The sequence below is a fragment of the Symphalangus syndactylus genome, chromosome 15 (genome assembly GCF_028878055.3).
Source record: "Symphalangus syndactylus isolate Jambi chromosome 15, NHGRI_mSymSyn1-v2.1_pri, whole genome shotgun sequence".
NCBI lineage: Eukaryota > Metazoa > Chordata > Mammalia > Primates > Hylobatidae > Symphalangus > Symphalangus syndactylus.
Genome location: NC_072437.2, coordinates 78,114,764 through 78,181,102, shown reverse-complemented (window position 1 = coordinate 78,181,102; position 66,339 = coordinate 78,114,764). Strand labels below are relative to the sequence as shown.

The following is a 66,339-nucleotide window of genomic DNA, read 5'->3' as shown; positions in this document are numbered from 1 at the left end:
CTTGGCTTGCTGATGTAACTTTTATTGAAAACTCCCACAGGTCTTTTTTGGAGTCAGGTAAAATTTATATGTTATTTCATTTGTTCCTTTTATTTCTAGTTGACATATAATAATTGTACATATTTGTTGGGTACAGAGTGATATATTAATACATGTACACAATGTATAATGGTCAAATCAGGGCAATTAGCATAGGCCTCACCTCAAACATTTCTCATTCTTTGTGTTGGGAACATTCAAAATCTCTTTTCCAGCTCTTGGAACATACACAATAAATTATTAACTATATTCATCCTACAGTGCTAGAATTTGTTCCTCTTATCTAGCTTAAATTTCATCTCTGTTGACCAATCTCTCCCTGTCTTTTCCTCCCTCTGCGTTTCCCAGCCTCTAATAACCATATGGAATTTATATTTTAAATAAATAAACATAGATTTGGATTTCTGTCAGTCTATGTAGAATAAGAGGGCGATCTGCATCCAGTAAAAGACTTGTTAGAACAATGTTTTGGGGCGGGCAATTTTTTTCATTTGTCTTTTCCTTGGCAACGTTTTAATGGTACAGGGAAAGAAATGGCGGGTGGAAGGGGGAGCGGAAGGAAGCAGAAGAGGGAGAGGGAGAAGGCACTGGCTGAGGCACATATTTTATGAGCCTTAAATTTGTTTTTATTTTATTTCTCTATGTTCCCTCTGATAGTTAATAAGCCTTAAATTTGAATTTGTAAGACATATATTTTTTAAAATATAAAACTTACAATAGCAAATAAGGAAAAATGCTCATAATGGTTAAAATTTTATGGTTCATCAATAAGAGGAAATACTCTCCTCACATCATATGCTTTAGGACAAGTTGGCCACAATTAACAGAATGCCCAACTGTCAGTTTATTTGTTTGTTTAGAGACAGGGTTTTGCTCTGTTGCCGAGGCTGGAGTACAGTGGCGTGATCATAGCTCACTGAAGCCTTGAACTCCTGGGTTCAAGCCATCCTCCCACCTCAGCCTCCCCAGTAACTAGGACTATAGGTGTGTGCCACTATGCCCAGCTAATTTTTTTTTTTTTTTGTAGAGACAGGGGTCTCACTATATTGCCCAGGCTGGTCTCAAACTGCTGGGCTCAAGTGATCTTCCCACCTCAGCTTCCCAAAGTCCTGGGACTACAGGATGATCCAATGTGCCCAGCCTAGTATATTTATTTTGAGTGTTAAAAAATCCTAGAAGTAGGAGGTTCCAGAGCTGGTTAATTTAACAGCTCAATGATATCTGGGGCAGCTTCTCTGTGATTCTCCTAGCTTTTCCCTCATGACTGCAAGATGGCTGCCACAGCGCTGCCTGTGACATCCTCACAGGCAACATCCAAAGGCAAAAAGGAAGCACACTCACATATCTCCCTCTCATCAGGGAAAACAATATTTCCCAGCAGCCCTCTGTCAGGCTTCCTTTTGTGTTTCATTGGCCGAGAAATAGGTCTCATGCTCGTCCCAAAAATCAACACTTGGAGGAGATTGGCATTAGCGTGATTGCTTGAGAGCAGGGTCAGCAAGCTTCTTCTGAAGAGAACCAGCCAGTAAATACGTCAGGCTTTGCAGGGCGTGCGGTCCCTGTCACATATATTCAGCTCTGCCGTTGTACAGCCAAAGCAGCTAGAGACACCGGAAACAAATACGTACGCCTGTGTTCCAGTGTCTCTGTAGACATTGAAACTTGAATTTTATATCTATTTTTACCTGTCGCAAAGAATTTTTTCTTTTTTTTTTCCTCAACCATTTAAAACTATAAAAAGCATTTTGTATGGTGTGAGGCCATACAAAAACAGGTGGCAGGCCAGATTTGGCTAGCAGGCTGTAGTTGGTCAACCCCTGGTTTGGAGCAATGAGGACTCATCCCGTTGGGGCTGTGGGAGGGTCCACCTTCCTGGAGACATCACCACCCAAACCTGAAAAAAAGAAGGGCAAGGAAAGGGTTGTTGGACAACTGAGAATGTCCCATACAGCATATTAAGGGTACAGGAAAATGCTGAAGGATATAATAATTTTTAAAAAGCAGATTACATGTCATATGCAGGATGATCCCCACAATTCCGCCTGTTGAAATCCCTGCCGTTCACCGAGATCTATGTTAGACGCAGTCACCTCATAGCACCTGTTTCTGATTCCTGGTTCTCGGAAAGCAAATTGGAGCATTCCTTCCTATCAGTAACAAACTTCCCTTTAGTACCTATCCTGTGTTGGATGCTGTCAACCCAAACTAACTGCTGGAAATGCAGAAGTGAAAGAGTCAGCGGCTAGCCTCAAAGAAATCATGGCCCAAGCAGAGGAGGAAGAAACAAGCAATTATAATCCAGGGGGGCATGCGGCGAGAGGCGTGTGGGTAGTGAGGGCATCCCAGGGGGGGCATGAATGAGGGATGGAATAGAAGGTTTCAGGGGAGGCCCACAGGAGACCTCCATGCCAACATGGATTTTGCAAAGCAAGTGGCCTTTTGTTAAGAGGATTAATGTAGGTTGGTGTATCACCTACCACAGGGGCTGGAAGACTTGCAGTTAGGCCGGGCTCTTAGTTGTAATCAAGAAAAGCACAAAAAGGATTGATTAAAAGCATTACAAGGATATAGAGTGACTCTTCTGCTTGATGGATGGGGAGGTAAAGTGCCGTGAAGAGCGTCCTGAAACAAGGCCCTACACCCACTGCAGACCTGGCCTGCAGTGGAAGCCACTACCACTGCCCCTCTAGAGCTCTGGATGTGATGGTTTGTGACGCTGCCCCTTCTTGTGCCAGGGCCACAGCTTGGTAACTATTGCTCCTCCGAAGCCTGGTGCCTGCGTTACCAGCATTGCCTGATACATCACTTCCACACTGCGTCCACTGCCTTGGGTTGCTCATCTTTAAGTTGGTATCTCGTGTAGACGAAGCTGATGGAGGGAGGCTGGGTCATGTGCCTGTACCCTGCTCTGCAAAGAAGCCTGGCCGAGTGTGATCTCTGGCATCTGGCAGGACTCATTCGTGTGTTAGGAAATTCCCAGAACATAGGCAAGGTTTTCAAACCCTGCTAAGCCGCCAGAAAACATGACGCGTGTCCACTCTGCATGGACTGAGCATTCCAGTCCGAGGAAACGTGCAAAGGCATAGAGGTATGAACCAGCAGAGCACGTCTGGGGAACGGTAAGCAGTTTGGTTCTGCAGGAGAGTAGAGCGGGGAGTGCTGGAGGAGTGGCTTGGAGCAGCCAGCCGGCAGGAGTCCCTGCTGAACTCATGCCCCCTGTGTCTCCAACCACAAGTGCAAGTAACTATTTTTTGTTGTTGTTGGGGGTGGCGAACAGGGCCTTGCTCTGTCACCCAGGCTGGAGTGCAGTGGCATGAGCACAGCTTACCACAGCCTTGAACTCCTGGGCTCAGGCAATCCTCCCACCTCAGTCTCTCAGTCTCCCGAGTACTACAGTTGTGCGCCGCCACCCCCAGATAATTTTTGTATTTTTCTGTAAAGATGGGGTTTTGCCATGACACCCAGGCTGGTCTTGAACTCCTAGTCTCAAGTGATCCTCCTGCCTTGGCCTCCCAAAGTACTAGGATTACAGGTGTGAGCTACTCCACCCAGGAAGGGCAAGTGCTTGTATCTTAGTGTTCCCTGCTGAGGCCTAGGAGCTGTGACTTACTCCTTGTCTGGCCCAGGGCTCTGCCCCTGGTGAGTTTTAGTATCTGTCTAAGGGTATCGTTGTCATAAATCTGTTGATTTGCATCATTGTTGTGAAGTAGCAAGTGTACACAGCTTCTCTCTCTCTCTCTCTCTCTCTCTCTCTCGTGTGTAGATATCTGCAATGTACTATTTTATAATTACATTAATAATGGTTCCCCCAGTAAAAATAATCTGAATTTAGACCCTTTGTATCTAAATATTTATATGGCACCCATCACTAGATACTTAGCTGTTTATAAACACTTTTAAAGTGCTTTCATTAAATTAATTATTCTGGTCAAACATAGGCAGATACAACCATTGAAAGGACACACAAATAAAGGCCCAGCACAGTTGAGACGCCACCTTAGGACTTAGCATGCAGGCTCTGGGTCAGACACCTGAAGGGAAAATCCTAGCCTCTCTGTTTCCAGCTGGATGAGTCAGAAAAGTCTCTTGGGGTGGGAATAAGAGGAAAGATCAGGTTCTGCCAGGTGACGCTCTACGTACTCCCTGCTCCATGCTGCTGCTTCTCAGCTTCATGTGATTGCACCTTTGAGGACTTCCATGGGCCACATTCTAACCTTCTTATTTTATTTTATTAATTAATTTATTTCTAGAGGCAAGGTCTCGCTTTGTTGCCCAGGCTGGAGTGCAGTGGCTTGATCATAGCTCACTGCAGCCTCGAGCTCTCAGGTTCAAATGATCCTCCTGCCTCAGCCTCCTAAGTAGCTGAAACTATAGGCATGTGCCACCACACCTGGCTAATTTTTAAATTATTTTGTTGGTGTGTTTGTTTGTAGAGAAGGGGGGGGGGTCTCATTATGTTGACCAGGCTGGTCTCGAACTCCTGGCCTCAAATGATCCTCCCATCTCAGCCTCCCAACGTGCTGGGATTACAGGTGTGAGCCACTGTGCCCAGCCCTAACCCTCTTATTTACAATAGTATTCTTTTCCTCACTGTGCCTAAAGTTGTAAAACATGGCCAACTCCCAAATGCACCATCATTCAAAGTATTTTGCCAACCTCTCTGTTCCAATTAAGCACTGGAAATTTGGAGATGAAAAGCCACACCTCATTCCATTCACTAAGAATCACAGAGCCAGGCACAAGGAGCTGGGAGCAGCAGTGCATGGGCACCCAGAGCACCAGGAAAGGGTCTGGAGGGGGCAAGAGCTGAGCCTTGAAGCAGGAGGAGGAGTTAGGCAGGGCAGAAGGAGGGAACACAACATAGGATTGAAGGAGGTGGGGAAGCCATGACCGTGTCTGGGAGCTACACGGGCTCTGGGCAGGGTAGGAGGAGAGGTAACGGGAAGGAGACTAGCAAAGGAGGCAGGGCTGATCTTGTGGGGTCTCACAGGCCCTGCTAAGAGAGTGTAGAGTTTCCTTAGAAGATGGTAGAGGGAGCTGCTGAGTGATGCAGACATCATGATGTGAATGTGGCTGTGTGGAGGAGGTTGACAGCGTGGACTCTGGGTCAACTGTCCAGTCCCCAAAAGCTGGCTCTCCCACCTGATGACTTCGCGATGGTGAGAAGCTCCTGTAAGCCTCAAATTTCTCATCTTAAAAAAAGAAGAATGGGCCGGGCGCAATGGCTCACACCTGTAATCCCAGCACTTCGGGAAGCTGAGGCAGGTGGATCTCTTGAGGTCAGGAGTATGAGACCAGCCTAGCCAATGTGGTGAAACCCCCGTCTCTACTAAAAATACAAAAAAAATTAGCCGGGTGTGGTGGCACACACCTGTAGTCCCAGCTACTCTGGAGGCTGAGGCAGAAGAATCGCTTGAACCCAGGAGTTCGAGGTTGCAGTGGGCCGAGATTGCGCCATTGCACTCCGTCCTGGGCAAAAGAGTCAGACTCCATCTCAGAAAAAAAAAAAAAAAGAATGGTGTTACTTGCCTCAGAAAAATTTGTGAAGATGAGACAATACATATAAAGCACTTATTATAGCCTCTAGTACTTAGTAAGTGATCAATAAATGCTAACTATTATTATTGATCATTTGAAGAACAATGATGTATATAGTTTGCCTCATTTTTTATAGTTGTGATAATGGAATGAATTAACTTTGTCAAGGCAAAAGAAGTTTAAAATGTTAGTTGTGTATCCTGAGAGAAAATATAAACTTAAAAAAAATTTTTTTTAGAGATGAGAGTGTTGCTATGTTGCTCAGGCTGTTATTGAACTCCTGGCATCAGGGTATCTTCTTGCCACAGCCATTGTGCCTGGCTAATATAAGCATTTGTTTATTCATTCCACAAATATTGATTGACCATGAAGGATGTACCAGGCACAGTTCTAGGCTCTTGGGATAAAGTAGTGAACAAGGCTGACAGAGGTACCTGCTCTCCCAGAGCTTACATTCTAGCCGGGAGGGTGATGATGAAGAAGGAAACCATGTAATTCACAAGGCCTGTAAATCCCACTAGGATAGAGAACGTGTTGTATTTGTACCCTGATCTATCTCAGCTGTGTAAGACAGGGCATATGATCAGGCACTCAATGAACGTGTTGAATGAATGGAATGAGATTATTTCAGATAGTGCTGCATGCAGGAAGACAAGGAAACAGCAGGACATGACAGAGTGGGAAGGTTGGCTTGGCTAGATATGGTGCACTCCTGAGAAAGCCCTGCTGAGCTAAAGTGGATGATGTGAAGGAACCAGTCGTGGGACAGTCTTTGGAATGGCTATTCCAGGCCAAAGAAGATTCTGTGCCTAAGCTGAAGGCCCCGAGGCAGGGCTGTGCTAGACCTGCACAAAGAAAGATGGAAAGGAATGAATGGACCCCACAGCACAGGGACCAATCATTTGTGGGTGTTTGGCAGACCTGTCTTTTATCTAACAGGAGACTGTTTTTGCCTCCAGAGGGCACTTGAACATAACAAATGCATCTAAGGGCCAGCTTGGGTTAGCACTTAGAGAAGCAGTTTCCCGAAGGCATAACTTGAGAGGGCCAGGAATGCAAAAAGAAAATAATCTCAGATGAAGCCTTAGCTTGTTGAAATTTGAAAGCACCTCTTTTAAAAATTAAATTTTCTTGAGATAGTACAATAAGCTAGCAATGTGGGCTTTCGTACATTAGTGTTAGTTGAATAATATAGCCCTCCCCCTGGTGGAGAGACAGCAGAGGAGTTTGGCAGGTAGGAGAGGGGACGAAAGGCTAATTTAGAGAGGTCTTGGCAAGAGTGCCAGGCCTGGGTGAGACCCAAAGCAAGGAGGCTTTGAGAAGCTAAAAGGCAACATAGAGATGGGCCAAGGGACAGGAGAGAATGAGTACAAGAAGTCAAGAGGATGGGCAGGGGAACCAGAGTACTTTGATGTGCTTTAGAAATTGACCTGAGGACAGTTCTGCCTGGTCATATCTCTGTCATCTCCAAAAATTATGTGCTAAGCACAGTTTCAGCACAGTTCTATGTCATATGCTGTGCAATACACATTAGTGTGGCATGATCCTGATCTTCCATGCACTTAAAATCCAAAGCAATTTTAAACATGAATATACTAAGAATGAGTCATCTTACGTAGAGGGGAAAGACAAGTATCTAGACAATCTAATTTGAAGGGCTCGAAACCACTTCCTCTTCCCTCATCTCCCGTAAGTTCTGCTGCTGCGGGCCTCTCTGTGCCCCTCCCCTTTACTTTGTCCTTTGGTTTGGGGCACCAAAGACCTTGTGAAGAAGGTAATGGGCTCTAGGAGACTCATCCATCTGGGTGCAACCTCTCTGGGCCCCCACAGGCCGGGCACCTGTTGCATTACATATCTTGTTCTATTACCTGCTCCACATCTGTGATCCCTGCTGGATCAGCAGCCCGTTGAAGCAGGGAGCCAGTCATACTCATCCGTGTGTTCCAAGGCGACTAAAGCTACATTTTTCACACAATGTTATACATTTACACTAATATCATCTATCTATATATTATATAAACATGCATGCATGTTCATCCATTGCCTTTTTTTTTTTTTTTTTGAGACAGGATCTTGCTCTGTCACCCAGGCCCGAGTGCAGTGATATGATCACAACTCACTGCAGCCTCCGCCTCCTGGGTGCAAGCAATCCTCCCACCTCAGCCTCCCAAGTAGTTAGGACTGCAAGTGTATGCCACCATGCCCAGCTAACTTTTTTTGGTATGTTTCGTGGAGATGGGGTTTCCCCATGTTGCCCAGCTGGTCTCTAACTCCTGGGCTCTAGCAATCCACTTGTCTCGGCCTCCTAAAGTGTTGTTTTAGGCTGTGTTTGATACTGTAGTTTGATCTGGTTTTTAAGATAGACCAGCTGGAGATATATATATATATATGTATTCCAGAAAGAAAGAAAAAAATTTCTCAACTTGGAAGATGCAGAGACAAAAAAGCTCTTAATCCACCTAGGAAAAAGGATGGGAAATATCACATCCAGTGTAGTACCACACACATCATCCATCACCCAAATCAGGAAGCCTCATGACGAGTTACGTCCCCATTGAGCCCATCCAGCCCCATTTTCTCCTTCTTTCTGTGACTTCAGCTAGTACACTGCCTTTGGAAAGATGTTCATAATCCTTTAATACTTTTGCTAGTGGAGCCACAAGTAAATTGAAGTAGGTAGCTGAAACTGCTGGACAACTGGGTTTATTCTGCAGGCTTATTTCACAAAGAGCAAACCTCAGAAGGCTGGGGCCATTGCTGACCTGGCTAGTTGGATTTTCAAATATTGACCATTCCTGGACTCCTTGCTACAGGGTTTCATACATCTGCTGTGACACCGGACTGGTCCTGTTGGATAATTCTGATGTCAATGAGAAAATTAAATGAGATAAGAATGTAAATGGTTTAGTATGCAACGATGGCAGTTAGTGGTGTTATTATTCTCATTACCATATTGTGCATGTTTATGCTGCCTCCTGATTTTATTGGAAAAAGTCTTACATGTGTTTTTACACAGAGGCATTGAAAGTTAATTCAGAGTTGATTTTAGGGAAAAGGATTACTTTGGACATAAAATATACAGATTTATAGACATATTCATTGGGAAACGAAGTTACATATATGGGCAATTCTAGTGACTAAAAAGCAATTAATAGAATCAATTACATTGATTGCCTATCAAGTGCATAGACTAAATATGATGGATAATGGCATAAAACAAATAGCAGAATATGATACATTTTACTGCACAAGCAAAGTAGCCACAGAGCCTGTAAACCTCACTTGTGCTCTGACGTTCGTGTTCTGCCATCCTGCCACTTGGGAGAAGGGGCTTCATTGTTTTTACCCTTTTGTGATCCACCAGCATGAACTAGTGGCTAGTTTATGCAGATTGGCAGAATAGTCTAAATTGTTCTGAATCTTTCTAGATGTATTATTTATTCACTTAGATCTTTCCAAGATGTATTATTTACTAGATTTAAAGTGTTTCTAAGAATTAGTATAGTAATTAATCTTAGAAATGAATCTAGGGTACATTAAATATTATGGGAAAGAAGTTCATTGCGATGAAGTGAAATTGCTTGTACCATTGACTAACCAGCTACTTTCATATCTTCGCTGTGATTTTGTAACTTTGTAAGAGTTAGCCTGCTTTAGGCTGAGCACTGTGTGGAGAGAGGCCCAGCCAGCCCCTGTTTCTTCCAGCTATTCCAGCTGAGGCATCAGATGTGTGGGTGAAGAAACCATCCTGGACATTCACTCTTATCTGATGGCAACCACATGAGGGATCAAAGTAGGGACCACCTGGCTGAGCCCCATCCACCACAGAACCAGGATAGATAATAAATCGTTGTTTTAAGATACTAAGTGTTAGGATGGTTTGTTGTGCAGCAATGGATAACTGGAATATAGGGTGATTTTGTTTCTTCATTTTCTTGTAAGGCTTGTTGAGTTAATTCGTATAGAATTTTATGAGACAGCTAGGACAAAGTCACCACTCTATATCAGGAGCAATTTCAGTTGATTTTCTATTTCTTGCCTTGTTTCTAAAAAGTGCATTTCCAGGGGTCCCTGGGAAGAAAATGACTGGTGAATCAAATACCATAATAGAAAGTTAGAGGAGGAAAAACATTTTCTACTTTCGGCTTTATTTTTGTCACTCTCATAAATGATTGCTCTGGAAAAAAAATTACACAAGTTATATTAGTTTTTCAAAGGACAGACTTTTGAAATTTGGGGGAATTTATTGAAATTCTCTTTATGATTTAATTTATGGCCAAGTAGAACTATCCTATTAATTCTCTTTTTTTTTAAAGTCAAATTTATTTATTTATTTAGAGAGAGGGTTTTGCCCTGTCATCTAGGTTGGAGTGCAGTGGCTCAATCACTGCTCACTGTAGCCTCCAACTTCTGGGCTCAAGCAATCCTCCCACTTCAGCCTGACAGGGGCACCATGCCCAGCTAATTTTTTTATTTTTTGGTAGAGACAGTGTCATGAGTTCAGCTAAAATTCCAGAAGAAGAGAATGGCTATAGGTGGACAACAGCAATCCATGCCAGAGTGCAACTGGATGGGGCAGGAGACTACATTAACCACGGTGGTCAAAGAAAGCCTCTTTTGTAAGAAAGTGATAGTGGGCTGGGCGCGGTGGCTCACGCTTGTAATCCCAGCACTTTGGGAGGCCAAGGCGGGCGGATCACAAGGTCAGGAGATCGAGACCACGGTGAAACCCCGTCTCTACTAAAAAATACAAAAAAATTAGCCGGCCATGGTGGCAGGCACTTGTAGTCCCAGCTACTCGGGAGGCTGAGGCAGGAGAATGGCGTGAACCCAGGAGGCGGAGCTTGCAGTGAGCCGAGATTGCGCCACTGCACTCCAGCCTGGGCGACAGAGCAAGACTCCGTCTCAAAAAAAAAAAAAAAAAAAAAAAAAAAAGAAAGTGATAGTGGAAGGAACCAAATGCTAGAGAAGACTAAATTTCAATTCTGGCTTGTGACCCCCAGCCAGGCACTTCCACATAGTCACAGCCTATCTACCCTTATGCAGCAGGGAGGTAATTTACTGTGTCTGCACTACCTTAGAGTAGTTTAAGAACAGGGTAGCTAGGACAAGATCTTCCCCCAGAGAAACTGAAATTGAGATGGAAGTTTTCATCTTCTTTGTCAAGAGATTTTAGGTTTTCCAAAACCCATTTGAAGGATATTATAAGAAATCGAAAAAAGATGAGGTAACTATTAAATGTGATCCACATGGACTGCTTATTATACTCAAGAATGGATTTTCCACTGGGTATCAAGTGGTATCAAGAAAAGTATGCCGTACTGCTAATATTCTATTTCTTGATCCAGGTGGAGGTTTATATGGGTGAATTAACTCTGTGATCATTCCTTAAACACATTTTTGGTTAGGCACGGTGGCTAATGCTTGTAATCCCAGCACTTTGGGAGGCCAAGATGGGAAGATCACCTGAAATCAAGAGTTCGAGACCAGCCTGGCCAACATAGTGAAACGCTTCCTCTACTAAAAATGCCAAAATTAGCTGGGGGTGGTGCACGCCTGTACTCCCAGCTACTCGGGAGGCTAGGGCAGGAGGATTGCTTGAACCTGGGAGGTGGAGGTTGCAGTGAGCTGAGATAGCACCACTGCACTCCAGCCTGGGTGACAGAGCAAGACTCCATCTCAACAATAACAAAAATACATTTTCATCAACATATTTATAATTCATATACTTTACTGTATTGAAGTTGCTAAAGTTTATAGGAGGCCATAGTTTTGGACAAGCTTCCTGTACTAGCCCCCAGCACACCAGAGCAAACCAGAATAGTCACTTGTGCTAAGTGCCAAGTAATCAAACTGAACTTTGAAATCAGGGCCAGTTTTCCCCAAAAGCAGGAGATTCACAGCACCAATCAGAGGGGGCCTAGTTTACCTGAGCCAGCATGACAAGGAAATCCCTCTGTTTTAACCCTGTAAGGAAGATAACTTTGAAATGACCAATCTGATTTTTGTTCCCTGTTTCTATTTTCTTCAACCCTTTTGTGCTTATAAAGCCAAACCCCTCTGCTCAACTCATTGGAACACTATTCTAGAATCACAAATAAAAACCAATTATACTAAATTTGCCATAATTTTGTTTTTTGACAAAGTTATGCTTCAATTTTTTTGTTTGCTTTTTACAAATCAGACAAAGTAAGCATCCCCAAGTGTACTGTGTAGAGCATTCAGTCACAAAGGTTCTGTTAGTGTTAGTGGATCTCAGGAAGATCTGCTCAATGTAAGCTGTGTTTTAGCATCACAAAAGCTCACCTCCCCACCTTGATTATTTTTTGAGAGGACAAGGAAAATGTTGATGTGAACTTTGGAATGCCTTTATGGAATTTTAGGCTAGTGGTTCCCATGTGTCCTATTAGCCAACATTTCCCATCAGATTTATTCTCACCCCCTTCCAAGTCTGGGAACCCCACATCTCTTCTGGGGTCACAGTTCCCTGTTTCATGAGGGACAGGTAAAAGCCAAGTCTCTCTCTTGCATCTTTTTATCTTTTTTTTTTTTTTTTTTTCAGACAGGGTCTCACTCTGTTGCCCAGGCTGGAGTGCAGTGGCGCAATCTTGGCTCACTGCAGCCTCCGGCTCCCGGGTTCACGCCATTCTCCTGACTAAGCCTCAGGAGTGGGATTATAGGCACTCGCCACCACGCCAGGTTAATTTTTGCATTTTTAGTAGAGTCGGGGTTTCACCATGTTGACCAGGCTGGTCTTGACCCCTGGCCTCAAGTGATCCGCCCGCCTCGGCTTCCCAAAGTACTGGGATTACAGGTATGAGCCACTGCGCCCCCGGCGTAAATCTTTTTTTCTTTTCTTTTTTTTTTTTTTTTTGAGACAAAGAGTCTCGCTCTGTAGCCCAGGCTGGAGTGCAATGGCGCGATCTCGGCTCACTGCAGCACCCACCTCCCTAGTTCAAGCGATTCTCCTGCCTCAGCCTCCCCAGTAGCTGGGATTACAGGCGCCCGCCACCACGGCCGGCTAATTTTGTGTGTGTGTGTGTGTGTGTGTATTTTTTTTTTTTTTTTTTAGTAGAGATGGGGTTTCACCATGTTGGCCAGGCTGGTCTCACACCCCTGACCTCAAGTGATCCACCCGCCTCGGCCTCCCGAAGTGCTGGGATTACAGGCGTGAGCCACCGTGCCCGGCCATAAAGCCATTTTTGAAAAGTGAAACCTATGTCTCATTTTGACTCTACATCAAGAATAAAGACTGAAAAGAAACGCTAATTCATCGGGCAGCAGGTCTTTTAGTAATTTTTTTAAACCTCTTTGGTGGCCATGGCGCATTTTGAGAACGTGGTGAACGCTGTAGTCCCTTTCCCTCCAAACATCGCAAAATATTGTCTGCTAAAGAAGAGACTGATCTCACTGGCACCATCTGTAGTTTTTGCACAACTGGTCACGCCCTCCACTGTCCGGTTCGCCGGTCTGGGACCCGCCTCGGCCAGCGAACCGTTGCTGAACTCTGGCGAGGACTCCGCCTCTAGGACTACAATCGCGGGGTGGGTGGGGTCGCTTGGAGGCAGCTGGCTCCCCACGGCCACGGGCGAGTCCGGAACACAGTTACCCGCCCCTGTTGCCCACCGGAGCGCAAAGGGAGAGGAAGGCGCCAGGCCGGAAACGGAAGAGAGGGCGGGGACGTGTTTGGCAGCGGGACGCACCATTTCAGTTGTGTTCTTGGTTAATTTTGTGTCTCGGCGATGTTTTCTAGAGTCTCGACGTTCCTACCTCTTCGCCCCTTTTCCCGCCACCCTTCGTCCTCTGGAAGCCCGGAGACATCAGCGGCTGCGATTATGCTACTCGCTGTTCGGCACGGAACAGTCAGGTACCGCAGTTCAGCGCTCTTGGCCCCGTAGGTCTTCAGGCAACCCCGTGCCCCGTTCTGTACATCCTCCGACCTCCTGGGGTCGATGTTATTACCTGCTGGGTCTTAGAAGCTATTGCTTTAAATCTGAGGAAAGAGAAATCCTAGAGAGAAAAGATGACGTGCCCAAGGTCATAGTGTGCGTGAAAACAGAGCTACGATTATAAGCCTGGTCGCTGTGCTCTTTCTACTACACGCCGCGCCTCATTCCTCTTGTCATCATCTCCTGTCAGTTTACCCAGATTTTTATCTTTTGCCTCCCAAGATTTATTTAATAGTGTCATTTGTTTTCCTTTATTCTTTAGTTCATTACTGAAAAACTTGAAAAACAGCGTGCCAGTACTGGTTGTAAACCCCAAGTGAGACAGTCCTGCCATCACGGAGCGTGTAGTTCCAGCAAGTAGACAATTCAAGTGCTACGTAGTGAAGTAATAGCTGAGATAGTGTAGGTAAGCACAGAGTACACTGTTCAGCCGCCATGAATGACTATTTGCTGGGACAGCAAATAGGGGCACCTAACCATTGTAGGGGAGACTCAGGATATCGTTTCTGGAAAAGTCTGATGAAATCTGAAGGAGGACCACTGGTTGAAGTTAGCCAGGAAAAAAACGGAATTGCGGCATACTTGGTTTTGGTATTTATCCTCCGAGAACTTTATTATGAAAACCTAATTCCACTGCATAAATTCCGTGCGTTAACACTCAGAAGGCAGTTTGGTTAAGTACAGTGCTGAAGCAGGTTAGTAGCGGTGAAGATGGGAAGGACCAGCTGAATGGAGAAGAAAAATTGCACAGGTAGAATTAAAGGGATGTGACGTCATGGGATAATGGTAGGGTGGTCAGAGATAGCAAAAATTTCAACTAGCTGCGTTGGAGTATTAGGGTATCCTTAATGTTAACAGAAGAATGCGGAGCCAGGCTTGAGAAAGATTTTTACATATATTATAATTTTAGAAAACAAAAAATACCGTTTATGTTAGGGGGCCTTTTTATATAGAAAGTGTGAAAAATGGAAAGTCAGTCTGAAAGAGGAGTCTTGAATGTGGTGTTGAAGGTGTTGCATTTGAAGTACTGATGAGATGCTGTCAGTGGAAACAAACTCAGGTGGGAGGTTAGGTCTAGAGTTTTATTATTTTTAGTGCTAGGGAGTTACTTAGACGTGATTTTCCTATAATGTAGATTGCTTTCTGTGGTATGATAGCAGTCTTGAAAGAGAACAGTGTAGTAAAGATTACATGTGAGATTCATTCCCCTGATGACCACCTTTCTATTACAATACCTTGAATAGTAACTTTAAATATAAAATAATGACCATTTTCTTAAATAGATTGTACCATATATTGAATATTATAATGAGAGTCCTATGTACTGATTATGAGGATATTAGTTATGCAGTTGGTTTTTTATTCTAATTTTAAAGTGCCTGATTTGATAGCCTCTGACGTTTCCATAAGCAGATCAAATAGTTTCAGCATTTTTTGAAATTGCCATTTTCTCTTTCATGTAAGTATCCTTAACCTGTGGCTGCCATTTTCTGTCTTTAAGAACTTGATACTATATATATATATTTTGGGAGAGAGTCTTGCTCTGTCGCTTAGGCTGGAGTGCAGTGCGCGATTTCAGCTCACCGCAACCTCCGCCTCCTGGATTCAAGCCATTCTTCTGCCTCAGCCTCCCAAGTAGCTGGGACTACAGGCACCCACCACCACACCTGGTAATTTTTGTATTTTTAGTAGAGACTGGGTTTCACCATATTGGCCAGGCTGATCTCGAACTCCTGACCTCATTATCCGCCCACCTCCGCCTCCCAAACTGCTGGAATTACAGGCGTGAGCCACCACGCCCAGCCGAACTTCATACAATATTTAACCCAGAGTCTGATACAGGCTCTTGAGCTCACCTGCATGAGAATCACCTGGGATCTTAGTTAAAATGTTAAATTCCAAACTAAGAACTGTGTTTTAAGTCAGCTCTCTGTGTGATTTGTATAACCTCTAGAGGTTCATAACCACTACTTTAACTTCTGTGGGCAACAGTTTGTACTGTAAAGTGAGAATAATGAAACCTATTCTGTTAAATTGTAAGGATTAAGTAACGTACATAGCTAGTGTAATATGGTCCTCTGACCAGCAGCGTTAGCGTCACCTGGGAGTTTGTTAGAAATGCAAATTCTCAAGTGTCTCCTGGACAAAGCTGTTGATTCAGAATTCTTTGGTGGGACCAAAGTGTGTTTTAGCAAGGAGCATAGATAATTTCTGTGGGCCAGGTGTGGTGGCTCACACCTTGTAATCCCAGCACTTTGGGAGGCGGGCAGATCGCTTGAGCCTAGGAATTCAAGCCTGGGCAACATGGTGAAACCCTGTCTCTACAAAAAATTAGTCCAAATTACTTAGGAGGCTGAGGTGGGAGGATCACCTGAGCTCAGGGAGGTTGAGGCTGCAGTGAGCTGAGATCACAACACTGCACTCCAGCCTATCTGACAGAGTGAGGCCCTGTCTCAAAAAAAAAAAAAAAAAATTCTATGCATATTAAAGTTTGAGAAGCAGTGCTGTAGCACATCAGCTTCATAAAGGCAGGGACCATGAAATTCTTATTTACTATATATTGTCAGTACCTAGTATAGTGCCCCCCACAGAGTAGATATTCACTATATTTAACGAATAATTTTTTAATATACCCTCTTACTGAAGCTAACACATTCAGAGTTTTGAAAGTTCTTCAGTAATCAAATACCAAAACAAGTTTTTAACCCCACAGAATAAAATTGGATATTTGGATTACTTAGAATTAGGAAATCTTTTTGCATGAGTCTAATATAGATGTAATCATTTGTGTTGTTCTTTTTCATAAATGTATCTGGTGAAGAAAGCACAAATGACATTTCTAGTCATTGATTATTCTTTTTTCTGTTCCATTCTAGCTTACCTTACAAATGGTTATGGGTTAAGTAGCATGTAGCTCGATGAGAATGTTGATCAGAGTAGATAACACCCACTCAAAGTTTTTTTGAAATAATCTTTATTGATAGAAATTTATTTTTGTATTGTTTAATTATAACTTTTTAAAGAGGTATTGTGTTAAGAGCAAGGACTTGCAGTCAGTCACATTTGGGTTTGAGAATAATAAATTGTCATTTATTAACCATGTCAGTGTTTTTCTACCGAACCCTGGGGTAAATGGAGGGAGGGAACAGACTTGGGAGCACCAGCACCCCCAGACCTCCCCTGGCCACCCCAAGGACCAAGTGATCAATATTTCAACACACCTCTACTTATTTGTGGCACACAGTGTGTCTTAGTTCTTAGTGAGCTGTGAGCTACATGACTATGGGACTTCTCTGATTTTCAGTTTCCTTATCTGCAAAATAGAGATCTTAGGGAGTTAATGTGGGTATGAGAAATGTAAATAAAGTATATTACACAAGATGAGGCATGTAGTATATGCTAATAAATGATAAGTTGCTGCTATTATGGTTAACAATAATTATAAGAAGAGATCAGCCTGACCAACATGGGGAAACCCCATCTTTGCTAAAAGTACAAAATTAGCTGGGCGTGGTGGCACATGCCTACAATCCCAGCTACTCGGGAGGTTGAGGCAGGAGAATCGCTTGAACCCAGGAGGCAGGGGTTGCGGTGAGCCGAGATCGTGCCATTGCACTCCAGCCTGGGCAACAAGAGCGAAACTGCGTCTCAAAAAAAAAAAAAAAAAAAGCAAATGGAAAGGGCTTGAATTGAAAAAAAATTTTAGATACATAATTTTTTACTTTATTGTAGGTAAGTTTTTTACTTTATTGTAGACTGCATTGTATTTTTCATTTTTTTCTTTGATGCATCTTTCCAGGACAAAAAATAATATCCAAAGATATTTTGGCACTAACAGCGTGATCTGTAGCAAGAAAGATAAGCAGTCTGTTCGAACTGATGAGACTTCCAAGGAGACTTCAGAGAGCCAAGACAGTGAAAAGGAAAATACGAAAAAGGACTTGTTAGGCATTATTAAGGGCATGAAAGTTGAATTAAGCACAGTAAATGTACGAACAACAAAGCCCCCCAAAAGAAGACCACTTAAAAGTTTGGAAGCTACACTTGGCAGGCTTCAAAGAGCTACAGCATATGCTCCAAAGAAGAGGTAAATTTAATTGTAATTCAAATGTTGTTTGAAACTCCAGTAAGCTTTTCCTTTTGGTAAAAAATATCTTTAATACAAGTACTTGGGAAATGTTGAATTAATGAAGAATAAATATCAGCTTGTAAACACAGGGACTGTAATAATTACTCGAGGCTGGGCATGGTGGCTCACACCTATAATCCCGGCACTTTGGGAGGCTGAGGCGGGCGGATCACTTGAGGTCAGGAGTTTGGAGACCAGCCTGGCCAACATGGTGAAACCCCGTCTCTACTAAAAATACAAAAATCAGCTGGGCATGGTGGTGCGTGCTTGTAATCCTAGCAACTTGGGAGGCTGAGGCAGGAGGACCATTTGAACCCAGGAGGCAGAGGTTGCAGTGAGCCAAGAATTGTGCCACTGCACTCCAGCCTGGGGGACCGAGCGAGACTCTGTCTCAAACAACAACAACAACAAAATAATAATTACTTGAGAAATGCTGTTATTGTATTATATTTAAATAACAAGAGGATATCTGTACACAATCCAGAGAAAGGAAAGGAGAAGTGATCTCATTGAGAATTTCACACACTTATTACATATTTATCAGTGTTATTAACTGCTATGTAATTGCCTCTTTAAGCTGTTAATTAACAATATCATTTACATCTTGATTTGAAGGTAGCTTATTGTCTGTAAAGGACTTGCTTATTTAAAATTTTCCATTTTAAAGATTTCTGGAATACAGTTTTAGCATGTTGATTACAACTGCTTTATATGACTTCCCTTGATCAATACCTATCAGTGCTTTCAGCTTTCTTAGTAGTTTCCTCAGAGTATTAAAAGTATTTGTGTTTATCAAAAGAGTATTATATTTAATTCTAAGTGCAATCAGTGATACTTGGGATTGTGTGGTAGGTTAAATGGCAGTATTTTTTTAGTGGTATGTAATGATGTATTTCAATGATGTCATTAATTCAAGTAGTAAGGTATGTGGCTTTAGGATACTCATCACTGACTTCTCTTACCAGAACAAACAGATTTTTTTTTTTTTTTTTTTTTTTTTTTGAGACAGAGTCTCGCTCTGTCGCCCAGGCTGGAGTGCAGTGGCACAATCTCGGCTCACTGCAAGCTCCGCCTCCTGGGTTCACGCCATTCTCCTGCCTCAGCCTCTCCGAGTAGCTGGGACTACAGGCGCCCGCCACCACGCCCGGCTAATTTTTTGTATTTGTAGTAGAGACGGGGTTTCACAGCAGTCTCGATCTCCTGACCTCGTGATCCGCCCGCCTCGGCCTCCCAAAGTGCTGGGATTACAAGCGTGAGCCACCGCGCCTGGCCGCAAACAGATTTTAATAGTCTTCTGTTTCCCAGACTGATTTAACATTTTAATGGAACTTCTTGGTTTCTACATTATATCAAAAATACCTCTAGAAAGTATGATTGGGTAGTAGAGTAAGCTAATTCAGACTATCAGTACCCATAATAGGTACTTCCTCCTCCTCCTCCTGCTTTTAGAAACAAAACGGTTATATATAAATATATGGAAATAAATAATACAAACATATATAAATACTTTTCAAGAATGGCATTTTTAACGCTCCTAGACCTATTTGTGACCCATCATGCTCTTTATTATAATTATAATTGAATTAACAATTACAGAAATGGTAAAGTGAGTTGAATGCTTTGGAAAGAGTCAGTAAAGGTCATTTAAAATTTTTCTTTCCAATTAGGTATGAGTGAGGCAAACATACATGTGTGGGAAGATCATACACTTAGATTGCTTTGTAAGCTTTCTTACATTCTTGCTCCACTTTTCCACTTAAACTAAAATTGAAAATATTGGAGGATGGGTGTGATATATATAAAAGATGTGTTTTAGAACATCTATCAGTGGTCCTATGTTCCAAGAAGAGGCTTTGGTCCCACATCAAAAGACTGGTGAATGAGGTACATTTGTTTTGAGTTTTAAAAAGGTGTCTTTTAATGATTTTTTTTCCTCCCGTCCCTCTTTTTCAAGGACTCCTAGGTGCACGGGATTAGGTTAGTCATGATCTTTGCTTCATGAGGTACTGTCATCATTGCTTCATACATAGACTGCTTTTCTTTGTTTGTATTAAATATTGAACCTTCATTGATATGGTTACCATGGCTACACTACCTCCCAAACTTAGTGGTATAAAACATTCATTCATTATGCTCACAGATTCTGTGGGTTAGCGATTTGACTAGAACACAGTGGGGCAAGGCCAATCTGTGCTCTGTGATGTCTGGGGCCTTAGTTGGAAGACTTAGAAGTCTGAGGATGGAATTGTCTGAAGTTTGCTCACTCATAGGTCTGGCAGTTGATACTGGCTGTCAGCTGAGACCTTATTAGCAGAAACACCTACATGTGGCTTTCTTTGTGGGCTGGGCTTTATCCCTGCATGGTGGCTGGGTTCCAGGGCAGGTGTCTCAAGAGAAAGTGAGCCAAGAGAAAGTTGTATTTTCTTTTTAATGACCTAGCCTTGTAATAAGATTGGACATTACCATGTTTACCCTTGTTCCACATTGATTTTCCTGGGATATTTGTTTTTATCACAACCACTTCTGAGAAACAATCTTGACAAAGATATAGTGTCATTGATAGGAATGGAGCAATATACAGTTGGTCCTCTGTATGTGCAGGTTCTGCATCCACAGATTCAACCAATTTCTGATTGAAAATATTAAAAAAATACAGTATAACTACTTACATAATTAGGTATTATAAGTAATCTAGAGATAATTTAAAAGTATTCGGAGGATGTGCATTACTTATATGCAGGTACTCTGCCATTTTATATAAGGGGCTTGTGCATCCATCCTGGTGGGGGCCAGAGCTGTTCCCGGAAACAATGCCCGTATCCCACGGCCCCACCTCCCCCAACCCCTGCAGATATGAAGGGACTGCTGTAATGTTACTGTGAATTGCCTAGTTTACATCATTATTGACATGATTGTATTTTCCTGTGCTGCCCCAGAGTACCTTAGGACACAGTTTGGGAGCCAGGGTCCCAGGTGGAGAGCTTGTGTCTTCTCTACTCATCTTTAGCTAAGGTAGATTCAAGGCTGGGATCTGGAATCGTCTGAGGGCCCTTTTCCAGTGGATGATACTGGCTGTTGGCTGAGGCTTTAGCTAGGGCTCTTGGCCAGTACACTTACCCGTGGCCTTTCCATGTGGCCTGGGTTTCTTGCCTGGTAGCTGGGTTCCACAGACAAATGTCATGAGAGATGGAAGTGAAAGCTGTATCACATTATTTGATCTAGCCTCAGAAGTTGCAGTGTGTTACCTCTATCTTGTTCTGTTCATCAAGGCAGTCACAAAGTTTCCCCTGGTTTTCAGGGAGGGAAGATAGATCTCCCTCTTGATGGATATATGGCAATGTTTTGGAAGAGCATGTGGAACCAGAAGTAATGCTGTCACTATTTTCTGAAAGTATAATCTGCTTATCAGGTACATCTGGTACCTGATAACTGTAGAATTTCAGCTATATTATAGGCAACATTGTCATGACAAAATTGACCCCTAATTCATAGATTGCATCTGACCTGGGAGAACTACGGGTACCTGATGGGGATACCATATTTAGGACTTAAATGCAGTGATTATTCTTACTGCATGTCCTTTGCAGGGACCCTGGAAACTGCATGTGGCCTTGTTACAAGAGAGACTGGCTCCTGTGGGGCAGTAAGCCAGGCAGCTTGTAGATCTCATATCCTTACTCTAAGATGATTGACTGTGTGAAGTGTCACCTGCATGAACACTACAATAATTCCCACTGAGAAGGAGACCCAAGGCTGCCCTGCTGGCCTGCTGTGGTTCTGTCTTTCATCTTCCTGAATGGACTGGGCCAGGTGTCACCTGTAGTGGTCCTTTGGGTCTGAATGTTTAGTGGAACCTAAGAATATCCCTGGTGATGCAGCAGTAACCAAAATTTCTAGCATCTGCTTTAACTTCCTCTTAACCTGATTCATTTGGAAGGCATCAGCTAACTATTACTCACTTAATTGATCCCTGTGGAAATTTAGATTATTTCTGGTGTTTCACTAGTATGAAATGATGCTATGTTTAAGATCGTTTATTCATTCAGCAACTTTCACTTGCCATTATATTTCACACCATCCAAAGTGCTAGAGGTTGGACATTGAACAAAACAAAGTCTCTGCTTCCTACATTAAAATGGGAGGAGGGATGTAGGAGAGGAGATATATGTACAACACACACACACACACACACACACACAATGTCTATACCATGTCAGGTGGTGAAACATGAAGAAAAATAAGAGTGATGGGGTTGGGCCAGGCACAGCCTGTAATCCCAGCACTTTGGGAGGCTGAGGCAGGAGGATTGCTTGAGTCTAGGAGTTTAAGACCAGCCCGGCCAACATAGTGAGACCCAGTCTCTACAAAAAATGAAAAAAAAAAAAAAAAATAGGTGGGTGTGATGGCACGCACCTGTAGTCCTAGCTACTCAGGAAGCTGAGGCAGGAGGATTGCTTGAGCTGAGGAGGTTGAGGCTGCAGTGAGCTGTGGTTGTGTCACTGTACTCCAGCCTGGGTGGAAAAAAAAAAAAAAAGAATGAGGGGGCTGGAGAGGTGCTATTTTTAAGAATAATTAGGGAAGAACTCTGATAAGGTAACATTTGAGCAAAGATTAGAATCAAATTAGGGATAAAGCCATGTAGATATCTGAAAGATGAATTCCTTTTCAGGCATAGAGGATAGAACTGCTTAGGCCTTGAGGTTGGAGTATGCAGTATCCTTCAAATTCTACAAATTTGTTTCTTTTCTTTCATTTTTTGATACAGAGTCTTGCTCTATTCCCCAGGCTGGAGTGCAGTGGCACAATCGCCTCTACCTCTGGGCTCAAGCAATCCTCCCACCGCAGCCTCACGAGTAGCTAGGACTACAGACATGCACCATCACACCTGGCTAGTTTTTTTTTTTTCTTATTGTAGAGGCGGTGTTTCACTATGTTGTCCAGGCTGGTCATGAACTCCTGGACTCAAGTAATCTGTCCACCTTGGCCTCCCAAAGTGCTGGGATTACAGGCATGAGCCACCACGCCCGGCTGTTTATTTTCTTTCTTTCTTTTTTTTTTTTCTGTTTATTTTCTTTAAACACATATTCTTAGAAGTGGAATTGCTAGGTCAAAAGATGTGCATGTTTTTTTTTTTGCCTTTGATATATGGCAACAATTCGCCTGCCAAAAGTGGTGCCAATTTATCCACTCAGTAGTTTCTTTCCCTCATCAGAATTCTTTTCTGAAATTGTATGTCATACAGTTTATTTTAAAGAAATTTAAAAAGTACAGAATGTTATGAAGGGGAAAAGTTCGTATTGATGAAATCGTTTTAATTACAGGATAGAATAGATTGTTAAAAGATACTTTAACAAGTTCTCCTTACAAGCGCCTCTGCCCGGCCGCCCCATCCGGGAAGAAGTGAGGAGCGCCTCTGCCCGGCCGCCCCATCCGGGAAGAAGCGAGGAGCGCCTCTGCCCGGTCACCCATCGTCTGGGAAGTGAGGAGCGCCTCTGCCCGGCCACCCACCGTCTGGGAAGTGAGGAGCGCCTCTGCCCGGCCGCCCCGTCTGGGAAGTGAGGAGCGCCTCTGCCCGGCCGCCCCGTCTGGGAAGTGAGGAGTGCCCCTACCCGGCCGCCCCGTCTGGGAAGTGAGCAGCGCCTCTGCCCGGCCGCCCCGTCCGGGAAGAAGTGAGGAGCGCCTCTGCCCGGCCGCCCCGTCCGGGAAGAAGTGAGGAGCGCCTCTGCCCGGGCGCCCTGTCCGGGAAGAAGTGAGGAGCGCCTCTGCCCGGCCGCCCCGTCCGGGAAGAAGTGAGGAGCGCCTCTGCCCGGCCGCCCCGTCCGGGAAGAAGTGAGGAGCGCCTCTGCCCGGCCGCCCCGTCCGGGAAGAAGTGAGGAGCGCCTCTGCCCGGCCGCCCCGTCCGGGAAGAAGTGAGGAGCGCCTCTGCCCGGCCGCCCCATCTGGGAGGTGAGGAGCGCCTCTGCCCGGCCACCCATCGTCTGGGAGGTGAGGAGCGCCTCTGCCAGGCCACCCATCGTCTGGGAGGTGAGGAGCGCCTCTGCCCGGCCACCCATCATCTGGAAAGTGAGGAGCGCCTCTGCCCGGCTGCCCCATCTGGGAAGTGAGGAGTGCCTCTGCCCGGACACCCATCGTCTGGGAGATGAGGAGCGCCTCTGCCTGGCCGCCCATCGTCTGGGAAGTGAGGAGCGCCTCTGCCCGGCCACCCACCGTCTGGGAAGTGAGGAGCGCCTCTGCCCGGCCACCCATCGTCTGCGAAGTGAGGAGCGCCTCTGCCCGGCCACCTATCGTCTGGAAAGAAGTGAGGAGCGTCTCTGCCTGGCCGCCCCGTCTGGGAAGTGAGGAGCCCCTCTGCCCGGCCGCCCCGTGTCTGGGTAGAAGTGAGGAGCTCCTCTGCCTGGCCGCTCCGTCTGGGAGGTCTACCATGGAGGCCAGAAGCAATGTGGGAGCTGGACGTGGTGGCTCACGCCTGTGGTCCCGGCACTCTAGGGGGCGAGGCGGGTTGATCACTTCGGACTAGGAGTTCGAGACCAGTCTGGCCAACTTGGCGAAACATGAAGAATACAACAGACAAACCAACCAACCAACTCAATGACAACAAAACAGGTCTACCCTGGAGTCATACTCTAATTTTTTCTATTTTCCTCCCTTTCTGATCCTTTATCCCACTTTCTTTTTCTTCCTCTTCCTTCTCCCTCTTCTTTGTCAAATAGAGGATTGAGTTATTATCACTGATCCATATAAAGTCCCTCTCTCATTTATTTTAACTCCCACCCCCATTTCTATTCCCCGACTTCCCATGTGCAACCTTCCTAATATGTTTGATACGCATCTTTTTGTTTGTATGTATTTTTAGAAAATGTTTATTGTTTTTGTATGCAAAAAAAATTAATAAAAAAAAAAAAAAAAAAAAAAACAAGTTCTCCTTACATTGTTAAAATATATGAAGAAAGATCCCTGTATGTAAAAATTATTCAATGACAGAGGCTCCCCCACAATTTTTATTAATTAGAACATTTCAAATTATAAAGCTAGAGAGTATAACTATATAGGAAACCATTGTTATGAAATGTATCATTCTAGAAAATGAATATTCATCTATGTTTTGTGTATACTTTGATCAAATATATTAAAATTTGAAAATGAAGTTCACAAGCAGTTTATGAAAGAAATACAATGACTTTGGAATAAGGTTAAAGCTTTATTCACAGATAACAGTTTTAAAAGCACATTTTATTTTAACTGTTACATTTCTCTATTTTTCTTTTCTTTTTTTTTTTTTGAGACAGACTCTCACTCTGTGGCTCAGGCTGTAGTGCAGTGGAAAAATGGCTCACTGCAGCTTCTACCTCCTGTGCTCAAGAATATGTGATCCTCCCACTCAGCCTCACCAGTAGCTGGGACTATAGGCATATGCCACCACACCTGGCTAATTTTTTTTTCCCTTTTCTTTTCTTTTTTTTCTCTATCCCAGGCTGGTCTCAAACTCCTGGGCTCAAGCGATTCTCCCGCCTCAGCCTCCCAAAGTGCTGGAATTACAGGCATGAGCCACCATGCCCGACCCCTTGTTTCGTTCTTCTGGTTTTCTTCTATTCCTATCAGATTTTAGATCTTTCATACCTTAGTTAAGTCCTTAAAATCTTTCTCCAAGAACTTCAGGAATTTGGGAAGTTTAGCTTTCGTATTAGGTAACGGATCATAATATAGAAAGCCAGGAATAGTAAAACATTAATTTGGATCCCACTCATTGAGATGTCAGTTCTCAGTGAGTTGAAAAATGTTGCAAATAGCCAGGCATGGTGTCAGATGGCTATAGTCACAGCTACTCAGGAAGATGAAATGGGAGGATTGCTTGAACCCAGGACTTTGAGGCCAGACTTGAGGACATATTGAGATCCCTGTCTCTTAAAAAAAAAAAAAAGGAAAAAATGTTGTAAATAATTTATTTTCTTTTTATAATAGAATGTTTTTCTGTTAACTTGCTCTAATTTAGGAAGCTTTTAAAAGCTTTTTCTTATGAAAAATTTAAAACATATGCGAAGAACACAAAATGGTATAACCCCTTTCTACTGTTGCCCAACTTCAACAGTGATCAACATTTTGCCATTCTTGTATCATCTATGCCTTCACCCACTTTCCATCTCCTACTTGATGATGATTTATGGCTCTTTTTTTTAGGTAAAGTTTAGGTATATTAAAGTGTACAAATCTTAGCTGTAGGATTTCGACAAACAGATAAGCCTCTGTGACCCACACACTTACCAAAACACTATGTTTTTCATTTTCACCTTCCCAGTCAGTAGCCATCAGTCCTGAGGCAATTGCTGTTTTGATTTTTTTTTTTCACCTCAGATTAGTGTTCCCTGTTCTGGAACTTGATATAAATGGAATCATACAGATTTTTTTTTTTTTTTTTGACAGAGTCTAGTTCTGGCACCCAGGCTGGAGTGCAGTGGCACAATCTTGGCTCACTTCAACCTCCACCTTCCAGGTTCAAGCAATTCTCATGTCTCAGCCTCCAGAGTAGCTGGGATTTTACAAGCACGCACTGCCATGCCTGGCTAATTTTTGTATTTTATATTCTTTGTGTCCAACTTCTTTCACTTGATCTAATGTCTGTGAAAGTCATTCATGTTGTCATGAGCTGAGTACTCTTCCATTGTATGGATGTATCACAATTTGTTTTTCTATTCTGATGATTTAACATATAACATTTTATGTTATTTATATAACATATTTATATAACATTTTATGTTATTTAACATATAACATTTCAAAGTTATATGTTAAAATTAGGTACCTAATAGTTGAGAATTCTTGCCTTTGTCAGAAATTGAATTGAATACTTATTTGAACACCAAAGTTTTCTCCAAAAATCATTTTACTTTTCACTAAACTAATGGTGTAATAAGCAATCTCTTCTTTTTTGTTTTTTGGTTTTCTTTGTTTGTTTTGTTTTGGTTTTTTTTGAGACAGAGTCTCACTCTGTCTCCCAGTCTAGAGTGCAGTGGCGTGATCTTGGTTCACTGCAGCCTCCACCTCCCGGGTTTAAGCAATTTTCTTGCCTCAGCCTCCCGAGTAGCTGGCATTTACAGGCGCGCACCACCACGCCCAGCTAATTTTTGTATTTTTAGTAGAAATGGGGTTTCACCATGTTGGCCAGGCTGGTCTCGAACTCCTGACCTCAAGTGATCTGTCTGCCTCGGCTTCCCAAAGTGCTGGAATTACAGGCATGAGCCACCACACCTGGCCAATCTCTTTTTTTCTTTCTCATTTGTTTTTCATTTCCTTTTTCAGAATTGAGCCCCTGAGTCCTGAGTTGGTGGCAGCTGCATCTGCTGTGGCAGATTCTCTCCCTTTTGATAAGCAAACAACCAAGTCAGAGCTGCTGAGCCAGCTCCAGCAGCATGAGGAAGAGTCAAGGGCACAGAGAGATGCAGAACGACCTAAAATTAGGTGAGTGAATCAAACCCTTAAGTCAGTAATGTTTATATTGCAAAATGGGCCATTTTCATGTGGCTAGTGAGTAATACACATAATATATACCACATATGTGGAATTTGTATATAAAATATACCATATACTTTTAGCAATTCAACTTTTTAAAAAACTTATGTCTTAAGTATGATTATAGTTTTTAAAAAAACAATTGAATAAAGTTTCCTTTTAGGAAGTTACAGTTTCTTGTCCATGAAAAAATAAATGGTAAATTCAGTAATGTTATTAAAAATAAATAACAGAATAAGGTAGCTTCTCTGAGAAAAGTAATTTTTTTCAGTTAAATACCTTGCTGGTTTTATGCATGGTATGATAATCTTCAGGTGTGTTGCCTTCTCTTTTTCCCCTTCTGTATTTCATCTGACATTGTTCCACTTACTCTCTTCATCTCTCATTATTTTATACCATGTTATACTACTTGCTGTCTACATTATAGTAAGTAGTAAGTATAGTAAGCAGTAACACTGCCTCATTTTGGAGAGTGATCTAAATCAGTTGTTCTCAATGACCGTGTGTACCAGATTTATTTCAAGAAATGAAAAGAAATGGCTGTGTGCTGGCTCATGCCAGCACTTTGGGAGGCTAAGACAAGAGGATCACTTGAGGCCAGGAATTTGAGACCAGCCTGGACAAAAAAGCAAGACTCCATCTCTACAAAACATAAAAAAATTAGCTGAGCATGGTGGCGTGTACCTGAAGTCTAGCTACTTTGGACTGCGCCCGGCCTCGGGAGGATCACTTAAGTCCAGGATTTGAAGTTGCGTTGAGCTGTGATCTCACCACAGCACTCCAGCCTGGGCAATAGTGTGAGACAAGAAACTGTGATTAAAAAAAAAAAAAAAAAAAAAAAAAAAAGCCAGGCGCATTGGCTCACGCCTGTAATCCCAGCACTGTGAGAAGCTGAGGTGAGCGGATCACCACGTCAGGAGATCAAGACCATCCTGGCTAACACAGTGAAACCCTGTCTCTACTAAAAACACAAAAAATTAGCCTGGCATGGTGGCACACGCCTGTAGTCTCAGCTACTCGGAAGGCTGAGGCAGGAGAATTGCTTGAACCCAGGAGGCAGAGGTTGCAGTGAGCCGAGATCGCGCCACTGCACTCCAACCTGGGCAACAGAGCGAAGCTGTATCTCAAAAAAAAAAAAAAAAAAGGAAGACATAGATCTCTGGACTGTCAGTTCAGTGACTCATTTTATTTGTGTTTGAACAAATAAAAAGCAACAAATAAATATGGCTAACTCTTGGTTTTAATTTAGTTATTGGATGTAGGTGATAGGTATAACAGATACTGATTTTACTTTCCTATCATTTTCTCTGAATAATTTTTCATGAGACACTTACATTTTAAATGAAGATTTCTGAAGTACATCTTTAAAAGATGAAAGTAAACATAAATTGTAATGTTCTGTGTTATGTGAATGTTAATAGGTGACATTTTTTATTTAAACATTTTTATGCTGTGTCATTAGTGCATAAAAATGAAATAAGAATGAAATGATCTCAGTCTCCTGTTTAAGGAAGTTTATTACTGTTCTGTAGCTAAGATTTCTAATACACTTGACCTTTTTGTTATTTCAGTTTCAGTAACATAATATCAGATATGAAAGTTGCCAGATCTGCTACAGCTAGAGTTCGTTCAAGACCAGAGCTTCAGATTCAGTTTGATGAAGGCTATGACAATTATTCTGGCCAGGAGAAGACCGATGATCTTAGAAAAAGGTATCAGGCTTTGTAATCTGCTGGGTTTTGTTTGTGTAGTTTGTTTTTACCTTAACTGTAGATTTACCTTATTGCGTGTGTGTATTATTGCTGTTGGATATCTGAGTATTATGAATGCATTTACATCTGTGTTCTTACTCTCTATATACCACTTCCTAGAGAGGGAACCATGTGCTGGATTTAGCCAGTCCTGTAGTTTTCCATACCTGAAATCAAAATGGGCCATGCTTCACATCTACCCACGATGAATAGGGGTCCTTTGATTTAGAGTAAGCGGAGCTGACTGAATTCTGAGCAAATAAGTATTTTGTGAGAAACATTATTTTTCGTTTTAAATATAAGTGTCTAATACTGTATTCATATAGCCTTTGTATCTCAATACATGCTTGTCTGTTGGTATACCTTAGAGAAATAACCCACCATCAATGAGAAGGAAAGGCAAGAGGAAAAAAGTTTATATAATACTTTAAAATGGTAGATTATTTGTGGCCATTTGAATTTACTGATTTGAAGTTCTTAAAGATGCTGAGCCATGCCTTACATAGTTATTTTAGAATCTAAAGTTGTTCTGTATTTGCATAACGTTTCTGTTCTTTTTCTTCTTTAAACCCTGAAAGTGATAGATGGGAAGGAGGAACCAGATATTTTGGCATGGTCTGACAAAAATTAACTTGTCTTTGTAGCAGGATATGCTCACAACTGGAGTGTTTTCAATGCATTGTGTATTCCGTGGATTTGTTTTAAGTAAAATCAGAAACTTGAGTTAACTCCTTCTGGGTGTTAAATTACTGATTTATACAGGAAAGTTGGAAAAGGTGGTCAGCAGTTAACACCGGAAGTTCAAGAGGTTATGGTGACTTTGGAAGATTATTTGAATTACTAATTTAAAGTGATTTAGTATCTGTTACATATTATTGAATAAAGGAGAAGGTGTACTTGGAGTTTTACTGAAGAATATTTAACTGAGTCAGTTAATCCTCGAGAATATTTAACTGAATCATTCATCTTGGACATGATTCTGTGCAACTACATTAGGATGGTATATTATAATTTGATTTTTAATATTAGATTTGATATTTAATATTTTAAAAATTAGAAGCAAGTAGGAAAGGGTTTTCTGTGCCTTCAGTGTGCTAAAAAGCCAGCTAGAGGCGAGTAAGGGGAAGCAATGGTGAGACGCCAAGTTGTTCACCCTGCTATGACTGGGGCAGGATCTGGGATATCAACCCCAGACAACCCAGGCCTGGATTGATTTTTTTCTGTTGGAGATTGACAGTTCGCACTGGCCTGCCTCAGAATGTTGGCACTGACACTGACTAATTCTGTGACTGGGGCACCTTTTATAGCCTCCATCAGCCTGTTTCCCTAGCTATAAAATGCTGAAAGTGAAACCTAGCTTAAATGGCTTTCTTAAGGAATGGAAAAGAAACACGTGTAAACTATCTGGTACATAGTAGGTGCTCAGCAAATGTCCATTCCCTCTCTTTGTAGTACGTTCCTCTTTTGAAATTGAATACTTTATCAAGGCATTTGCCCTCTGCTGTGACTTGCTTTAATCCACCATCCTGTTTATCAGACATGCGGTTGAGGGAGAAGAATGCAAGGCACTGAAGAGAGTTATGGAGCGCAAAAGCCTTTGTTTACAAATAACTTGGAACCTGCTAGAGGGAAGATTATATGATTTGAGATCACGTTATTTAACGTTAATATGGTATTTGCATTTTTTCCAGTTATTTCTGTTTAGTAGAGAGAAGTAATTTAGTTTATAAAAAAAACAAGAATTCAAAATTATTTTTAAAACTAACCTTCCAGTTTATTATTTTTTATTTTTCTTCGAGACGGAGTCTCGCTCTTATCTCCCGGCCTGGAGTGTAGTGGCGCAATCTCGGCTCACTGCAACCTCTGCCTCCTGAGTTCAAGGGATTCTCCTGCCTTAGCCTCTCAAGTAGCAGAGATTACAGGCACATGCCATCACACCTGGCTAATTTTTTTTGTATTTTTAGTATAGACAGAGTTTCACCATGTTGGCCAGGCTGGTCTCAAACTCCTGACCTCAGGTAATGCACCTGCCTTGGCCTCCCAAAGTGCTGGGATTACAGGCGTGAGCCACCTCGCCTGGCCAGCCATCCAGTTTATAAACTGGATTTTAATCTGCCAGTAAATGTATTCAAGTAAATATGTGAATTGATGCATAAAGCAGTTGATTATCAAGTGTGTAAGAAAATGTTACCTATTAACTCTCTGATATTAATTTCAATAGTTAATTAAAAAGTCATGTAAAGAAAGTTAATAATTATTTTAAAATACAGAATGATTGCCTTATGAAAGGGAATGTTGTGATTTACCAATGCAATCTTTTATAATTATAATTTGTAATTAAACATTGCAGTGTTTTCTGCCCTTAAAGACAAATGTTGACTTTAACAGCTTCTATTTTGGCATAGTTATAGTTTTTCACAACGTGGAGTTTTTAAAACCTTAATATAAAAGCGAAAAAATAAAAATTATGGCAAATTAAGCTAATCTTTTCAATTAGGTATTTTGGAAATTAAATTGCTGTAACTGATTTGTTGTATTATGAAGCAAAACTTCAAGTATTATGAAGCAAAATTTCAAAAAATTTCTGTTTTTTGTTTATCGGTCCTAAAAATGTGGCAATTTAGCTAATATTTTTGATGTGGGTCAGTGGAATTATTTTTAATTTCTACATAGAATATTTCACTTAAGATATTTTCTCATAATTTTTGTTGACAGTTTAAAATATATTCATTAAAATGTTATTTTCTTTTTTTGGACTTAGGAAAAATATATTCACAGGGAAAAGACTTAATATTTTTGACATGATGGCAGTTACTGAAGAAGCACCTGAAACAGGTTTGTTAAGAATAACACTCTTTCTCAGGTGGAGAGACATTCCATCCTTCCAAGATGTCCTTAGTGTTCTAATGGTGTAATAGTTGGATATTTTAATATTCCATTCTGTCATTGGCCTGGATCCTGCTTACGAATGTGGCGGTTGTTACAAGGAAAACTTGGGACTGTAATGTCCCCCTAAACTGGGAAGGCGTCAAGAGACCAAAGAATAATTTGGGCAAGTCCAGCTTGACGAATAGATGAGTTTACTAGGACTTACATTGCATACTGGACATTCCTGAGCAGCTCTAGAGTCACCCTGCCTCCCATCTCTAAGCAGCCTTTCAGCTAATGTTCTGTTTGCCTACTCTGCACGACGACAGTGTTACCTGATATGTTCCCAGGTATGCCCTGGGATGTTTGGGTTCTCAGGGACACCTGCTTCTCAGGCACCATGGCCTTGGCTCCCTGCACAGCCTTCAGGATCCAAGCAACACACATATGCTCTTAAGTAACCTGGTGGGGGACACATCACACTACAGTTGTCAACATTGCTAGTTTTGGTCAGGCTTCCCCCTTGAAATGTTGCATTCTGTGAGACAGCGGGAGGTAAGTACTACCAATTACCGAATCCAGAGGTCCAGATTAGCTACTAATTTGGGTTAGAACAATAATAACTACCATTTACAGTGTATCTCTATGCTATTATATAATGCTATACTGGTTCCTGGCCTTAGGCAGCTTAGAAGAGGAGATAGCATTTACAAAATAACTTACTGAAGTGACTTAGTGATTGTTCAGGAGATGGGAAGAACATTCAAGGAATATATTTAACAGACTTGTAGTGTTTTCTTTGGGTAAGAAATTTGCTATTTTAAGTCTAAAAGAGAAATAAGTGTCCTCTTGCTTGACATTAAATTTAGTTTACTAGTAAAATAAATGAAGAAACTTAATACAAATGGTCTCTAGTGTATAAGTGATGAGCATTTCTAAAGAAAAGAAGTTAGTTTTTTGGATATTGGTAGAAACAATGTTGTATGTGGACTTGGGAGGCTGAGACAACAGGATGGTTTGTGACTAGAAGTTCAAGACCAGCCTGGGCAACATAGCCCCTTTCTCTAAAAAATAGAAAAAAATTATCTAGGCATGGTGGTGCATGCCTGTAATCCTAGCGACTTGGGAAGTTGAAGTGGCAGGATCACTGGAGCCCAGAATTTGAGGCTGCTGTGAGCTATGATTGTGCTATAATACTCCATCCTAAGAATCAAAGTGAGACTCCATCTCAAAAGGGGAAAAAAAAAGAATGTTGTATATGATAGATAAGTTCCTAGGCGGGCCTCCAAAGGCTCATTTAATCTTTCTACAGTTACTTATACGAACTTTTGATTTTCCCTCTATTTAATAGACTATTGGGGCTATATTTCTCATTCATGTAGCACCTACTCATGTGGCTTACAGATCATAGGAACTAGGTGTCTTAAATCTTAAATTCTTTTTTGAACAAACTGTACTGTAAAATATCTATCTATAGAGGAAAGAAGTTAATTCAGTGTTTGTTCATTTGAACTGAAGGTGAAGCTAAAAGAACAACCCCCTTCTTCTATTACAAAAACTGCATTCTCTTGTGTATGATGAAAAGAAAGTGCAAAATGCATAGGGACAAGGAATCGCCTCTCCCCTTCTCAAATGGTTAAGCGTGCATCAGAAAGGAATTTGTTGGCCAGGTGCGGTGGCTCACGCCTGTAATCCCAGCACTTTCGGAGGCCGAGGCGGGTGGATCACCTTAGGTCAGGAATTTGAGACCAGCCTGGCCAACATGGTGAAACCCCGTCTCTACTAAAAATACAAAAATTAGCCGGGCATGGTGTTGGGTGCCTGTAATCCCAGCTACTCAGAAGGTTGAGGCAGGAGAATCACTTGCACCCAGGAGGCGGAAGTTGCAGTGAGCCAAGATTGTACCATTACACTCCAGCCTAAGTGACGAGCAAAACTGTCTCAAAAAAAAAAAAAAAGAAAGAAATTGGTTGTCAGGGCAGCTGCTGTTGTCCAGCCAAAAGAAGCACTTGAAGATTCTTGAGATTCTTGAAGGAACCAGCTTACTTTTTAAAATAAAAAAATCTTATTTCTAAAACTGAAGTTAGTTGGCAAGGAAGCATTGAAGTTTTATATATTTTATAAAACAATATCAAATTATTATACTCTAGTGAGGAAAATAGCACACAACTTTAATAATTTACTCTAATGAAGATACTATTTGAATATGCTATACTTGCATGAGTCTAAAGAATGGTTTTTGTTCCCAATTAAATACAATAGCAAAATGCGGAAATGTAAATTTAGCAATTGTTCACTGTTGTTTTCCTACCACCTGAAATAATGCTGGAAATACAGTTGGCATTCAGTAATTTTTTTATTGACTGATTGAATGAGTTATTCTGTTCCATGATTCCCATGTCTTGTTCCCCACTAAGTTCTTACCACTGCTACAAAGGATATACTCGTAGGCCCTACTGGTTATCCTAGAGTCGACAGGCAGTATAGCTTAACAGAAAGAGTGTTGGTGTCGTGTAGAACTGGATTCAAATTCAGATTCTGCCTTGATAACTTTTCCCCACCTATAAAATGAGGGCTACTACATACATCTCAAAGATTAAATGAGGTAATCTGAGAAAAGTGTCAGGCACAGTGCCAGGAACATAGTACATATTTAACAAATGCTTACAAATATTAGCAAGTGTAAAAATATAGTGATGATCCTAATGATGATGGAAAAGACATAGGTGGGTCAGTGACCACCACGTAAAAGATAACTGAGATAATTAAGTTATTTTACTGGTGAGATTGCTTTGTAAATGTGGCTAGTTAAGGCTAACAACTGATTGTTTCCCAGTATCAGATGATCTAATCCAAAATACTTAATATCTAGCAGTCAGTGTGTGGCTAGACACATTTCTGCACATAAAGGCTCATAGAAATAGATTCAGAAAAAGCAAAATAGATAAAATAAGGCTTACCCAGGTAGAAGAGTAATTGAGCTATTTGTTGATATGCTTTAGTGGGCTTGGCAAAGGTGGGTAAAGAGGTAAGCTGGAGGATAAATCATATGCAATCTATGCCTCTAACCCAGAAATTGTGTTCCTAGGAATTTTTTCTAAGGAAATATTACAGATATGCGCAAAAGTGTAACTACAAGGATATTTGTCACTATAGTATTTAAAAGAGAAAATATATAAATGATCAAAATATTCAATAGTGAGGGATTGTGATACATATATATGTAAAATATATATATATAAAATGGGATACTGATGCAAGCATTCAGTGAAAAAAGTAGATTACCAAACTATATGATCCTCATTTATTTTAAAAAGTGATATCACACAGAAAAAAATAAGAAAGATAAAAGATGTTGGTAAAATAACCAAAGAATAAAAATATAGGGGAAAAGGTAGCCAAGGGATAGATATTGATATTCATTTTCTTTTTACAACTTTATTAAGGTATAATTCGTGTGCAACAAATTGCACATATTTGAAGTATATAACTTGACTAATTTTGACAAATATATACACCCATGAAACTACCAGTTATAATTTTAAACATTTTCATGACCCTCCAGTTTCCTTGTGTCCTTTTGCAATACACGCAAACACACACACCCCACACACAGTATGTAGGCAACCATAGATCTGCCTTCTGTTACAATAGAGTAGTTTGCATCTTTTAGAACTGTACATAACTGAAATCACATAGTATATACTCCTTTGCATCTGGCTTCTTTGACTCAGCATAATGATTTGAGATTCATCCATATTCTGTTACATGTACTAGTAACGCATTTTTATTACTGAGTAGGATACAATTGTATGGCTGTATCATATTTTTGTACCTATTCACCTGTTAGTGGACATTTGGGTTGTTTCCCAAATTACAACCCACATTTGGCTATTACAAAGAAAGCTGCGATTAACTTTTGTGTACAAGTCTTTGTGTGGACATGTATTATCTCTTGGGTGAATATATCCAGGGATGAAACGACTATGTTGAATAATAGATATATTGTAACTTTTTAAGAAGCTATCAAACTGTTTTCCAAGGTGGTTGTACCATTTTATGTTCCCAGCAGCAGTCACTGGTGGGAATATGGCTCATTTTCAAAAGATGATCTGAAGTTTCCAAAGTAAATTATTGAAACGTAATTTGATAGTGGTAATTAGCCAACATGATAATACGTTACTCATAGGGTTGGTTGTGAGGATTACATGCACTAATGCATAAAATGCATTTAAGCACAGAGGAAGCACTCAGTATTCATTAGCAGTTTTATTGTTACTCTGTTAATTTAACTTCTTTGGTTGTTAACAGTAGTACATTTGTGACTAATTTTGATAGACTAAAGATAAACAGGCTAGACTTTAAAAATGAAAGTCACATGTTCTACAAAAAACATTCACATGCATAAAAATACCCTTAAACAAAATACAAATTTATTTTTTTCTTTCCAGTAGAGGGGGCAGTGATTACCTGGCATTGTTGGAAAACAAAAGTTAAGCTTGCCATTATTGTAGTTACAATTTTTAATATAATTTTTGCAGTTATCTCTCAGTAACTTTTTATTATATACTATTTAATTATGAATGTCAGGTCTGAAAAATACATGATCAATTCAGGATTGGTTGTAACTTTTAAAAAAAAGATACTTACATTGACTTGTTCTTATCTAAAATGTCTTTATTATATAGACACATCACCTTCACTTTGGGATGTGGAATTTGCTAAGCAGTTAGCCGCAGTAAATGAACAACCCCTTCAGAATGGATTTGAAGAGCTAATCCAGTGGACAAAAGAGGGGAAACTATGGGAGTTCCCAATTAACAATGAAGCAGGTAAGTGTTAATTTCAGGGGGTTATAAAATGTATTGATTGAGATTATTTCTGCCAGATATTTACTTTTAGAGTGTAGATACTTACATGAATTTCAAAATGTTTTGTCGATATCTTCATGGTGTCCTAAAATAAATCTGACAAGGTTTTTTAAAAAAGATGTTAGAATTTCACTTATTTTTAGATATTCGGTAAGGAAAAATGAAGAAGTAAAACTATATGGCAAAAATCTATCATGAATTTCTATGATGTAAAAGGACTGAGAACTGCAAATGATACCAGTTTTCTAATCACTAAACAGGATATTACTTGGTGAATCTTCAATAAATTAAATAAGGCGTATAAGATTATACTTAAATTTTGGAGAACACTACAACTCTTAAAAGTCTCACGCTGGTGTCCTTTAGTCATAAAACCATTGCATTAATGAGGTGCAAGGAACTTGTATGAGCCACTCAAAGCAAAAACAGTACGCTTTGGAAATCTTTGCCTGCATAATATAGGTGCTTTGAACTGGCAACAGAATATCATCTACTTTACTGGGTATTTTTTGGAGACGTTACCTCTTCCTAAATCAAAAGAAAAACAGTATTACTATGCTGTTTATTTTTTATGATACCCATGTTGTCATCAGCTAAACATTTTAATTAAATTTATAGATGTATTTTGAAATAGAAAAGATGTATGGCTGGGTGCGGCTCACGCCTGTTATCCCAGCAGTTTAGGAGGCTGAGGCGGGCAGATAGCCTGAGTTCAGGAGTTCGAGACCAGCCTGACCAACATGGTGAAATGCCGTCTCTACTAAAAATACAAAATTAGCCAGGCATAATGGCGCATGCCTATAATCCCAGCTACTCAGGAGGTTGAGGCAGGAGAATCGCTTGAACCCGGGAGGCAGAGGTTGCAGTGAGCCGAGATCGTGCTATTGCACTCCAGCCTGGGCAACAAGAGTGAAACTGTATTTCAAAAAACAAACAAAAAAAGAAAAGATTTATTTACTTTTAGGGTAAGATTAGCTAGAAGTTGGAAAAGCCTAAATAAGTCTTAGGAAAATGTAGTCTGTATTTTAACCTTCATAATGTTAATGGTATCATTGTAATATCTTAATTTTTGATAATCTTTATTTGTTGGATTAATAGGTGGAATGGAAGCTTAAGTATCAGAAATATTTAGTCTTATATGTAAATAATATAATTAACATAAAGTGTTAACTTTTTATAGGAAACCTTCAGAGACTTAGAGATTCTTTTAGCAAATTCTTAATATTTTGTATATTCATATTGTTTTTGTTTTGTTTTTTGAGATGGAGTCTCACTCTGTCACGCAGGCTGGAGTGCAGTGGCGTGATCTCGGCTCACTGCAACCTCCACCTCTACCATGAGAATTCCAGCAATTCTTATGCCTCAGCCTCTTGAGCTAATTTTTGTATTTTTAGTAGAGATGGGGTTTTGCAGTATTGGCCAGGCTGGTCTCAAACTCCAGACCTCAGGTGATCCACCCTCTTTGGCCTCCCAAAGTGCTGGAATTACAGGCGTGAGCCACCGCACCTGGCCTGTATATTCATATTGTACTTGCAATAATATAGCATACTGTGTTTCATGTATTACATAAACTGTATATTGCTTAAAGTATAGTTTCTGTGTTCTAGGAGGTATCAGGGTAACATAAAAAGACCAACGCCTTTTTAGTTGTGCAAACCTGAGTACCAGCCCTGTCCATTTTAGCCATTTGCCTTTGAGGAAATTATTTAAGCTCCTGGGTCTCAGTATCCTCTCTGTAAAATAATATCTGATATTAAGGGAAGATTTGGTTTACTCTTAAAACATGTTTGGTTTCATTATTTGAAGAAACTTGGGTGTTCCAAGTCCTCATGGTTAAAAACCTGATTTAAAAACCCAGTATTAGGCCGGGCACAGTGGCTCATGTCTGTAATCCTAACTATTTGGGAGGCTGAGGCAGGAGAATCACTTGAACCCAGGAGGTAGAGATTGCAGTGAGCCAAGATCGTGCCACAGCACTCCAGCCTGGGTGACAGAGTGAAACTCTGTCTCAAAAAAAAAAAAAAGAAAAGAAAGAAAAAAAAAAAACAGTATTGAGGTATAATAATGTGACTTTATTCAGGAGAGTCAGTGAAGCATAGTGGTTTTAGAAGTTCCAGATCCTGAGTAAGTTACAGACTTGATCTCTCCAAGCCTTACTTCCTTCATCTCTAAAATGTTGGGAATAATAATAGGACTCATTATACAAGATTGGTGTGAGAATTAAGTGAGGTTAAACAAGTAGAGCATCATCACCATCATCATCCCTGTTTCTACAGCAACAACATTGTGAAGGGGTTTGCTTCTGTTACTGTTTTCCATTGTATACTGTAACATTTTATTTTTCAAAATTTTACTTTATACTGGAACATTTTAAATCTTAAAATATTAGCAAGGATAGTATGTATTATCTGGGAACCACCAAATAGAGTGTTAGGAAAGCACGAACTCATGGTATGTTGTCATCAGCAGTGAAACACTTAAGTGCATCAAATTGATCTTGAGTGATCAAACTCCAACGGAATTTATCTTAAATTTGACCTGGTTTCTGAGAAAATTTAATTTCTAAAAAAGGAGAGAAACATGTTTTTTGGTCAGGTTGGGGAGATAAATGTGACAGCTATCCACATGACACTGCATATTATTGATATTTCAGAGTTGGAAAAGGAGGTGATCAGTAACTCATTTTCAGCTCCTTAAGGCAATTGTTATCTGAAGTAAAAACAGGAAAGGACTATAAAACTCTTACTTTGATCACTGCCCTGGGTACACACTTAGAAACTTGTACTTTGGGCCGGGCGCGGTGGCTCACGCTTGTAATCCCAGCACTTTGGGAGGCCGAGGCGGGCGGATCACGAGGTCAGGAGATCGAGACCACGGTGAAACCCCGTCTCTACTAAAAAGTACAAAAAATTAGCCGGGCGCGGTGGCGGGCGCCTGTAGTCCCAGCTACTCGGAGGCTGAGGCAGGAGAATGGCGTGAACCCGGGAGGCGGAGCTTGCAGTGAGCCGAGATTGCGCCACTGCACTCCAGCCCGGGCGGCAGAGCGAGACTCTGTCTCAAAAAAAAAAAAAAAAAAAAAAAAGAAACTTGTACTTTGAGAAACTGGCATTGTAACTTGGAGCCTCAATAATTCAATAACTTCCTTTTATATTTCTTATACTTAAATGTTGAAATGAATGAAATACCTTTCTTTCCCTACTAATAGTTAGCTTTATGAAGATTTATTTGGATTCTTTTGGGGAAAGATGTTTTGTTTTGTTTTTAGTAGTATTGGAACATAATATTGAAAATGACAAAGTGACATATCGTGTTTACAATTTAGTTCTCAGTATGGTGTTTTTCCATTATATAAAAAATTAAGGTTTGTTGTTTTGCCACTTAATGCGTATAAATTATTTTTCCAATTGAGAAGAGCTTTTTTTCTGTTTCTGTTTCAAGAACTTGTTAGTCCCTTCCCTTGTGCTTTGCCTGCATGGAGATTTACAAGCGCTATTAGGTGGAATTGTTCTCACTTAGACTTGGCACTAGTTTTATATGTTGGATTGTTAGTGATACGTTTTTATTTTAGCCTCTACTTTGATTTTAACTAAATTTAATCACATTTATGCCTACCCAGTAACAGAGTGTTTCTAAGGCTGGTTTTTATGGGGGAGGGGGATTTGTTGGGGGGGAGGGTTGGCTTCTTTAATACAACATAAAAGCATGATCCATGAAAGAAGAAAGTGGTAAGTAAGTTGAACTATATTAAAAATAAGACGTTTGCACTGTGAAAGACACTGTTAAAATATAAAAAGACAAGCCACAGTGTAGGAGAAAATATTTGCAAAACACATATCTGTGATAAAAGACAGGTATACAAAATACATATTTAAAATGCTTGGCTGAGCGTGGTGGCTCGCACCTGTAATCCCAGAACTTTGGGAGGCTGAGGCAGGTGTATCACCTGAGGTCACGAGTTCAAGACCAGCCTGGCCAACATGGTGAAACCCCATGTCTACTAAAAATACAAAATTAGCCAGGCATGGTGGCGCATGCCTGTAATCCCAGCTACTCGGGAGGCTGAGGCAGGAGAATCGCTTGAAGCCGGGAGGCGGAGGTTGTGGTGAGCCGAGATTGCGCCATTGTACTCCAGCCTAGGCAACAAGAGTGAAACTCCGTCCCAAAATAAATAAAATAAGATAAAGTAAAATAAAATAAAGTGCAAAATATGGCCGGGCGCAGTGGCTCATGCCTATAATCCTAGCACTTTAGGAGGCCCAGGTGGGTGGATCAGTTGAGATTAGGAGTTTTGAGACCAGACTGGTCAACATGGTGAAACCCCAACTCCTCTAAAAATATAAAAATTAGCCAGGCTTGGTGGTGCACGCCTGTAATTCCAGCTACTCAGGAGGCTGAGGCATGAGAATCTCTTTTTTTTTTTTTTTTTTTGAGACGGAGTCTCTGTCGCCCAGGCTGGAGTGCAGTGGCGCAATCTCGGCTCACTGCAAGCTCCGCCTCCCGGGTTCACGCCATGAGGCATGAGAATCTCTTGAACTCAGGACAGGGAGGTTGCAGTGAGCTGAGATCTCGCCACTGCACTCCAGTCTAGGTGACAGAGCAAGACTCTATCTCAAAAATAAATAAATAAAAATAAAATGGGCTGGGTGCAGTGGCTCATGCCTGTAATCGCAGCACTTTGGGAGGCCGAGGTGGGAGGATCACCTCAGGTAAGGAGTTTGAGACCAGCCTGGCCAACATGGTGAAACCCCGCCTCTACTAAAAATGGAAAAATTAGCCAGGCGTGATGGCGGGGCCTGTAATCTCAGCTACTCAGGAGGCTGAGACACACGAATTGCTTGAACTTGGGAGGTGGAGTGTATAATGTCTTTGCTATTGTGAATAGTGCTGCAGTGAACATACATTGCTTGAACCTGGGAGGCAGAGATCGCACCACTGCATTCCAGCCTGGGCTACAGAGCGCGACTCTATCTCAAAAATAAATAAATAAATAATAAAAAGAAAATGGCAAAATATCTGTTCAGATACTTTACCAAAGAACATATAAGGATGGCATATGAAAACATCATATGTTGTTAGGGAATTGGAAATTATTTTTTTCAAATAGCTAAATGTTTACTTTTTAATTTATGTCTCCTTTTTGAAACTCTTATTTTTTTGTGTCTCTAATTTGTGTTTTCTTCCTGTTTTTTTATTTCCAACTTTAATTTTAGGTTCAGGGTTACATGTGCAAGTTTGTTACATGGGTAAATGGAGTGTCAGGGGATTTGGTGTACAGATAATTTTGTCACCCAGGTAATCAGCATAATACCTGATAGGTGGTTTCCCAATCTTTATTCTCCTCCCACCCTCCACCCTCAAATAAGCCCCAGTGTCTGTCGTTGCCTTCTTTGTGTCTATAGGTACTCAGCGTTTAGCTTCCACTTATAAGTGAGGACATGCAGTATTTGGTTTTCTGTTTCTGCAGTAATTCACTTAGGATAATGGCCCCCAGCTCCATCCATGTTGCAGCAAAGGTCATGACCTCATGATTTTTATAGCTGCATAGTATCCCATGGTGTGTATGTACCACATTTTCTTTATCCAGTCCACCATTCATGTGCACCTAGGGGTTGATTCCATGTCTTTGCTATTGTGAATAGTGCTGCAGTGAACATACATATGCATGTATCTTTATGATAGAATAATGTATATTCCTTTGGGCATATACCCAGTAATCGGATTGCTAAGTTGAGTGGTAGTTGTGTTTTAAGTTATTTGAGAAATCTCCAGACTGCTTTCCACAGTGGCTAAACTAATTTACATTCCCACCAACAGTTTATAAGCATTCCCTTTCCTCTGCAACCTTAGGAGCATCTGTTGTTTTCAGCATTTTAATAGTAGCTATTCAGACTGGTGTGAGATGGTATCTCATTGTGGTTTTGATTTGCATTGCCTGGATGATCCGTGATAATAAGCATTTTTCATATGTTTGCTGGCCATGTGTATGTCTTCCTTTGAGAAGTGTCTGTGAATGTCCTTTGCCCATCTTTTAATAGGGTTGATTGTTTTTTGCTTCTTCAATTGTTTGAGTTCCTTATAGATTCTGGATATTAGACCTTTGTTGGATACATAGTTTGCAGATATTTTCTGTCATTCTGTAGGTTTTCTGTTTTTTTGAAATTTTATTTGTTGTGCAGAAGCTCTTTAATTAGGTCCCACTTCTCAATTTTTGTTTGTGTTACAGTTGCTTTTTTTTTTTTTTTTTGAGACAGAGTTTTTGCTCTTGTTGCCCAGGCTGGAGTGCATTGGTGTGATCTCAGCTCACTGCAACCTCTGCTTCTTGGGTTCAAGTGATTCTCCTGCCTCAGCCTTCCAGTTAGTTAGAATTACAGGCGCCTGCCACCACGCCCAGCTAATTCTTTTTGTATTTTTAGAAGAGGCAGGGTTTCACCATGTTGGCCAGGCTGGTCTTGAACTCCTGACCTCAGGTGATCTGCCCGCCTCAGCTTCCCAAAGTGCTGTGATTACAGGGGTGAGTCACTGTGCCTTGCCTACAGTTGCTTTTTGACTTTGTCATGAAGTCCTTGCTTGGGCTGTTGTCTAGAATGGTATTTCCTAGATCTTCTTGTAGGGTTTTTATAGTTCTAGATTTCACATTTAAGCCTTTAATCCATCTTGAGTTGATTTTTGTATATGGTCAAAGGTGGGGGTCCAGTTTCAGTCTTCTGCATGTGGCTACTCTAAGGCTAATTTTTGATATGCTTTCCTAGAGTGAGTAATTCTCAATTTAGAGGCTTCAGTGGGCAAAGAAGGTCAGGATGAATGTTAATCACACTTTTGTTTCTATTCTTTAGTTGGTTTAAACTTTTTCACTTCTTATGTGTCCTCTAGGGTATCTGAAATATGTGCTGTAATATGATTCAACAAGAACAGTGAGAAAAGTTGAAATTACCATAAAACCCTAAAGAAGGGCTCTGTAATTTGGGCAAGTATAGTGTGGAGAAAATTAGGGGAAGTGTAAAGATTATTAGGTATGTGCTAACTGACAGGTAGCAGGATCTGTTTGTTGTTTTTGATGAGATTATGGCCTGTGAACAGGAGCCTTAAAGTACTGACAGGAAAATAAATAATAGTTTTGATAATACATAGAAGTGGAAACGACAATTCAAAGTGAAAATGACTGAGTTTGGTTCAGTGCTCTACTATGGCCTTCTCAAAAATAATTGGTCATTGCTATTAACTGGATTTCACCCTTTATTTGTTGTACCATATTTTAAAAGTGTTTTCAATATTTAAAGCAGAATTAGACACAATTAACCTGTCACCTTATTTGATTGTGCATCATATAGGATTTCCTTCTTATGTTCAATGTTTCACTGTCTCTTATGTTTTCTTTACTATGTTGTGCTCCTTTGGTTTATTAAAAATATTTTAAATTACATAGATAATAAAGTTTATTTGCAAAAGAGTCAAATCGTGTGAAAGAATACTGTACTTTACCCCTCAGTTCTCTTCTTTTTTTCCTGAAATAACCATTGTCAATAGTTTGATATATGTCCTCTCACTCAGCATTAAATGGCAGTTACGGATTTATCTGCTGTTTTATTTGACTTGTATGGGAGCATACCATACATATATTGTCTTGCAGTGTGTGTGTGTGTGTGTGTGTATGTGTATATTTTGTTACTTAGCAATATGTCTTGGAAGCATTTCCTTGTCAGTACATAGAGATAGACCTTATTCATTTTATAGTTCTATATGCCCCATTGTTATGAATGCAGACTATAATTTCTTTTACCGTTTTCCTTTTGAATGATGGAGCTATAGTAGATCCTTTTATACATGTTCTTGTGTACATGTTTGAGTACAATTCAGAATAGGTATATTTTCAATGGCAATAAATACTTACAAAGTCTCTTCTGAAATGATAGCCAGTCAACCAACTATGTAAAAATTCTGTTTCTCCACAGCCTAACTAATACTGGATATTGTTAACCTTTCAAATGTTATCAAGTGGTGTTTTTATTTGCATTTCCCTGATTGATAACCAGATTACAAATCTTTTCATATGTTTATTGGCTATTTGTACTTCCTCTGTGACTTACGTTTTTACATCCTTTGACTGTTTCTGTCGGGCTCTTTGTTAATAGTGTTTGTAGGAACTCAATATATTATGGACTTTCATTCTTAAACTCTTACATGTGTTGGAAATATGTTTCCCAGTTTGTCTCTTTGCCTTCTTTTAAAATAATTTGACTTTAAAAATCATAGTAAGCATTTAGTTTAATATAAGTTTAATATAAAAGGTAATAATATAAAGCACAAGGCTTATAAAGCAGTTCTTTTTATCACCTATTAGGCCTGTTCTCAGAGCCAACAGTTTTTAGTCTTTTAGCTGTGTTTTATTTTTTATATTTCTCAATTATATGCTTACCTCTATTTTAGGTGTCGTCTAGTATATATATCTTCTCCTCATCCTTCCAATGTAGATGTATTACAATTTTTTTGTAAGACCTGAATTCATTGTTTACACTAATATGACTATGGACAGTTGTGTGGGGTGTTGTTTTGTTACTTGGGGTATTTTGGGACAGGGTCTCACTCCGTCACCCAGGCTGGAGTGCAGTGACAGGATCATGGCTCACTGCAACCTCGAATTCCTGGGCTCAGGTGATCCTCCCATCTCAGCCTTTCTAGTAAGGAGAGGACCACAGGCACACCACCATGCCTGGCTAATTTTTTTTTCTAAAGATGAGGTCTCACTATGTTGCCCAGGCTGGCCTCAAACTCCTGGGCTGAAGTGATCCTCCTGCCTTGGCCTCCCAAAGTGCTGGGATTACAGGTGTGAGCCACTGTTCCCAGCCTGGAAAATTGTTTAATGGTAAGACAAAAAATTACTGTATTTTCCTTCCTGTTCCCCTGTTCCCACCCAAAGTTAGCAATTGCTTTATTTTTCTTCCTATTTGCTTTGTTTTTCCTTGAGTCTCTAGCTAAGTTTTTCTACATTTCATACAGCCTCTCAAATTCACATGCACAAAAATATTGGATTTCCTGTTAATTTTTTTTTTGTCCATGGGTGCCTGGAGCTGTCTGTAGCCGTCATCTATACCTAGGTCTTCTGGCACAACTGTCTTCCTATCATTTTGCCCTCCTCCTGGGACTTCTGTCTCTTCTATGTTGGATACCCTTTCTTTTTGGATCACATATTTTCTTCTCTATCTCATTTTGTTGAAGCACATGCTTTGAGACCCTTGATATATAAAATATCTTTCCTCTGTCTTGGTACTTTTTTAATGGTTTACTTGAGGATAAAAATCAAGATTGGAAATAGTTTTATTTCACAATAAGCCTTTGCTCCACTGTCTTTCTTGCTCTGTCACCCAGGCTGTAGTGCAGTGGTGCGATCTTAGCTCCCTGCAACCTCCACCTCTCAGGTTCAAGGTATTCTCCTGCCTCAGCCTCCCGAATAGCTGGGATTAGAGACATGAGCCACTGCACCTGGCCTTTTTTTTTTTTTTTTTTTTTTTTTTTTGAGTCAGAGTCTCACTCTGGTTGTCCAGGCTAGAGTGCAGTGGTGCGTTCTTGACTCACTGAAGCCGTGACCTCCCAGGCTCAGGTTATTTCCCACCTCGGCCTCCCATACAGGCACCCACCACCATGCCTGGCTAATTTTTTATATTTTTATTAAGGACGGGGTTTTACTGTGTCACCCAGGCTGGTCTTGAACTCCTGCACTTAATAAGCAATCCACTCGCCTCATCCTCCCAGAGTGCTGGGCTTACAGCCATGATCCACGTGCCCAGCCACTGCACTGTCTTATGTCGTTGAGAATGCTTTTGCCATTTTTTCCATTCTTATCCTAGATTCATTGTATGTGATCTCTTTTATTTATTTATTTTTTGGTAACTTTTAGCATCTTCTCTTCATAATATTCATAAGTTTCAGGAGGGTTATTCTTGGAAAGGGATTTTGTTTACAATCATTGTTCTAGACATTATTAGATAATTTTAATCCAGTAACTTCATTTTTCAATTCTGGGTAAATTTTCTTGTATTATTTGATAATTTCAGCCTCCCAATCTTTTTCTTTTTCTCCTTTTGTTCTGTGCTCTGGGGACATTCCTCAACTATTATCTTACAATCTCTCCATTGGATTTTTGTTTCTGATGCCATATTTGTAACTTCCAAATGCTTCATTGGGCTGGGCGCGGTGGCTCACGCCTGTGATCCCAGCACTTTGGGAGGCCGAAGCAGGCGGATCACCTGAGGTCAGGAGTTTGAGACCAGCCTGGCCAACATGGTGAAACCCCATCTCTACTAAAAATACAAAAATTAGCTGGGCATGGTGGCGAGTGCCTGTAATCCCAGCTACTCAGGAGGCTGAGGCAAGAGAATCACTTGAACCCAGGAGGCAGAGGTTGCAGTGAGCTGAGATTGCGCCATTGCACTCCAGCCTGGGCAGCAAGAGTAAAACTCTCTCTCAAAAAAAGAAAAAAAACTAAATGCATTGTTGTTGTTCTTCTTTTTAGTGTTAGATTTTTTTTCCCCAAAGTGTTAAGATTACAGGCGTGAGCCACTGTGCCTGGCCCAGTTTCATTCTCTTGAAGGCTCTGGGCTGTAAATGTCACACATCACTTCTGTTTAGGTTCTGCTGGTAATAATTTAAACATATGCCCATGCCTAACCCAGAAGGGGCTGGGAAATGTAATGTTGCTGAACAGCCAGGTACAGGTTTTTTTTTTTCTTTTCTTTTAAGAGGTGTAGTGTCACTTTGTCACTCAGGCTGGAGTGCAGCGGTGTGATCACAGCTTACTGCAGCCTCAAACTCCTGGGCTCAAGTGACTGATCCTTCTGCCCCCAGCGTTCCAGGTACTAGGACTACAGGTGCACGCCACCACACCTGGCTAATTTTTAAATGTTCTGTAGAGATGGGGTCTCACTTTGTTGCTCAGGCTGGTCTTAAACTCCTGGCTTCAAGCTATCCTCCTGTCTCAGCCTCCCAACGTGCTGAGATTATAGACATGAGCCACCATCCCCTGCCCATGCACATGTTTAGTTCTTTTACCAAGATAAAAAGCCAGAATGGATTTGAGAGATAGATATCAGTTCCTGTGAAGGTGTCTGTCACTTATGCTAGACACTTTCTTAAAATGTCTACTGTTCTTTGAATGTTTGTTTATACTTGAAAGGAAGGCCATGAAAAGCTGTTTGTTAGAGGCGTGTGAATGGATGGGACTAGTTAACTGGTGGCTTCATTTGAGAGGAATTGGGAAGGAACCTTCATTTAAGGACTTCTGTAACTCCATATTTATAATTCTTCTCACTAAGTTTCTCCAATGAGAAATCTTCTAACCGCTTGACTTGAGGCTACAGGCCTTGGCTGTAAGATAATTTAGAATGTTTAGAATGTCTTTAGTGAATAGAGATTTAATTTGTACATAGCTCTGTAGCCTTTTTCTATTTATCTAGAACTTATTTTTGTATGTAGTATACCCTCTTTATTGCTCTCTTTTTTTCCTTTGGGTGGGGGAAAAGAATTGGGGGTGAGGGGGAATGTCTCACCATTCAGCATACAGACTTTCACTTAATTCTCCTCTTATCAATCCAACAACTCATTTTCTCTTTCCATTTTAATTTCTCCAAAAAGTAAACTGCTCATCTTCTTCAGGAATGGAGGAGGATACGCATCTAGAGGTGCATGTGGGAGATGGGACATGGGAGATCTAACTGTTCCCTAAACCCATTTTCAATGAATCCTCCTGTTTTTTGTTCCTTATCCCTACTCATAACTTCAGTGGTACCTGATTCCTCTATTCTTGAAGCCTTTTTGCTTCTTGTCTTCCTCTTTTACAGATAGTTTTGGTATCTTCTCCTCTGCTAAGTCAGTTACTACTTATATGTGCACTTTTCATCTTCTACAGTTTTACTGCCATCTCTTGTCTGTTACTGTTTCTTTTTCTTTTCATCTTTGTGCTTTTGTACTTTTTATTCTTTTTATGGCCATTTGGTAGGTGTCACAAGGAGCAGAGATTTAAGCATGGGTTCACTTTGCCATAGTTTAAGTCCTTGCTGCTTATCTTTTGTGTGTGTGTGTGTGTGTTTTGTTTTTTTGTTTTTGATACACAGTCTCACTCTGTTGCCCAGGGTGGAGTGCAGAGGCGCAATTACAGCTCACCGCAGCCTTGACCTCTGGGCTTAGGTGATCCTCCCACCTCAGCCTCTTAAGTATGATAGCTGGGGTAGGGCACAGTGGCTCACGCCTGTAATCCCAGCACTTTGGGAGGCCAAGTGGGGCGGATCACAAGGTCAGGAGTTTGAGATCAGCGTGGCCAACATGATAAAACCCCATCTCTACTAAAAACACAGAAAGTAGCCGGGCGTGGTGGCGGGTGCCTATAGTCCCAGCTACTCGGGAGGCTGAGGCAGGAGAATTGCTTGAAATCGGAAGGCGGAGGTTGCAGTGAGCAGAGATCATGCCACTGCACTCCAGCCTGGGCGAAGAAGTGAAACTCTGTCTCAGAAAAAAAAAAAAAAAAAAAGTGTGATAGCTGGGGTGACAGGCACATGCCAGCATGCCTGGTTAATTTTTCTGTATTTTTGATAGAGGTGGAGTTTCGTCAGGTTGCCCAGGCTAGTCTCAAACTCCTGGGCTCAAGCAGTCTACCTGCCTTGGTCTGCCAAAGTGCTGGAATTACAGGCGTGAGTCACCGTGGCTGACCTTGTTGCTCATCTTTTAGTAAGATAATTTAGAATGTTTAGAATGTCTTTAGCAAATAGAGATTTAATTTGTACATAGCTCTGTGGCCTTTTTCTATTTATCTCGAACTTATTTTTGTATATAGTATACCCTCTTTATTGCTCTCTTTTTTTTTCCTTTGCATTATATGTGCCAGTACCACTTGGCTGTCATTCATTCATTGATTCATTCAGGAAGGATCTATTCATTCTGCCCTCCTGCAGCATTCTAAGTTAAAAAGACTGTTGATCTACTTTATCTGATATTCATACAGCCAGTCATACTTTGAAAAAAATTAATATTACCAAGATAACATTAACCATCCATTTTACTTTCAATCTACCTATGTGGTGTTTAAGGTGAATTTCTTATGAACAGCATGTAGTTGGTTTATGTTTTTATATCCACTGTGCCAGTCTCTGTCTTTTAATTTGTATACTTAGATTATTTACATTTAAAGTATTATTTTCTGTTCATTTTCTCTATTTCTCGTTCCTCTGTCTTTTCTTTTTTCTTTTTCTTTCTTTCTTTTTTTTTTTTTTTTGGACAGAGTCTCACTTTGTTGCCCAGGCTGGAGTGCAGTGGCGCAATCTCAGCTCACTGCAACCTCTGCCTCCTGGGTTCAAGCAGTTCTGCCTCAGCCTCCCGAGTAGCTGGGACTACAGGCGCTTGCCACCATGCCCAGCTAATTTTTGTATTTTTAGTAGAGATGGGGTTTCACCACGTTGGCCAGGCTGGTCTCGAACTCCTGACCTTGTGACCTGCCCCACCCCTACCCCCACCCCCAGCCTCCCGAAGTATTGGGATTACAGGCATGAGCCACCATACCTGGCCTCCTCTGTCTTTTCTTGGCTTTTTTTTTTTTTTTTTTTTTTTTTTTTTTGAGACAGGGTCTCACTCTGTCGCCCAGGCTAGAGTGCAGTGGTATGATCACAGCTCACTACAGCCTCGACCTCCCAGGCTCAGGTGATCCTCCCACCTCAGCCTTTCAAGTAGCTGGGACTACAGGCATGTGTCACCACACCTGGCTAATTTTTTGCATTTTTTGTAGAGACAGGGTTTTACCATGTTTCCCAGTCTGGTCTTGAACTCCTGGGCTCAAGCAATCCCCTTGTCTCAGCCTCCCAAAGTGCTGGGATTATAGGTGTGAGCCACGGTGCCTGGCCTCTCAGCTTCTTGTGAGCTGCCTGAACATTTTTCACAATTCTGTCTTGTTTTATTTATGTATTTTAAAATATAATTCTTATAGTGTTCTTGATGGTTGCCATTATTGATGAAAATATTCCTTAGCGGCCGGACGCAGTGGCTCACACCTGTAATCCCAGCACTTTGGAAGGCCGAGGCAGGTGGATCACCTGAGGTCAGGAGTTCAAGCCAGCCTGACCAACATGGTGAAACCCCATCTCTACTAAAAATACAAAAATCAGCTGGGTATGGTGGTGGGCACCTGCAATCACAGCTACAGGGGAGGCTGAGGCAGGAGAGTCACTTGAACCTGAGAGGTGGAGGTTGCAGGGAGCTGAGATTGCGCCATTGCACTCCAGCCTGGGTGACAAGAGTGAAACTCCATCTCAAAAGAAAAAAATAATCATTAGCAATAATTGCCATCCTATTTATTTAATTTTATTTTTTTTTTTTTGAGACAGAGTGTCACTCTGTTGTTCAGGCTGGAGTGTAGTGGCTCGATCTTGGCTCCCTACAACCTTTGCCTCTCGGGTTCAAACAATTCTTATACCTCAGCCTCCCAAGTAGCTGGGATTACAGACACATGCCATCATGCCTGGCTAATTTTTTTGGTATTTTTAGTGGAGACAGGGTTTCACCATGTTGGCCAGGCTTGTCTTGAACTCCTGACCCTGAGTGAGCCGCCTGCCTCAGCCTCCCAAAGTGCTGGGATTATAGGCGTGAGCCACCACACCTGGTCTTGCCACCACATTTTTAACATTTTCAGCATGCTAGGCATTGTAAATGAACTTTATATATAGTTTGTGTCTGTTTGATCTTTACAAAAATGCCAGCAAGGTGCTATTTTAGTTCTCATTATTATGCCTGAGGAATCTGCTACTCAGAGAAGTTAATTAATTTGTCCAAAGTCACTGTTGTTAAATTGGTGGGCAAAGTTAGGTCTAACTCTAGGCCAGGTGCGGTGGCTCACACCTGTAATCCCAACACTTTGGGAGGCCGAGGCGGGCAGATAACTTGAGGTCAGGAGTTCGAGACCAGCCTGGCCAACATGGTGAAACCCTGTCTCTACTAAAAATAAAAAAATTAGCTGCGCGTGGTGGTACATGCCTGTAGTCCCAGCTACTTGGGAGGCTGAGGCAGGAGAATCACATGAAACCCAAAAGGCAGAGGTTGCAGTGAGTTGAGATCGTCCCACTCCACTTCAGCCTGAGCAACAGAGCAAGACTCCATCTCAAAAAAAAAAAAAAAAAAAAAAAAAAATACAACCTAGGTCTAACTCCAGAGTTCATGCCTTAAACTGTAATATTATATTACCTCAATATTATTTTTATGATGTAGGTTTTGTATTTACACTTATAATGTAATGTATTTTGTCTCATTTCCTAGGTTTTGATGATGATGGTTCAGAATTTCATGAACATATATTTCTGGAGAAACACCTGGAGAGCTTTCCAAAACAAGGACCAATTCGCCACTTCATGGAGCTGGTGACTTGTGGCCTTTCCAAAAACCCATATCTTAGTGTTAAACAGAAGGTTGAGCACATAGAGTGGTTTAGAAATTATTTTAATGAAAAAAAGGATATTCTAAAAGAAAGTAACATACAGTTCAATTAAGACCATGGAAATTTTTATTTCAAACAATTAGAGATGGATATTACAACTAAATAAAATAATTTTACTAGAGTTTGTATATGTTATGTTCATTATTACATTTGATTTGGCTGGTATAAATGTTACATTGTTTTAAAAAATATGGTAACTGAAAAATATTCTTGCATGGAGAAAAATCATCAGCATTTATAGGTTCAAAAGAATATCTGGGAATTAGTAATACATTTAACACAACAACTCCTAACCTTTTTCTTTTCACTCAGTGACCACACTTCTTTGAAATACAATACAATTACTGGATGGTATCACAGTACTATGTTATAAGAGTTGAGATGATTTATAGACAGATATATATGTACATACGTTTATTTGTTTACATTTATACATGCTTATATTTTACACTAAATTAACTACCATCACCTAAGTCTGGGTCACTATAGAGAAATTATTCTTGTAGAAATAGAGGGCTTATTCTAATCCATTCTAGTACTTTAGGTCTTCATGCCAAAGTTAGAATTATTTATTTTCCATTATGCTGCTGAGCAGCGTGACTCAACTTTCATACAATTCAAAGGATTGAGGGCTGGGCGCAGTGGCTCATGCGTATAATCCCAGCACTTTGAGAGGCCAAGGCAGGAAGATCACTTAAACCCACGAGTTTGAGACCAGCCTGGGCAACATAGGGAGACCCTGTCTCTACAAAAAATTAAAAAACTAGCCAGGCGTGGTAGCATGCACCTGTAGTCACAGCTGTTCAGGGACCTGAGGTGGGAGCATCCCCTGATCTTAGGGGGTTAAGGCTTCAGTGAGCTCTGATTACACCACTGCAGTCTAGCCTGAGTAATAGAGCAAGACTCTGTCTTAAGAAAATTTTATTTTTATTTTTATTTATTTATGTTTTTTTAGCAGAGCCTTGCTCTGTCACCCAGGCTGGAGTGTAGTGGCATGATCTCGGCTCACTGCAACCTCCACCTCCAGGGTTCAAGCAATTCTCCTGCCTCAGCCCCCCAAGTAGCTGGTATTACAGGTGCCCACCACCACGCCCAGCTAATTTTTTTGTATTTTCAGTAGAGATGGGGTTTCACCATGTTGGCCAGGCTGGTTTTGAGCTCCTGACCTCAAGTGATCTGCCTGCTTCGGCCTCCCAAAGCTCTAGGATTACAGATGTGAGCCATGGCACCTGGCCTAAATTTTTTTTTAAGGCTTGAGGATTCTAAAAAAACTCAAAACAAGATTTAGTTGACAGTGGTCCCAAGCTAATAGTGTTCCAGTTCAACAGGAACCGTGTGAAGGAATCCACCATACCAACAGGCTTCAAATGACAAAACACACAAGGAAGCAGAACCATGAATGTGTACCAGCAGAAACAAGAACAGAATCAGACTCATAAAGCCTCTGAATATTGGGCTTATCAGAGTCAGAATATACGATATGTGTAAGATGGAATGAATATTGAGCAGGATGCTTTAAAAGTGACCAAGCAGATTTGAAAAACATTAAAAATTTTGGCCTTCTCTTCCCAGTTCTTCCCAAAGTTGAGAAAAGCTGGGTTGAGAGGACAAAAAAAAAAAAGAAAAATTCAGTGGAGTTTAACAGCAGTAAAGAAGTATCCATATGCAGCAGAGAGAAGCAAAGAGGAAAGAAATAGGAAAGGGAAGTAAAAGAGTAACATTTGTACAATCATATTGCCAATAGGAAGGAAAAGAGAAAATAGGTCAGAGGCTAACTCTAAATAATTGGTTTTTTTATTTTTTTATTTTTTTGTATTGAGACAGAGCCTTGTTCTGTTGCCCAGGCTGGAGTGCAGTGGCACGATCTCAGCTCACTGCAACCTCCGCCTCCCAGGTTCAAGCGATCCTCTTGCCTCAGCACCCCCAGTAGCTGGGATTACAGGCACATGCCAGCATGCCTGGCTAATTTTTTTTTTTTTTTTTGAGATGGAGTCTTGCTCTGTCGCCCAGGCTGGAGTGCAGTGGCGCAATCTGGGCTCACTGCAAGCTCCACCTCCTGGGTTCACGCCATCCTCCTGCCTCAGCCTCCCGAGTAGCTGGGACTACAGGCGCCCACCACTACGCCTGGCATTTTTTTTTGTATTTTTAGTAGAGACAGGGTTTCACCATGTTAGCCAGGATGGTCTCAATCTCCTGACCTCGTGATCTGCCCCCCTCGGCCTCCCAAAGTGCTAGGATTACAGGCGTGAGCCACTGCGCCTGGCCATGCCTGGCTAATTTTTGTATTTTTAGTCGAGACGGGGTTTCGCCATGTTGGCCAGGCTGGTCTTGAACTCCTGACCTCAGGTGATCCACCCACTTCAGTCTCCCGAAGTGCTGGGATTACAGGCCTGAGCCAACATGCCCAGCCTCTAAATAGTTAATGGGTGAGAGTTTTTTACAATTCATGAAAGATATTAATTCACAGTTAATCAACAATCCCTTGGCCAGGTGTGGTGGCTCATGCCTGTAATCCCAGCATTTTGAGAGGCAAAGGTGGGCAGATCACTTGAGGCCAGGAGTTTGAGACCAGCCTGGCCAACATGGCAAAACCCCGTGTCTACTAAAAATATAAAATGTAGCTGGGCATGGCAGTACATGCCTATAGTCCCAGCTACTTGGGAGGCTGAGGCATGAGAATTGCTTGAACCCAGGAGGTGCAGGTTGCAGTGAGCCAAGGTCACCCCACTGCACTCCAGCCTGGGTGACAGAGTAAGACTCTGTCTCAAAAAGAAAAAGAAAAAAACAACAATCTGTTGGTCATGTATAGAAACTGCTCCCAGTAACAGCAGAATACATTTTTTTTCCAGTACACATGAGACACTGAAAATTTTTTATTTTATTTTTATTTGGGTGTTTAGTTTGTTTATATTTACCACAGTTACTGCTATATTTGGAATGTCTTTCAGAAATGAAGGCTAAATGCATTTGTCAAACAAAAACAGTTGGCCACCAGCAGACTTTCATTAAAAGACTCCTAAAGTTGTACCTCAGGCAGAAGAGATTTTAAATTTAAGGCCTGAGATGCAAGAAGAAAATGGTAGATGAATAAAGCAGTGAGTATGCTGCTGGCTCACTCTCTTTCAGCAGCGTGCTCTGCCTCAATGTTCAGAGTATGTCTTTATAAACTCTCTGCTCTCTATTGCCCTTCAGTAAGCTGTCTGCTATTAAAAAAAAAAGTAGTGAATATATATTTTAATTCTAAGCACTAATAAAACAGTCATACCGTATGGGATTAATTAAAATACATGACAGTAGAATATGTCCAAGTGGATTATTTATTTATTTATATTTTATTTATTTATTTATTTATTGAGACAGCTTTGCTCTTTTTGCCCAGGCCAGAGTGTAATGGCACGATCTAGGCTCATCACAACCTCTGCCTCCCAGGTTCAAGCAATTCTTCTGCCTCAGCCTCCTGAGTAGCTGGGATTACAGGCACACGCCACTACGCCTGGCTAATTTTTTATTTTTAGTAGAGACGGGATTCACCATGTTGGCCAGGCTGGTCGTGAACTCCTGACCTCCAGTAATCCACCTGCCTCGGCCTCCCAAAGTGCTGAGATTACAGGCGTGAGCCACTGCACCTGGCTGGATTTTTTTTAAATGTCAAGTGATAACACTACTGGAGGTATATGTAAAGCAAGAATACAGAAAGGTTGAAAGTAAAAGGGAAGCTGGTATAGCTATATTAATATCAGGAAAAAAATAGTCTGAAAGACATTAGAGACTTAAAAAAATTCTATATATCAGAAAAATACAAAGTTGTATGTACCTAATAACATGACTCAAAATATACAAGGCAAAAGCTGATAGAAATACAAATAAACAAATATACCATTATGATGAAATATTTTAACATAATAATTGATGAACTCAGCAGACAAACAGAAGCTTTGCTATACCTAACTATCTTGACCTAATGGAAATTTGTAGATCATTACACAGTGATCTAAATAGCTGCAAATACATTTATTTCAAGCACACACATTGATAAATCAATCATAAACTTAGTCATAAAGCACATCTAAACACATTTCAATGGAATGTAGAACATGTTTTCCAATTACATTGCAAGTAAGTTAGAGACCAGTAACTGAATGCTAATCAGGAAAACTCCATATGTTGAGAAATTTTAAAACTCTTTTAACATATTCATATGCCAGTGAAAAAAATATTCAGGCCAGGCACAGTGGCTCACGCCTGTAATCCCAGCACTTTGGGAGGCTGAGGCGGGCAGATCACCTGAAGTCAGGAGTTCGAGACCAGCCTGGCCAACATGGTGAAACTTTGTCTCTACTAAAAAATACAAAAATTAACCTGGGCATGGTGGCATATGCCTGTAGTCCCAGCTACTTGGGAGGCTGAGGCAGGACAATCGCTTGAACCTGGGAGGTGGAAGTTGCAGTGAGCCGAGATCGCGTCACTGCACTCTCCAGCCTGGGCGACAGAATGAAACTCCATCTCAAAAAGAAAAAAAGGATGAAAATCAATGAAGTAAGGTTATAATCTTAAGATATAAGGAACAAGTGGTGTTTTGGTTTTTTTTTTAATCTGTTTTGTTGTTGTTGTTGTTGTTGTTTTTTTGAGACAGAGTCTTGCCCAGGCTGGAGTGCAGTGGCACATGGCTCACTGCCGCCTTGACCTGGGCTCAAGTGATCCTCCCACTGCAGCCTCCCATGTAGTTGGGACCACAGGCTCACACCACCATGCATAGCTAGTAATGTTTTCATTTGTAGTCTCACCATGTTGTCCAGGCTGGCCTTGAACTCCTGGGCTCAAGCTATCCTCCTGCTCAGCCCCACAAAGTGTTGAGATTACAGGTGTGAGCCACCATGCCTGGCCTACATGAAATATATGCTTATTTGGTTTTGATTTTTACACTTTTATGTTGCCAAGATGAACCCCCATTACCCCCCAAAAAGGAACATCCTACTAGCTTCACATTACAAATGGAATATTAACACAATATAAACAGAAAACTGAGATGGGGTGATTAGGAGATTTAATAACAATATATCTTAAAGGGAAATAGAATGAAATGTCTAAGGTAAAGGCAGAAGTTAATAGAAATAGTATAATAGGATCCATAAAGTCAAACACGGATTCATTTTTAAAAAAAGAATATATTTCTGTCCAGATTTATTTTTTTAAAAAGCTGGGTGCAGTTGCTCACATCTGTAATCCCTGTGACTTGGGAGGGAAATGGAAGGATTGCCTAAGCCCAGGAGTTGGAGGCTGCAGTGAGCTATGATCGTGCCACTGTACCCCATCCTGAGTGACAGAGCAAGACCCCGTATCTGAGGAAATAATTTTTTAAAAAAATCTTTAAAATATGAATAACTATTGATGTAAAAATTAAGAGATTTATTTTTCAAGAAGCTATTATGAACAATTTTATGGCAACAAATTTCAAAATTTCATGGGCAAATTACTCAAAACTATGTTAGCAAAAATAATTTTAAAGGAAAAATGGAATAATCATTAAAGAAATTTGATTGATATTTTAAAATCTTCCCAGAAAACAAACGCTAAACCCAGAGAAGTTTTCAGGAACGTTCTACTGAACATTCAGGAAAAAAAAATTCCAATTTTATATAAATTATTCCAAAACATAGAAAAAGAGGAAGCACTCCACAATTAATCTCAATCATGAAGACAAATTTGAAAAATCCAAAGGAAGATAGTAAAGCAAATTCAGCAATGACTAGAAATCATTATCAAGCTGAGTTTGTTCCAGAATGTCAGGGCGGTTTAACAATGGAGGAAAAACATCACATCTCAAAAGATGCAGGAAAAAAGGTTTGGTAAACCTCGACAGCCATTTATAATTTTTTTTAAAATAAATTTTAGAAAGCTTGGAGTAGAGAACTTTTTTAACCTAATAAGTGGCATTTACAAAAAGCCTACAACAAATATCTTACTTTATGCTGAATTACTAAATGATTTCCTTTAAGATTATAAACAAGAGCGGGATAATCACTGTCATGATTTCAACATTGTACTGGGGGCCTAGCCTATGCAGAATAGCAAGAAAAAAGGTGATTAGGATTGGAAATCCACTCTATAGTAACCCCAAGTAAATCACAACCTCTCTTTGAGTGTGGATGAGACCTGAGACTTGCTTCCAACGATAGAATATGGCTAAGGTGATCGGGGTAGTCACTCCTTTGACTGGTTCATATTATATGGCAAAAGTAATGGAATAGTTACTCTTGTGATTATGTGATGTTACAGAAGACTCCTTGTTAGCGGACTAGAGTGTACTATCATGTTGTGAAAAGGCCTGTGAATGAGCCACCTGGCAAGAAACCCTGGGGACCACTAGGAGCTGATGGAAACCCCCAGCTGACAGCCAGAACAACGCAGGGACTCCATCCTACAGCCTCAGATAGCTGAATCCTGCCAACAATCACCTGAACTTAGAAGAGGACACTAAGGTTTAAAAAGGACCACAGTCTGGCTGTCACCTTGATTACAGCCTTGTGAGACCCTGAGCAGGAGACCAACAGAAACTGTGAGATAATAAGTACATGTTTTAAGCCACTAAGTGTGAGGTAATTCATTATGCACCAGTAGATAGCTAATAAAGGAAGAAAGAGACAAATCTAATTAGAGACTAGATTACATAGAAAACAAGAATGTCTATAGCTAAATCATAAGAATTAACAATTTATTTGGCACTTCTGCAGTTGCATTTCTATATGCCAGCAATAAACAGGTAAAAATACAATTTATAAAAAGTTAACATTTACAGTAGTATCAAAAATATAAATAAATAAAATCTTAATAAAATATATGCAAGAACAGGCTGGGTGCAGTGGTTCACACCTGTAATCCCAGCACTTTGGGAGGCCGAGGTGGGCGGATCATGAGGGCAAGAGATTGAGACCATCCTGGCCAACATGGTGAAATCCTGTCCCTACTAAAATACAAAAAATTAGCCAGGCATGGTGGCATGTGCCTGTAGTCCCAGCTACTCGGAAGGCTGAGGCAGGGGAATTGCTTGAACCTGGGAGACGGAGGTTGCAGTGAACCGAGATGGCACCACTGCACTCCAGCCTGGCGACAGAGCAAGACTCCATCTAAAAAAATATATATATACACATATATATGTATATGTGTGTGTATATGTATATATATGTGTGTGTGTGTATATATATATATATATATACACACACACAAGAACATTATGAAGAAGTTTTAAAACTTTAATGAAGGCCGGGCATGGTGGCACACGCCTGTAATCCCAGCACTTTGGGAGGCCGAGGCAGGCGGATCACGAGGTCAGGAGATCGAGACCATCCTGGCTAACACGGTGAAACCTCGTCTCTAGTAAAAATACAGAAAATTAGCCGGGCGTGGTGGCGGGCGCCTGTAGTCCCAGCTGCTCGAGAGGATGAGGCAGGAGAATGGCGTGAACCCAGGAGGTGGAGCTTGCAGTGAGCCGAGATGGCACCACGGCACTCCAGCCTGGGCGACAGAGCAAGACTCCATCTCAAAAAAAAAAAAAAAAAAAAAAAACTTTAATGAAACATAGGTTAGTAATAAAAATAAATAAAGAGATTTAGGCTGGGCACAGTGGCTCATGCCTGTAATCTCAGCACTTTGGGAAGCCGAGGCCGGCAGATCACCTGAGGTCAGGAGTTCAAGACCAGACTGGTTAACATGGCAAAACCCCATCTCTACTAAAAATAACAAAAGTTAGTTGGGCATGGTGGCACACAACTATAGTCCCAGCTACTTGAGAGGCTGAGCTGGGAGGATCACTTGAACCTGGGAGGTTGAGGTTGCAGTGAGCTGAGATTATGCCACTGCGCTGCAGCCTGGGTGACAGGAAGACTCTGTCTCAAAAATTAATAATAATAAAGAGATTTAATTGGGTAAATAAGTTCTAGAATAGAGGCTCAATATCATGAAGCTGTTACTTCTTTCCATATTAATCTCTAGATTTAATGCAGTTCCATACAAAATTCCAACAGGATTTTTTTTTCTTTTTTGAGATGGTGTTTTGCTCTTGTTGCCCAGGCTGGAGTGCAATAGCACAAGCTCCTCTCACTGCAACCTCCGCCTCCTGAGTTGAAGTGATTCTCCTGCCTCAGCCTCCCAAGTAGCTGGGATTACAGGCACATGCCACCCAACAGGGTTTCACCATGTTGGTCAGGCTGGTCTTGAATTCCTGATCTCAGGTGATCCATCCGCCTCGGCTTCCCAAAATGCTGGGATTACAGGCATGAGCCACCACACCCGGCCAGTAGGATTTGTCATGGAACTTCATAAATGTATTGTAAAATCATAGGGAGAAGCAAAGAACCAAGAAGAGCCAAAATACTCTTGAAAAAGAGGACAAGGTGAGGGAGTTGCCCTAACTTGTAAGCGATCAAGACTTACTATAAAGCTATAATAATTAGACATGATACACACAGATAGTTAAATGGACTGATGGAACAGAATAGAGAACAGAAATAGAACATTATTATATGGAAATTTGATATGTGACAAAATCAGTGCTATGGTTTTGTATTAGTCCATTTTCATACTGCTATGAAGAAATATCCAAGACTGGGTAATTTATAAAGAAAAAGAGGTTTAATGGACTCACAATTCCACATGGCTAGGGAGGCCTCACAATCATGGCGGAAGGTGAAGGAGAAGCAAAGGCACATCTTACATGGTAGCAGGCAAGAGAGTGTGTGCAGGGAACTGCCCTTTATAAAACCATCAGATCTCATAAGTCTTGTTCACTGTCACAAGAATAGCATGGGAAAAACCCACCCCCATGATTCAGTTACCTCCCATCGGGTCCCTCATATGACATGTGGAGATTATGGGAGCTACAATTCAAGATGAGATTTGGATGGGGACACAGCCAAACCATATCAGGTTTGAATGTGCCCTCCAAAACTCATGTTGACCCTTAATCCCCAATGTGGCAGCATTGAGAGATGGGGCCTTTAACGAGTTGATTGAATCATGAGGGCTCTGCCCTTGGTGGATTAATCCACTCATGGATTAATGAATTAATGGGCTGTCATGGGAGGGCACCAGTGGCTTTATAAGAGGGAGAATCTTTAGCATAGCATGTGAGCATGCTCAGATACTTCAGAACTTTGTAGAGTCCCCACCAGCAAGAAGGCTCTCACCAGACATGGCCCCTTGACCTTGACATCTCAGCTTCTATAACTAAGAAATAAATTCCTTTTCTTTCTAAATTACCCAGTTTCAGGTATTCTGTTATAAGCAACAGAAAATGGACTAAGATAGTTGGCATTGTAGATCAATGGGAAAAGCGTGGCTATTCAATAAATAGTGCAAAGACAATTGGTTATCCATATGGAGGAGGAAAAAATGGATTCTCTACTTCACACCATACATACAAAAAAAATCCAATTCCGTTGGATTTATGATTTAAATGAGAAACAAAATTTAAAATATTTGAAGCAGGCTGAGTGCAGTGGCTCACACCTGTAATCCCAGCACTTTGGGAGGCCGAGGTGGGAGGAACGCTTGAGGTCAGGAGTTCAAGACCAGCCTAGCCAACATGGTGAAACCCTGTCTCTACTAAAAATACAAAAAGTTAGCCAGACATGGTGGTGTGCACCTATAATCCCAGTTATTCAGGAGGCTGAGGCAGGAGAATCACTTGAACCTGGGAGGTAGAGGTTGCAGTGAGCCAAGATCACACCACTGCACTCCAGCCTGGGCAACAGAGGGGGAAACTATCTCAAAAAAAAAAAAAAAAAAAAAAGCTTGAAGCAAAATATAGGAGAATATCTTTATGGCTCTGGTGTAGGCAAGGATTTAAGATATCAAAAGCACTATCTCTAAAGAAAAGATGAATAAATTTGACTATGTTAAAATTTAGAACTTTTAATCAAAAAGGCAAAACCAGGAGTGAAAAGATAAGCATCAAACTTGGAGAAGAGAAATGTTCATATATAATCACTAAATGGTTAGTATACAGAAATATAAAGAAATCCTGCAGCCAAAAGTACCATTTATAAATCTATGGATGGATGTTTTCTGAAGGTCCTTTGCCTGGAGAAAAAAATAGTGCATTAAAAAGCTTCTGTCCAAAACAAACAAACTCCTAAAAATCAAGTAGAAGGGCTGGGTGCAGTGGCTCATGCCTGTAATTCCAGCACTTTGGGAGGCTGAGGTGACAAGAGCAAAACTCCATCTCAAAAAAAAAAAAAAAAAAGAAAAAAATCAAGTAGAAGACAACCCAAAAACATAGTGGGCAAATGCCATAGCATTTCATACATTTCATAGAAGAAAAAATATAAGTGGCTAATAAATAACAAACAGTCTGTCAGACCATGGTGCAATCAAATTAGAACTCAGGATTAAGAAACTCACTGAAAATCATACAACTACATGGAAACTGAACAACCTGCTCCTGAACGACTACTGGGTAAATAACGAAATCAAGGCAGAAATAACAGGAGAAAGTGGGAAAGATCTAAAATCACCACCTAACACCACAATTAAAGAACTAGAGAAGCAAGAGTAATCAAATTCAAAAGCTAGCAGCAGACAAGAAATAACTAAGATCAGAGCAGAACTGAAGGAGATAGAGACATGAAAAACCCTTCAAAACATCAACAAATCCAGGAGCTGGGTTTTTGAAAAGATTACCAAAATAGATAGATCACTAGCCAGATTAATAAAGAAGAAAAGAGAGAAGAATCAAATAGACACAATAAAAAATGATAAAGGGGATATCACCACTGATCCCACAGAAATACAAACTGCCATCAGAAAATACTATAAACACCTCTATGCAAATAAGCTGGAAAATCTAGAAGAAATGGATAAATTCCTGGACACATACACCCTCCCAAGACTAAACCAGGAAGACGTCAACTCCCTCAATAGACCAATAACAAGTTCTGAAATTGAGGCAGTAATTAATAGCCTACCAACCAAAAAAAGCCCAGGACCAGACAGTTTCACAGCTGAATTCTACCAAGAGGAGCTGGTACCATTCCTTCTGAAACTATTCCAAACAACAGAAAAAGAGGAACTCCTCCCTAACTCATTTTATGAGGCCAGCATCATCCTGATACCAAAACCTGGCAGAGACAAAAAAAAAAAAAGAATATTTCAGGCCAGTATCCACGATCAACATCGATGTGAAAATCCTCAATAAAATACTGGCAAACCAAATCCAGCAGCACATCAAAAAGCTTATCCACCACAATCAAGTCAGCTTCATTCCTGGGATGCAAGACTGGTTCAACATACGCAAATCAATAAATGTAACCCATCACGTAAACATAACCAATGACAAAAGCCACATGATTATCTCAATAGATGCAGAAAAGTCCTTCAATAAAATTCAACACCCTTCATGCTAAAAACTCTCAATAAACTAAGTATTGATGGAACGTATCTCAAAATAATAAGAGCTATTTATAACAAACCCACAGCCAATATCATACCGAATGGGCAAAAGCTGGAAGCATTCCCTATGAAAACCGGCACAAGACAAGTATGCCCTCTCACCACTCCTACTCAACATAGTATTAGAAGTTCTGGCCAGGGTAATCAGGCAAGAGAAGGAAATAAAAGGTATTCAAATAGAAAGATAGGAAGTCAAATTGTCTGTTTGCAAATGACATGATTGTATATTTAGTAAACCCCATCCTCTCAGCCCAAAATCACCTTAAGCTGATAAGCAACTTCAGCAAAGTCTCAGGATACAAAATCAGTGTGCAAAAATCACAAGCATTCCTATCCACCAATAATAGACAAACAGAGAGCCAAATCATGAGTGAACTCCCATTCATAATTGCTGCAAAGAGAATAAAATACCTAGGAATACAACTTATAAGAGATGTGAAGTACCTCTTCAAGGAGAACTACAAACCACTGCTCAAGGAAATAAGAGAGGACACAAACAAATGGAAAAACGTTCCATGATCATGAATAGGAAGAATCAATATCATGAAAATGGCCATACTGCCCAAAGTAATTTATAGATTCAATGCTATCCCCATCAAGCTACCATTGACTTTCTTCACAGAATTAGAAAAAAGCTACTTTAAATTTCAGATGGAACCAAAAAAGAGCCCATATAGCCAAGACAATCCTAAGCAAAAAGAACAAAGCTGGAGGCATCATGCTACCTGACTTCAAACTATATTACAAGGTTACAGTAACCAAAACAGCATGGTGCTGGTACCAAAACAGATAGACCAGTGGAACAGAATAGAGGCCTCAGAAATAATGCCACACATCTACAAATGTTTGATCTTTGATAAACCTGACAAAAACAAGCAATGGGGAAAGGATTCCCTATTTAATAAAGTGTTGGGAAAACTGACTAGCCATATGCAGAAAACTGAAATTAAACCCCTTCCTTACACCTTACACAAAAATCAACTCGAGATGGATTAAAGACTTAAATGAAGACCTAAAACCATAAAACTCTAGAATAAAACATAGCCAATACCATTCAGGACATTGGCATGGGCAAAGACTTCATGACTAAAACACCAAAAGCAATGGCAACAAAAGCCAAAATTGACAAATGGGATCTAATTAAACTAAAGAGCTTCTGCACAGCAAAAGAAACTATCATCAGAGTGAACAGTCAACCTACAGAATAGGAGAAAATTTTTGCAATCTATCCATCTGACAAAGAGCTAATATCCAGAATCTACAAGAAACTTAAACAAATTTACAAGAAAAAAACAACCCCATCAAAAAGTGGGCAAAGGATATGAACAGACACTTCTCAGAAGAAGACATTTATGCGGGCAAGAAACATATGGAAAAAAGCTCATCATCACTGGTCATTAGAGAAATGCAAACCAAAACCACAATGAGATACCATCTCACACCAGTTAGAATGGCAATCATTAAAATGTCAGGAAACAACAGATGCTAGAGAGGACGTGGAGAAATAGGAACACTTTTACACTGTTAGTGGGAGTGTAAATTAGTTCAACAATTGTGGAAGACAGTATGATGATTCCTCAAGGATCTAGAACCAGAAATACCATTAGACCCAGCAATCCCATTACTGGGTATATGCCCAAAGGATTATAAGTCATTCTACTATAAAGACACATGCACACGTCTGTTTATTGGAGCACTATTCACAATAGCAAAGTCTTGGAACCAACCCAAATGCCCATCAATGATAGACTGGATAAAGAAAATGTGGCACATGTACACCATGGAATACTATGCAGCCATAAAAAAGAATGAGTTCATGTCCTTTGCAGGGACATGGATGAAGCTGGAAACCATCATTCTCAGCAAACTAACACAGGAACAGAAAACCAAACATCGCATTTTCTCACTCGTAAGCGTGAGTTGAACAATGAGAACACATGGACACAGGGAGGGGAACATCACACACCAGGGCCTGTGGGGGGATGGGGTCTGGGGGGAACAGTATTAGGAGAAATACCTAATGTAGATGACTAGCTGATGGGTGCAGCAAACCACCATGGCACATGAATACCTATGTAACAAACCTGCATGTTCTGCACATGTACTCCAGAACTTAAAGAATAATAAAAAAAGAAGAAAAGTGGAATGTACATTGTTTTTAAAAAGTTTCAGCATTTTGCGAAAGCACATGGTTCTAGATGAAGAGCTGCACAGTGCTAGGGGAAATTCTAAATGGTGTTCAAGTCCTCAGCACAGCCAGCAGCAGCAGGATGTGGTTTTTAATGCTATGAAAGTAGTGCTGCAGATGGTGCTTATTCTTATTTTTAATTTATTTTTGTATTGGATTAATTTATTTTTATATATTTTAATTGACAAAAATTATATATATGGTGTACAACTTGATGGTTGATACACATATACATTGTGAAATGAGCATTACAATCAAGCTAATTAACATATTATCACTTCTTCATAGTTACCATTTTGTGGATGCGCATGTATTTATTTCTGAAATAATTTTAGACTTACAGAAAAGTTGCAGAAATAGTACAGAGTTCACATATACCTACCACTTCGCTTCCCTTAAATGTTAAAAACTTATATAACCGTAAGCTGGGCATGGTGGCTCATGCCTGTAATCCTAACACTTTGGGAGGCTGAGGTGGGCAGATCACTTGAGGTCAGGAGACCACCTGGCCAACATGGTGAAACCCCGTCTCTACAAAAAATACAAAAATTAGCAGGACATGGTGGCACGTGCCTGTAATCCCAGCTATTCTGG

The 66,339-nt window shown here is 40.8% G+C and overlaps 1 protein-coding gene across 2 annotated transcripts; it reads left to right on the top strand.

The window, feature by feature from the left end:
* Nucleotides 1-13,193: 13,193 nt before the first annotated feature.
* MRPS31 (mitochondrial ribosomal protein S31) lies at nt 13,194-52,233 on the top strand. Of its 2 annotated transcripts, none has more exons than XM_055244265.2 (7): nt 13,194-13,471; nt 17,326-17,613; nt 26,950-27,108; nt 28,731-28,871; nt 31,672-31,745; nt 36,467-36,610; nt 51,935-52,233. In XM_055244265.2, the coding sequence occupies exons 1-7, from the start codon at nt 13,320-13,322 to the stop codon at nt 52,162-52,164; spliced, it is 1,188 nt and encodes a 395-aa protein (XP_055100240.1). In that variant the 5' UTR covers nt 13,194-13,319; the 3' UTR covers nt 52,165-52,233. The 2 variants fall into 2 exon arrangements, with proteins under 2 accessions (XP_055100240.1, XP_055100241.1); XM_055244266.2 differs by having other exon boundaries at nt 13,195-13,444.
* The last annotated feature ends 14,106 nt before the right edge of the window (nt 52,234-66,339 follow it).

What these genes read in the sequence shown, in the direction of transcription:
- MRPS31 (XM_055244265.2), top strand. Translation starts at nt 13,320, where the DNA reads ATGTTTTCTAGAGTCTCGACGTTCCTACCTCTTCGCCCCTTTTCCCGC. An exon ending in AGTTCAGCGCTCTTGGCCCC is followed by an intron (nt 13,472 to 17,325) that starts GTAGGTCTTCAG and finishes GCATCTTTCCAG; the next exon opens with GACAAAAAATAATATCCAAA. An exon ending in CCCAATTAACAATGAAGCAG is followed by an intron (nt 36,611 to 51,934) that starts GTAAGTGTTAAT and finishes CTCATTTCCTAG; the next exon opens with GTTTTGATGATGATGGTTCA.